General features: G+C 42.0%; 1 protein-coding gene across 1 annotated transcript; it reads left to right on the top strand.

Moving 5' to 3' along the window:
• The first annotated feature begins 23,726 nt into the window (after window positions 1-23,726).
• On the top strand, window positions 23,727-63,041 carry PCSK1 (proprotein convertase subtilisin/kexin type 1). Its single transcript, XM_040985900.1, has 14 exons — window positions 23,727-24,027; window positions 27,149-27,253; window positions 30,980-31,090; window positions 32,778-32,924; window positions 34,030-34,106; window positions 39,162-39,250; window positions 41,960-42,132; window positions 43,090-43,302; window positions 45,603-45,703; window positions 54,603-54,836; window positions 55,877-56,034; window positions 56,932-57,065; window positions 60,647-60,808; window positions 62,599-63,041. The coding sequence occupies exons 1-14, from the start codon at window positions 23,848-23,850 to the stop codon at window positions 62,962-62,964; spliced, it is 2,250 nt and encodes a 749-aa protein (XP_040841834.1). The 5' UTR covers window positions 23,727-23,847; the 3' UTR covers window positions 62,965-63,041.
• Window positions 63,042-72,089: the final 9,048 nt, after the last annotated feature.

Genomic DNA, 72,089 nt, shown 5'->3' with positions numbered 1-72,089 from the left:
CACACACACAATGTCACATGCTCATCCATGGAACTACTCATCCACTCATCATCTCCTGCCGCTCCTTCAGGCTTGGACTTAGACCATGCCAATACTGTTCTGGGTGCTGTAGATACAACAGTGCACAAAACAAAGACCTCACTTTCTTGACACTTAAATTCCAGCTGAGAAGTTTTAGATAAAAACTTAAGTGACTAATTAGCAGGTAAGAGAGTGACAGCTGTGACGGGAAAAAAATAAAGCAGGACAAGGAGCTGGGTGCCACAATGAGGGGATGTTGCTATCCCCAATGTGTTCAGGGCGAGCTTGAGACATGTGAGTAGGGGTCTGATGGAGGCCAGGGTGTAGACACCTGGAAAAAGCTCACACCAGGAAGGGAGAAGAGCAAGTGGACAGGCCCTGAGGTAGGAGTACTTTGTGTGTTTGCGGAGGCTCAGGGTGCTAGGATGGTATAGATGAGGCAGAGCACACTGAGTGGAGGGAAATGAGGCCAGAAATAGGAAGAACTTCAGTGTGAGTGGCATGGGAATGGCAGGACGGGCAGTGGGAGATGAACTAGGATCTTGTGTTAGTTGTGATTGAAAAAAAAAATTATGCTGATGTGGGCCAGGGCAGCAGAGAATGGATCTGACAGATCCACAGAGAGCTACGTGGTCTCAGACAGACTCATGAGATGTGAAGGTTGATGTGGTGGGAGGACAGACGGGGGAGAAGAAGGCAGGAGAGAAGGAATGCACCCTGGGCAGTGACCTTGCAACTGCTGCTCTGCTCTTCTCCCCCTGGGAACTCCAGGAAGGCAAGAACACAGCCATTCACTAAGAATTCCAGTACCATTCCCAGCAACAGGACAGAATCTGACTTTCAGAATAAGTTAAAGACAAAAACAAGTTGGGCATATTAAAGAGGGATTTCAGAATCAAGATCGTCTTGAGAAATTAGAACAATGGCCTTGATTTTCTTGAGAAGCTGAGTGTTAAGGCGTTTAGATTTCCAAGTGGTATGAGTGGGCATTGTGGATCTCATATAACATGACAGACTTACAAGAAGTGAGTCCCTGGGAATGCCTGGGAAGGAAACACGTACTTTCTTGACAACCCAGATCACAAAAGAGTAGCCCAGATACAGATGCTTAGCTTGCTAAATGTTGGCCACTTCAAAGTTTTCATCTTTATTTCCAGCATTAAATCAGCAGACATCTCTACAATATTTAGACTTTTAGTTCATCTTAAACATAAAATCGAGACTGGGCATACTGGCCTCTTATTCGTTATTGTGACAGATCTTCCCCACTGATTTACTTCCCAAATAAGTGCAAAGCCCAGGGCTGAGCAAGACCAAACCCAGGAGCTTTATCCTGGTCTCCCACATGGGTGGCAAGGGCCCAAGCATTTAGATAATCTTCTGTGGCTTTGCCAGGTGCCTTCTCAGGACGCTGGGTCAATCAAGATTCCAATCAGTGCCCAAGTGGTGTTGCAGACAGCAGCTTAGCATACTATGCCACAACACCAACCCTTCTTTGGTCATCAAAGAGAACCATTTTATTTTTTTGTTCTCCAGTGTGCCTCAGAGCAAGCTCTTTCTTTGCATTCAACATTATTTTCCTTCCAATATGACGCCTCCAGTGTTCAAAAGCCCACACCTTTCCAGCAGACATTGCTGTTGAACTGTGCCAGATAGGATGACTGATAACACAGCATTTACTACTGGAGAGCTTCAGGAATAAGAGATAAGATAGAAGAACAAATCAACACATAAATTATTCCAAGTTATGGCTGAAGGAGAAAATTATGATGTAGCAGCAGAAATAGAAAGGAAGGATGATGGGACTTGAGTACTTTGTTCCTAGGAAGTAGTGGGACCTGAGCAATAGCACAGTGGCTCCTGGGAGGACAGAAACTTGGTACTGTTGGGGTAAGCTGAGAGCTGCTGAGCCAGGGGTTTCTAAGCCAGGAAAGCAAACATGTGATGAGATGAGAAAGGGGGCAGGCAAGGGTCAGATCTGTAGGATGCTGAAGCTATGGGAAGAAATTCTATTTTACTTCCAGTGCCATGTGGAGATCCAGTTGACTGTAATATCATCATGGGAGTCATCAAAACTATCACTAGGAAAGGACTATCCATGTTAAACTAAACTCATTGGTGGAAGTTTGTATGCACCACAGCAGTTTAAAAAAAATTATTGGGACTTGACAAGCAAGAACAGGACAGGCTGTGTCTGAAATCTTGAGTTCACAAACTGCTGGTGCTAGAGACCAAGGCTGAAGTTCACTGGTGAGGGTCTGCAGCTGGTCCATGGTCCAGGGCTGACCTCAATGCTCATTCTATTATAACTCCTGCAAGACCGTCCCATACCTGTCACAAGGTCAGCTATGATACAGTCACCTCCTTGCCTCTCGAAGAGCCTACCACCTTTTAATATGACAATGTCACTGATGACTAAGTGGCAATATGAGTTTCTGTAGTGAAAGCAAGATCTGAAGTGTTGCACATGTGTATGTGTATATGACCTGAAATTCCTACTAGCTTGGTGACCTAGTAGCAGCCAATTTGGATGTTTTAAAGGAAGCTGCTAAATCTTGCAATAGGGAAACATAGAAACCAGTAGCAAGAGCTTGGAAAGATACTAATCAGAAACCATTTGGCACAGGGATTCAACCTCACAGGGCTCTCTGGTACCTGCCATTTATCTGTGTTGTTTGTGTTCCATAGCTTAATTGATATACTTTTCACAGTGACAACCCTCATCATTGAAATAATGTTAAGTCATTCTATTGAATCTGTCTCAGAAGTGGGAATCCTAAAACAACAACAACAACAATAACAAAAACAAACAAAAACCAGCATTAAAACTTCTTTCTAGAATGATTGCATAAAACCAAGGTAAGGAGCGTAAGACTTCTTACTGCAAGTTCCAATGGCCAAAAGACAAAATTCCATACGTCTGGAAGTGATGTAGGAACTTCAGCACACACAAGATGTTGAAGTGGATGAATGAAGTTGCCACTTCAGCTTTCAGAGATTCTATTTTCTCAGAAGGAAAGCAGGAAGGTTGCCTTTAGGTTGTCTATCTGCATCCTAAGCAAGAAGGTTGTTCCCAAGGAAAAACGCCCGTAGCTGGTACAACTAAGCAGCAATTATACCCCTCAATTCTTCTGTTCTGATCTCCTCCAGTGAGCACAGGAAGCCTGATGCCCTGGTGTGTGATCTGTATTCTGTTGTAAACAACTCCATCTCCTTTCTAGGGGTTATATATAGTTTGACTATAATAAAAGCCACTTATTGGTCATTCCATTTATTTATCATTGCATCTACTTATTATGGGAAAGCAATTCCCATGAGCAACATTTACAGCACAATTTCTTTTCTATAGAGAGTAATTTTCCACTTCTATTCCATCTTCACAGAAATTAGAGATAACTTTTCCTTGTAGCTGAGCTGGGGTTGGGCCAGGTCCAGGAGAGGCAGGCAGCAGGACAGTTTCAGACCCCACCTGTCTTCTCTGGGTAGTATTTCAAATCACTCATCCTGCAGAGTTTTCTTGCCATACTGTTGTATTATTATTATTATATGATTTATTGCCATATGTCTTTATTAGTATATTTAAATATCTTTATTTTAATTTAGTCATTTTATCTAAATTCATTTAGAAAAGAAAAATGTATATCACTTTCACAAATGGAAAATGAGTATCAATTTTCATGACTAGAAGATAACAAGAAGATAAATGCTCTGCTGCTTGCCAAAGGTTTTGAGCCAAATGCTTGCTTTCATTTTATTAGCAAAAGAAATTAGCAGGAGTTCTCAAAGCAGGCTAGCACCAAATGGAGCCATTCTGCTTGATAATTATTGGCAGGATGAAAGGCAAATGCCTCTCTCTTAGAGATTCAATGTTATTTAACTCTGGGTCAATGAACCATGTAAAATCATTTCAACCCTCTCTAGTGAGATGCTTGGGAAAGAAAAGGGGGCTTCAGAAGGAAAGATGGAATTAAAAGATAAGTTTGTTTGGTGCAAAACAGCTTGACATCCAAACACAGGTCTTTCATATCATGAGGTATTTTTCCCCCCATGAACTTTCTGCAGACATCTCCTATGGAAATTTCAAAAGGAAACGATCTCTGTTCTGTTTGATTTTTCAGGAGGGGGACTGGATTTTTCTGATTCTCACCCTTCCCTCCCCACCCAGACCCGTTAGGCTCAGCAGAGGGTTTGGCTCCAGGGCATGTGTTCAGTAATTGCCAACTTGATGCCTATACCCATAATTGCACTCCTATCTTTGCTAGATACTCAGCTATAGGCACAAAATTGCTGCTTTGAATGACAAGTATTAGGGCCTAGTGAGATGAATTTATAGAAGTAACAAGCATAGTGGTAGGAGAACTGACCAGAGCAACACCCCTTCTGTATCTTAATAGCAAAGAGTAGCAATGCAGCACTATAAAAGGTGAACTCACCTGATCTCATGTTCAGGTCCAACCGTCTGGTTTCCGGCCTTGGTAGGTTAGTTCAGCTCCCTGGCTTGTATTTCCTGATCTGTACTGTGGGTCTAGCAATGACTTAACAAGAATGCTCTCAGGTTGCTGAGGAAATGCAATGGGCAGGGTTGCCATACTGCAGGGTCTTGCTGACATGAGCTGTTTCTGAGGACAACACATAGATAAGCTGAAGTAGCTCCAAGGCCTTGTCTTAAATTGAGAGAGAAAACATACATAATTATAGAATTAGATGAGGATGAAACTATTTCTGTGGAATTATTATTTCTACATATTAGAGAGAAATCTTGAACAAGAATTCTACAGTCATTCCAGATCTCAAAACAAACAAACAAAAACAAAAGCCCTGCTCATTACAACTAATCAAGGCCAGCTTTTTTCCCCTTCTAAATTGTTTATTATAGTCATGATATCACTCTGGTGTAGAGAAACAGATATGCTATTTTGTTCATCCTCAAGGATGTTTTGTATACTGAAGGGTTGCTTTCACAGTTGGGTTTTTACTTAGTACTAAACATTTCATTTGATTATATCAATAGAAGATTAATTTATTCACTGGGGATAGACAGAGAGAGAGATGGAGAAAGTGAGAGAGTTGTCACCTGTTGATTCACTCATCAAATGCTTTCAATGGTTGAAGCTGAGTCAGGGCCCAAACTACGAGGCAAAAACCCAATGCAGGTTTTCCGCATGGGTGATTAAAAACCCAATTGCTTGAACCTCACCGCTGCCTTTCAGAGTCTACTTAGCAGGAAGCTAGAATTGGTAGCCAAAGCCGACATCCCAGATGCTGTCATGTGGGACAAGGGTGTCCTTACTTGTATCTTAATGGCCAGGCCAAATGTCGCTACTCAAATGTTTGATTGAGTCTTATTCCTGAAAACATCGATGATTCTTATTCCATGTAAACTTTGAAACAGTTGCTCTTGTGGGATGGTCCCCATTGGAGACTTGGTCTAGTCCTCATCTCCATGTGAGGAAAATTCAAGGAAGAAACTTAAACCAAAGTGAGCAGAGGAGCAAGACTTATGCAAAGCAAAAGTGCACAGTCAGGAGTGAGAACAAACTCAACAGAGTGTGTTCAAAAATTAACAAGACATGGGGCCATTCTGTCACACTGCATGGCTTCGTAGTGGTGTGCAGAGTGGATGTTAATTGAATATTCAAAGAGGAAAGAATTTGGGTAGGATTTACATACCACCAATTTTTAAAAATCTTAGATGTGTCATGGCATTAGGAGAATGATAGCAGTGGGAGTGTCAACAAAGGTATTTTCATTATGACAGTACCATGACATTATAATGATCTCAAGATCATCATGAGGACATAGCCAACATCCTATTGGATAAATAGTGCTGGTCATAAATTACAAAGGTGCAGGATTTGTGATTTCCACTATAGGGAAGCTGTATTGGTTGTGGGGAGGGGGGAGCATTGGCAGTGTACATCGAGGAGGCTTGTGTGGTATAGGAGGTGGGGTTTTGGGCAGTGATGGAGAAGGGTTTGTATGGTGCAGACAGGGCTATCACATGGCTTGGGATTCATTATCACAGGGTCACCTGGTGACACTGTTAAACCTCATCTCCTCTTGCTCTTATCCCCTCTCTGCCTAGATCATTACCACACAGATACTGAGCCAACTGTCAGCCACCAAGAGGAGTGTAGTCTGACAAGATCCTCTATTGGCTTTATGGTGATACCCAACATACCGACCTAACTGATTGCTACACTGCTGGGATACACATGGAACTGTTGGCTCCTTCTTATATTGATCTACTCTTGATTTTGTAAAGCCATTTTAGATTTTGAAAATTCAGCCTTCTTTGCTTGCAGTCTTTTCTCTAGAACCACTGCATTAAACTTCAGCATATATAGACAAAATGGCAACACTGTCTATATATACTGAAGCCCCTCCATGAGGGAGACCAGGATGGAGTTCCAAGCTTCAAGTTATTGCTACAATTTGGGGCATGAGAATGCATGATCTTTGTTGCTATCTGACTGTGTTACTCTGCCTTTAATACACACACACACACACACACACACACACACATACATATACATAGAGAGAACATACACACACATATATACACACATATATATGTATGCATACATATTATGTATAAATTTCATATATATTTTTAAAATGATATGGAACCCAGACTATATATAACATATTTTAAAAATTACTTGGAAGTCAGATTCAAATTTGAGTGTGAAATAATCACTTCCTATGAGTGTGGCCAGATCAGGAGTTCTACAGTCACACAGCAGAAGCCCCAGGAAGATAGAACAGGGACTGAAGATAGCAAGGGTGCCGATTTTCCAGGATGCATGATTCTCTGGATATGCAGCACGGTGGCTAAATATGGATCTTGTACTGATGGACTCCATCATGAATGCTTTGCACACAGGGATACATTTGTTAAGATCTGAAAACCTCTATCAAGAAGGTAAAGATGACACCTTTGGGCTTTTCTACACAAATTCTGTCAGGAGTAGGAAATGGGAGCCATGCTTGCCAACATCCAGGAAAACCATATTTCAAATATAGAATTATGCATGCAGCTGCATCTATACTAAAAATGAAGGTCAATCTTGGCAAAGAGATTTACCGAGAGCAGAAGATACAGGTCTCAGTATATGGGCACGTCAAAGAATCCCTGGTGGTGGTGAAGACCCCTCCCCCTCACTGAGCAGACACCAGGAGAGTCTAGGGCAGAAGGCTGAGAAGATGTTTACAGGAAGATGGCCTTGATGGATTACCTAATGCGTTAGAGCATAACAAGAGAACATTTGAAAAATAGGTGAGAAGTGAAAGATGGATCTCCATGAGTCATGTAATGACAGGGATCGTTCTTAGAAATGTGTTGTTTGGAGTTGTTATAGAGTGTGGTTACACCAAGTCAGCTACAGCATCTCTAGGTAATTCCATATGGCTTGGCCATTATGATGTGTGTTTGATTGACTGCAATGTTGTTATGTGTCCTATGACTCTGCATAGAAACTTAAGCAAAGAATGCACACAGCAGAACACAGAGAAGGGTAAAATGGGGACTAATGGAGAGCAGGCCTCCAAGGTGGGTTAGCATCCCACAGCTCAATCATGCAAACTCCAAACAGGCCTCCTCTTCACAGTGCTGCACTCTCACTGTGATGGGATGGATGCCACTGGGTAGAGCAGGTGTGCAATGGTGGCTAGGGAGGGTGGGACATTCTGAGGCCACAGAATTCCTTAAATCTGCAAAAGATCAAGAAGTAATATCACGGTATTATTTGAGACATGGAGATGAATTATGGAAAGCTAAGGAAATGGTAGTTCCATCCAAAATGACATCTCTGCCACTTGCAATGTCTAAAAATCATTACTGAGAAAAAGAACTGTTCTAGTAGCTGAGGGTTCTATTCTTGTTTTGAATTTTCCTTACACATTACCAGGGCTATGAGGTATTGTCATACAATGGATAGCATTTGGACAAATTTCATTGAATCCCAAAGAATTTCTAAACTGGAATTACCGCCTCTGATGTTTGGGATTTATGTGGATAGCTTCAAGAAACTTATGGAAATAAAAAAAATTCTGATGCAAAAATATTTGAAATCAATGAATGGTTTCTTCATCATATACATTTCCATGAACTGTTGAAGGCCCCTTGTGTATGCTTGTGAACACACACACACACCTGGGTAGGCAACTAATGGGTAAGGTACATCTCTATTTTTCAATAAATATGTGCAACTGTGATCATAAAACCACATTTTCTTCTTAAGGATTTATTTATTTTACTTGAAAGGGTAAAATAGAGATAGAGGAGATGGAGATAGAGATAGAGGGGGTGGGGGGAGAGAGAGATCTTCCATCTGCTGATTCAATTCCCAGATGGCTACCATGGCCAAAGTTGGGCTGATCTGAAGCTGGGAGCCAGAAACTTCTTTTGGGTCTCCCACATGAGTACAAGGACCCAAGGTCACGGACCATCCTCTGCTGCTTTCCTTGGCCATTAGTAGGAAGCTGGATTGGAAGTGGAGAAACGGGGAATAGAGCCAAATCCCATATAGGATGCCCATGCCACAGGCAGAGGATTAGTTTGCTACATCATCACACAGGCCCCCAAAATTCCTTCTGAAAGTATAAAATTTGCTCCCTCATGTTTTGTCAGGTAAACTCGGTCCAATTATTTCTTGATAATTTTAGTTGTCAGCTTGGGCAATTTTAGAATTCTTCCATTCTATGTTTTCCCCTTGACATTTTGATTCCAGAGACCCTGTGCATGAGGGCATGGGGTGTGTATGGCCACATAGAGGTGCACCTGTTCCAGTGCCAAGTGTCCACTCTTTGTTAGCACTCTCTGTCCTCTGTTGAAGTTTAAGCCATCTTGACTGCTCTTTGCAAATAAGCCCTATGGCCCCTACTTTTGCCATTACCTGTTCCTAATGGGCTCAAGCTTCTTGGTGTTCATTGGTGATATTTTTGTTATAATTAAGACCCTTGGTACAACAAACTTTGACTCTCACCACATTGCTTACAAGTTTGAGAAGCTAAATGTATCTTGCATGTCTTCTATCTGCACTTATGCTTTCTTACCTTTTGTTCATTAAGCAGCTGTGCAGCTTGATTAGCTTCTCAGGGGCACGTCATATATCAGTCTCCTCTCTCTATGTCTGTTATTTAGCCACTGTGTGCTGATCATTTAGATTCATTAAGCATTGCTTCTAATTGGCCAATGCTTGTGATTTTCTGGAAGCTAAGTACTTAGACACCTGTCTCTCTTCCCAGATCCCCCAAATGACAGGAAGCTCCGGCACCCTCTCTCTCCTCCAGTCATCTGATGCAGTTGGAAGCTAAACTCACACACTCCTATTCCACAGTGCTTTTGTCCAAGGTAGCTCCTCTCTCCCTAGCCTAGGCAACCTTTATCTAGTCTCCAGGATACCGCCATCTGACTCTTCATCTATTCTTCTTTCATCCTATTGTTTATGGCACAAACTTCATGCCTGACGTCCTTGGGCCCTGGCCTCTTGCAGCTCAAAACAAACCGGATCTTGAATATCAATACCCTTGACTTCGTAGATTAATATCTCCGTGGTGAGGTTTACATTTTATTTTTAGAGATTCAATTGCTGAGCACTGGCTGCTTCTTTTCTTCTACTGTTCCTGGCGTCAAACCCTGCGTCTTCACTGAGGCATTGCCTGCTGCTGCTGATTGAATAGGCAGGCGAGGAGCTCAGGAAACCCTGTTAATATCACAACATTTTATCCTGCCACACATAAAGGAGATGGACCTGTCCAACCCCTGATTTCATCAGACACAGATAAAAGCTCCAAAATAACAAACATACAACCGGCCACACTACCCTTGAATGTCATGGAAATGGTATAATAGCTGGAAATGTAATACAGAACAAAGAACAAACAGTTCTGCACCACAACAAAGTCTGTTTACATTAAGAATTGCAATTTGAGTTTCTTCAGCTGATCCAAAAAGGAGATTTGTCACAAAGGTAATCCTTGAAGTTCCCAGATGTCCTTTGGGATGTTTAAAATTTATTTTGCAACATTCAGTAGAACATTTCATCTCAGCTACCTCTGCCCCCTCCCCTATAGTCACAGAATGTAGCCGGAAGTCTATCATGAGTCTGAACCCACAGTCAGAGACAAGACAGAAAAGAGAATGCTGAAGATCTACCAAAAATATATAAGACTAAGGAAATTTACAGGGAAGATCAGACATGGGGACTTCAGGATTCCCAAAGAAAGAATGGTATGTTACCCAAATGGAGAGAAGACATGGAGTTTCCGAGAGGAACTCCCTTTCATGAAGACAAAAGAGGCAAGTTTAGAAAGATGGGGTCTACAGACAAATAACAGCCTGGAGATACAGAAAATATTCGAAAGTGGCCCATGAGATGAATTCCCCACAATGCAGGGGCAAAGTAAAGTTAATCCCAAATGTGTATCACAAGAAAAATCTCCATGCCCAGCACTCCAAGGCCCCTGTCAAGAAAATATAGGGTGGCCAAGCTGCAGAATTGTTACTTTCAATGGTAGAATCGGTTGACTCTGAGTAAGGAAACAGCCTGTAAAAGCAAGAGAGAAAAATTACCCTGCTTTCTCTTCACCCAGGACCTCCCACACCTGTCAGATTTCTCATCTATTCAAGCTGCTCCTTCTGTCTTGTTTATGGAGAAGAATGCTAGGGGCCTTGCCAAATACAAGGCATTCTTGTCAATGCTGTTCTCACGGCCTTTGGTGCAGGGCACAGTTTGTGAACAGAACAATGGTGCTTGAGAATTCTAGTTCTTAGCACCCAAGGAACCTTTTCAAATTTAAGCCAAAAATGCTGGGGCTTTGGGCAAACTGCTTAATCTCTGTAAGCCCTGGTTTCCTCACCAAACAATAGGTTATAAAAGTAGCTTTCTTGTAAAAATTTTAATAAAATCAAACCCACTCAAAATACTTAATAGAAGGGTAAGCACCAAGAAATTGCTTAGTTTATTATTATTGTTAATGTATCACTTTCCACTGAATATGTCAATGCATTTCCATGTCCACAAATATTCGCTGGAACAACTTTTCATGGTGATGTAATTTTCCATTTTATCAGTACCCTTTGGTTTATTTAACTCATCAAATATTTGAGGTCATTTAGACTATGTCTACTTGTTTGGCTATCACACTGTTAGGTAAAACTCATTAATTAAATACTGGCAAATGCTTCTACCTTCACTCCCTCCTAAAAGCCCTCTAAAACAACAGCAATTCTTATTTTACTTTAAAAATTTATTTATTTGCAAGCTATTAGAGAGAGAGTTTCCATTTGCTTTCTCATTGCCAGATGCCTGCAACAGCCATGGCTGGGCTAATCTGAATCAAGCAGCCAGGACCTCCATGTGGATTTCCTATAGGAGTGGCAGAGATGAAGTACTTGAAATATCTCCACCTCCTCCCAGGTTGTACAATACAGAGGCAGAGCTGGATCTTGAACCCTGGCATTCTGGTGTGGAATGAGGGTATCTTAAGTGCGAAGCCAAACACCTGCTCCATTAGAGAATTTTTTTTAGAAGATATCACTCATGGACTATGGAAAATGGGAGTGGAAAAAAACAGCAACAAGATTATGGAAACTGCATAGCAGTTCACTTAGCAAGGCTGAGGACATCGAATCTTAAGCTGCCTTTTGGTGATCCTGACCTGCCCCAAGGCTTAGAATTGATAAGCACAAAATAGTTCCAGAAATTGGGGATGAAAAAAGATGCCAGGGATTGCTTGAAAAGCCATGTCAGAAGCAATCCTACCCATGTTGTCCTTGTCACTCTCCACTGTCAGAACACCTTTCTGTCCAAAGACAAGAGAAGACATTGCATCCCTTGGAGAGGATCAGGGACAGGGGCCAGTGTGATGGCTCAATTGGCTAATCCACTACCTTCAAGTGCTGGGATCCTGTTTGGGCACTGGTTCTTGTCCTGAATCTCCACTATCCATCCAGCTCCCTGTTTATGGCCTGAAAAAGCAGGGAAGGGTGGTTCAAAGCCTTGGGACCCTGCATCCATGTGGGAGACCTAGACATGGCTCCTGGCTCCTGGCTTTGGATTGGCTTCTGGCTCCATCCATTGCAGCCATTTGGGGAGTAAACCAGTGGACAGAAAACCATTCTCTCTGTCTCTCCTCTCTGTAATTCTCTTTCCCATAAAAACTAATAAATCTTAAAAATGAGAGGATACGGAACAAATAGGAAGGGAGTTTTCTAAAACAGTCGTGAATTTCTTAGAAATTCACAAAATGGAAGTGAAATAAATTAGCTGGAATATAAAAGGAACTTCCAAATGTTCACAGAAAATTAAATTAAAAGATAATTTTATTTTGTGAAAAAATATGAACTGTGTGCATTTCCATGACTTTTTGTAGACTTCTCTTATTTTAAGAAAAATTCTCCAGAAACTATTGCAAAAATAAATGCAATTGAAAGAAAATATAATTTATATTTATTCCAGACAATGATTTGATGGAAATCTTTGAAAGGAAGAGGATTTTAAATTAGGCAAGTCAACACATTTTGTAGCTTAAGAAAAAAAGGGGGAGAAGCTTTCTATTTCTAAAAGTCTTTTTAAACATTAAAACTTGGAGGATGGCGAAAGCTTATTCTCAGCAGTGCTAGAACATTATCGGTGATCTTTCCAAATTAAATGGGGCTGATCCTTAGCTCCGAGTGAAAAATTGTTCCACAAGGTTAACTGGCAAATCGCAACCTCAATGTACCTATTTTCATTGTGAGCTGAAAAGGCATACACATGGCAGCAATGCAGGCCTGCAGGCAGGACATCCTCTTAGATCATTCCCTGTGAACCGACTTGAAAGCTTCACTAAGAGCCCCTGGAGGGGGCGTGAGCTCACCAGCCCTGGGGTAGCCTGGATGACAACTCTGATTCAGCCATTGGAAATCAGAACCCAACCAGCTTCAGAGACTTCACCTGCTTCCTGTATTGCTAAGCCCATCGGGAATGTGCTTGAGGTGCTATATGTCATGAACTGCTGGGAATTTTGTGACAAGAGCAAGTGTATTATAGCAAAATGAAACAGAGAGCAAAGATCAAGAAAATAAACTACACTAATATCCCACTTTCCTAAAAATATGCAGATAATTGAGTTGAAACGGTTCTTAACACACTATTCTGTTCCACTTCTGTGCTTAATCTAGTCATTTGTCTCACAGAAGGACACACAGAGCAGGGGACTGTTAAATGTGATCTGTTTGTTGATAGCAGACACCCCATGATAATGCACAGAATCCTATTGCATGTTCCATGCCACATCAATTAGATTACATACTCTGGGTTTAGGGTCACGGCATCAGTTTTGTCTAGAAACTGCTAAATGATTTTAATGTACATTCAGACTGCTGATAGCTACTAATAGAGATATTCACATCTATAATTCAGGTTAACAAATACCTTGAAGCCTATTATTTGATTTTCTCTAAAAACTGGCAACTATAAAGGATTTCCTTTCTATGAAAAAATATCCAAATGAGTGACCACACTTGGCTAGTGTAAGTGGTTTTTATATGGCATGCAAGCTTCTTATCTAGTTTTCCAGCTGCTAGGTACAGTAAGTTAGTTGAAATTTGGGGAGGAAACTGACTGATACCATTCTTGCAGTGTCTGACTAGCTTGAAGCAAAAGATCAATACAAGAAAGACTTCTATTGGATTGTAAAGATAATGAGCCCATACTTGGTAATGCTTCTTCACAGGAAAGATTTGAAAGCTTACTGTCTGGACATTAAAAATAGATCCAACATTAATAACCTCTTGAAATGACCATGGGCTGTTTTGCTCTTTGTGAGAGGGTCAGGGGTGCTGAGTGATGGGCAAGTAATGGATCGCCTAATGGTCAGCTTCCTTGTTGCCACTAGGAAGTGAAACACATAGGGCCTTTTATTTATTTTTTTTTTGAGCAATTACTCTTTTTTTTTTCTTTAGGTTCAGTGGCATTTTCTCTAAAGAGATAATAATAGAGCTAGCCTAGCAGTGGAAAATAACCCCAGGCATCAATTAAAAAGGCTCACACACACACACACACACACACACACACACGAAGAAAAAGAGAAGAAGGTGAGGATGAGCGGACATCAAGGAACAGGGAGGAAGAGGAGAAGGATGGAGATAAAGAGGAGGAGGGGGCAGAAAAGAAGATCTAAGAGTAGGTAAGGGTCTTTCATGGGGTTTCTTATGACCTGGGAGGGCTATGGGCACAGTCCTGGGCTGCACTCCATCCTGGAGTAAAGGTGGGGAGGGGAGTTAGCTGAGGAATCTGCATGTACACACCTCAGGTGAACAGGATGCATAATAAACATTGGAAAAACGATCGCTGTGTCATATTCCTATGCTGGACACTGATGCCAGGGGGCTTCCCATTTTAACAGATTTATTTTTCAAGCTGCCAGCCTTCCCAGAGCAACAAAGGGTAATAATACTTCCTAATAAGATAAACCCAAGGACATGGTGCTTCTGGGATTAATCTGAGATCATGAAAAGCTCTCCCTGTCACAAAGCCAAGGAACTGATGAGAAGACAAATCAATAACTAGGACAACTTTGCTCCCCTCTGCTCCCCTTCCTTTTTCTCTCCTCTTCTCTCCTTTTCCCTTCTCTTCAAGGCTTGAAAAATATGTTAATAGCAAATTATGATGTAACCAGGATACAGTTTTTTCAATACAAATATAATTTGCTTGTAACAGACAGTATTGTGTGTTACATATAGTAACTGCATCAGGTAAGCACACCCCAATTTATACATGAGATAAAGTCAAGGAGTGTTCCTAATATGTTTGATGTCCCTCACTAATACGTGGAAGAGCTGGGATTCAGTCCCAGGGGCCTGCATAGAGGCTGTTCTTATCTTTTTGATTCTATCTGAAATAACATTTATCTAGAGATTGGGCACAGTTTGTCCGATGCTGTGAGTTTTTCCATTAACCCTCAACCAGCCTCGAAAATGACTCAAGCTACTGCCTTTGTGTTGTCCTGCAACAAAGCTTCAGGAGAGGGAAAGCCAGACCACTAGCTATTTCACCCCAGAACCACATTCCCATACCTGTTTCTTTGCCAGCTTTTCCCTACTCAAATCCATATGCTCCTGCTATGTGTAGATGTGGCTCCCATCCCAGAGTTCTGATAAATTCAGACTGAGGGCTCAGAAGAATCTGAATAGCCTTAAACAATTCCTTCTACCCTGCTTCCATCTTTCCCACTCCCCCTCCCCATATACAAGTCCATCTCTTCCCCAGGATTGAGGGGTTGGAACATTCTCTTACTTTCTGTTGGTAACATCCCTCCTAGGACATAACCTAATTTCAGACCTGATCTACACATGTTATCCACCAGTCTCTGCCTTTGTCTTTTGCTGTAGGTGGAAAGTGATGGCTGTGGAGTGGCCAGGTATGAATATTTCAAATGAGAGTTTGCAGAAAGCTCTCTGCTCTTGTAGACAGAGAAGCTCATGGGAGAGTGTCAGATTTCAGATCGGAATGAAATTAAGTCAGGCATAACAGAATGTTTTCTATTTTTACACTTATCTATTTATTTTCTACCTATTGGTTCACTTGCCAAATATCCTGTAACAGTTGGGACTGGTCCAGGCTGAATCCAGAAGCTGGGAACTAAATGCAAGTCTCCATTGTGGGTGGCAGAGATCCACCTGCTACCTCCCAGGGGATGCTTAGCAAGAGGCAGGAACTGGAAGAGGGGACATGATGTGAACTCAGGCACTGTGATGTGGGGTAGACATTCCAGGCAGAGTCTTTCAATACTCTGTTGAAGACCTCCCCACAGAAAATCTTCTTCAAACGTAGGGAATCCTTCAGACTCTACTGTAAGAAGGAAGAGGTGGGGTAGGCATAATTGCAGTAGTTGACCTTTTGTCTCATGTGAGAATAATGAGACAAATATTCGAAAAGCATCACTGTGTCTTACTCGTATGTTGGGCACTGATGCAAAAGTGCTTTCCATTTTAACAGATTTATTTTTTAAGCTGCCAGCCTTCACAGAGTAACAAAGGGTAATATTATTTTTTCTCAGAGCAACAAAGGGTAATAATGAATTTCCAAATTCATGTTTTCCAGTTTTTACAGAAATCTGGATTTTTTTTTTTTTAAATCAGGCATATACCTCAATGACTTTAGTCTTTGAAAAGTAATGCACTGTGGACAGATTCCACTTCAGCACCTTTAGGATCCCTGGGAGCACAGACAGAGGCAACTAAAAACCACAATGTCTCTGGATGGGTGCGAAGCAGTACATTGGAACGCTGTCACCTATGGCCTCCTTTCTGGCAGGTGCTGCAGAGGGAGAGATGACAAGGCACTGGTCCTAACCTCACCTTTTCTCCCCACCTTCCTCCAGTGTATGCTGGAATTAATCTACTGATTGCTTAAATACACGTGATTATTGAACAATTGCAATGACACGGCTGTAAACAAGCAGGGAAAAGTAATTGTCTCTCATTGTGGTTAGAAGAGAGAATTAGCCTCGATCCCAGCTGTGACAAGCAAGAAATATAAACAGCAAGACTGGAAAGCATCTCCTGATGTGTGGAATAATAAGTAGTGTCATAAACACATGTCTCCATGCAACAAAAATATGCATTTGGAGAATATTGCCACCTATGATAATTACTATAGCCTAATTTTGACAGTATATTTTTTTCCAAATAATAACTTTAGTGGAAAAGCTGGTCAATATCATCTTTAGCAAGTGGTCAGAGATTGATAACATTGCTTTCATTAGACAGAGACAACCTGGACTCCTAACCCAAGGAAAACGTCACAACATCTCTTCTTGCCAGAAAATGCATAACCCCGACCTAACACCACATTTCAAACGTTTCAAGGCCATGAATGACAAAGACGAACAGGTTACATTTCAGTCTGACATAGCAAGCAGATGCAATAAGGGCTTCATTTAAGTGTTGGACCATAGAAAAGGTAATACTAAGAAAACAGCTGGAAAAATAGTAGAACTACAGTTTGGTTAATAAGTTTTCTGTCAATATCAATGTCTTCTTTTATCCAAACATGATAATTATATCAAATAGAATTGGCTGGTAAAGTTGAGCCAAGAATATGCAAGAGTTTTTAATACTGTCTTAGTAACTTTTTGAAGATAAAGTTGTTTCATATGGAAAAATTAGAAAAAGAAATTATTCCCTCTCAATCTACCTCAAATCTGCTTCAAATAATTAAAAATTCTGAGCCTGTTACGTGTTGTGTTGTATTATTTTGTCTACGTGAATAAATTCAGCCTTACATTTGCTTTTAAATGTTGAATGATGCTTAAATGTGTGAACTGCAGGAGAATCCTATTCAAAAGAGGAAACTATGAATTACCAGTGGTGGCTTTCTCCTTGCTTCTCTCCTACAGAAGAGCTTGATCTTTGTTTATATCCCTTAGCCCTTCTTTCTCCAGCCTGTGTATCTCCTCTCCTGCCCCCTTCTCCTTGTCTAAGAATTCACATTACTGAAAATTCAGAAAGATGTGGTCAGCCTAAGTCTAAGATTGGTCAGCCTGACCAATCACAAAACTAAAACTTCTTGACTCTAGTGACAGGTGAAGGAAATGCCCAAGTGCAGCACTTTCTTCTCCAGGACTTTACGATGGAACAAGAAAAGGAAGTCCTCTCTGTGTAGCAAGAACTAGATATCTGAATGTTTAATATTCATGCCCCAAGTATATGAGCCAATAAATCCCCCCTTTCTTGCTTAAACTAGTCTTAGTGAGGATAAAGTTCTTGGCTTTTGCAATCAAAATAATTCATCCAAAAGTGATTTTGGTTTTGACAGTCAGAAGTGTGATAGCAGATGATGCTACCTGAGTTTTATTCAAGAGAAGATGACAAGTAACATAAGTAGGTTTTAATGTTATAAAAACATTGTCCCTAAAAAGGAGACATCTGAACTAGTGTCAGAGGTCACAAAATATCAACATTCAGCTGCATAATTACAAATTAGAATGAGGATCAGAGTCATGGGAGAGGTTAATAATTTCAGTCCCAAGAACAAAAGTACAGTATTTCCAAGAACTAGATCAAAGGATCAACATCAGTTATGAATACATTATTTAAAAATAGCTTTACATTCCTCCAAAAGAAATCTGATTCCTGGCACTCAGTCTGGATAGATCAAGTTTAACAGATTTTAGGGGAGGCAATCTTGCATTCTTCACATATGCCATCCTTTTGAATAGTCACCCTCCACAGGTGACGTGTGTTAAAATAATATTTCTACTTCTAACAGGTACTGATTATGAGATCAATATTGACTGAAGAGTTCTTGGTAGCTCTATTTTCTGGCCCATCTTGCTAAATCTTTTTATGGCAATCCCAAATACAGACACCAATGTATGGTTTGGATACAGCATGAATACCAAAGCAAACGGATCATTAAATCAAGATTCAAAACATTTTTAAATACTGAAATTCAACAGAAAAATAATTTCTGATTTCACAGTTATCCCCCGCATCCCAGACACAGATAAAAAGCATAAACCTGAATGAAAATGTGACTTACTAGTAGCAAATATCAATAAAAGTAGAAATTATAGTAGATACCTATGTTAGTAAGAAAAAAATTGCTTTAGGCAATTGTGTCAGAAGAATAATTTCCAAAAGAAGGAAAATTCTTGCTTTAACCAGTCAATTATCTATACTACATTTTGTTTTGGCTGCTCCATTTTTTAAATTAAAATTTTATTTATTTTTATTAGAAAAGTAGATATACAAAGAGGAGGAGACAGAGAGAAAGATCCTCCATTCACTGATTCACTCCCTAAGTGAGTGGCTTGAGCCAAATGGCTGGAGCTAAGCCAGGATCCAAAGCCAGGAGCCAGGAGCCAGGAGCCTCCTTTGGGTATCCCAGGCGAGTACAGACCTCAAGGCCCTCGGCCATTCTCCACTGCCCTCCTAGGCCACAAGCAGAAAGCTGGATGGGAAGCAATGCTGCCAGGGCACGAATCAGAGCCCACATGGGACCCTGGCACATGCAAAGAGAGAACTTCAACCACTTGGCTACAGCACGGCGCTCTGGTTAATCTCTTCGTAAAATTGTGTTTATACGGGGAAGAGCTTGAGACTTGTTAGTGAAATATTACATGGCAAAATTAGCATGCTTGGCTGAATATAGATGAGGGAAGGTCAGAGGAATGTATATATAAATATATATATACATTTGTATATATAAATATATATATACATTTATATATACATTTATATATATATAAAGAGGAGTTACTTAAATAGGTGCTTCTCAAAGCTTCATGCCATACAAATCGCCAGAGGTTCACTGTAAACATGGATTCAGGTTTAGTGGTTATGGGGTCCTACAGGATATCCATAATGCTGGTCTATGAATTCATCTTTGAGAATCAAGAAGCTAGACAGCATTCAGGATCACTCTTCAATAGTTCTCATAATTCTCAGAGAAAAACAAACGTGAGGAGCAAAGAAAACAGTCACATACCAGGTTTTCCATATGAAAATGAACAAATTCTGGGCAGCAAGGAAACAGCACCTTCGCCAGGAAGTGGAACACTCCCAAATCCTCTCTCGCATTTAAAAAGAACTTGTTTCAAAATAAAAAAAGAGAATCATTTCCAAATACATGTATGAAATTATACTTAATCATTTTCATTAGGAGGGACCAACCACGCTCAACCATTGGGATTAATAGTACACATTACTTCATTTTTTAGTTACTGAACTCAATGCTATATTCAAGATTTTAAATGCTGATCTACTTCATTCAGCAACATTCCTTCACAGCTATTCCTCCTCAGTCATTCAGTGTACAGACTTTGTTATTCTCATATCTCTACGTCTACAGAACAACTTCCCAACTTGACAGTTCAATCTGTCCCTCACGACAACACAGCTACATTTTGATATTAATGTTTGAACCTGCTTACTGGTATATGCCTTCCATCACAGGGAAGTGTCTTTGGACTTGCTGGAAAAGTTCAGAGCATAAGTATTTATTGAATACAGCATGCTCACTGCAATTTAGTCACGGGAAGAAAGCTCATGAGCGCACTAGTCGGATGCATCTGCAGGCGGTGGTTCAATGTCCATCTTCTGTGGGTGAAGCTGGCACACACAATCTTTCTAAATGACATATGAATTTTTCGATGTGAACTTTTAAGTATTCTATACTAGCTGTCATAGAAAAATTTAGGTGGATTCTAAATTTTTATGCATCCTCATATTTAATTCCAATGGCAAATTCAGCCCGGAAATAAAAGGAGGAGCTGGGACAATATTTCTATTTCTATTTCAAATTTCCAAATTTCTGACTGGCTATAGAATGGTTTCAAAATTTTCACACTATGTGTGCAAAAGAAAATTCCCATGTCACTAAAACGCTTTATTAGAAGTGTTAAATAATTTTTCCAGCATAAAGCTTGAAATGGAAAATTATTCTGATGGAAGTTTATTCATGGTTTTCAGTTTTAAATTACCTAGAGTCACTTCTAATATTTTTGCCCCAATTGTTGTGCTGTATCATTCTTATGTCCTATAAAATATAGAACATGTTTTCATCAAGCTCCATACAGGTGTCCCCAAATTTCCTCTAATTAATGCCAGTGTGTCATAGAAGTTTTATTACTTGGGCCCGGCGCAGTGGCCTAGCAGCTAAAGTCCTTGCCTTGAACACGCCGGGGGCACCAGTTGTAATCCTGGCGGCCTCACTTCCCATCCAGCTGCCTGCTTGGGAGCCTGGGAAAGCAGTCGAGGATGACTCAAAGCCTTGGGACCCTGCACCCATGTGGGAGACCTGGAAGAGCTCCTGGCTCCTGGCTTTGGATTGGATTGGCACAGCTCCAGCTGATGCGTTCACTTGGGGAGTGAATCATCAGACAGAAGATCTTTCTCTCTGTCTCTCCTTCTCTCTGTATATCTGACTTTGCAATAAAAATAAATAAATCATTAAAAAAGAGAAATTTTATTACTTTTTATGTTGGAAAACACAGCAATGGACAATTTTGTCTCTATAATATAAGCGTTCTTAAAAGAGTTGGTGGTTAAATGGTACTAAAAGATCTTGGCACGAAAATCAAAAAGTTATTCTTTTCATAATTTCTATTTTCCTTGAACTAATTAAGAATTCACTCATATGAACTGCTATAAAATACCTTCTAATTTAATTGCAGACATGTTAACTACATTTTCATGTTAATGGTTTCTATTACATCCAGCAGACAAGTTCACTTGATAGGTGTAAATTGTTAAACCAAAGTTACTTTTTTTTTTTTGAAAAGTATAGGGAAATTAATCTGTAGGGCTAAAAAGGCATTTTTACTTCACGTTCACGATTACTCATGTTCTTTTGTGATAGATTTTGATGTAAAACCCAGTAGTGATGGGCTGGAACACAAGAGCATGCTCAAGAAGGAAGAGAACTAGCCATAGATATGAGAAAGTGAAGATGAATTCTAAATTCATTGATTACCCTTGCCTTTTGGAAAATGTGTTTCTTCTGCATCTTTGAAGTTGAAGCAAATAAGATCCACAGGATAAGAATCAGACAATGTTAGAACAGAGAACGGAATATCTATTGTTTCTCCCACTCACCTACCCGTCCATCCATCTACCTACGGTTATGGGAAATATCATCTTTCTGTAAGAAATTAGCTTGTCCTATCAAGTATCCAAAGTAAGTGTTTATTCCAGACTTGTTTGCCTTTCTATTTAAGGCAAATGCTTCATTAATGAGATACCAACTTCTGGCCAACACTCTGCCAAACTGATTTATTTGAACAATAACAAGAAGGGAACACGCTCTCTCCTGCTCTAAGCTCATATACTATTATTAAACATTCACCACAGGTTCCTCCCGCTTTGCTGGGGCACGGTTAGCATCTGTCTGCTGTGAGAATGAAACACCCTATAGAGCTTGAGGCCACAACTCGGGCTGAGGCGTGAAGACAAAATGACAGCTCACGCAGCCATCCGCACTCACACAGCAGATATACAGAGCTCACTGAGCTACCAAGCTGAGCTCATTCTGCAGCATCTCACAGGAGAATTGGGTTACTGGGAAAGAGCTCACTGCTTCATCGCACGTCTGATTAACATTGGCATTTAAAGACGTAGTGTCTGTAAAGAAATTAGCAATCTGGGACACATTTCTGTAAGTACACAGACAAAGCTGGCACTCCTCAGCCCCATCCTCCATCAAGTCTTGTTTCAACTGAAAAGGAAACAAGAGCAGGTCTTATTTCCTTTCTACACACACACACACACACACACACACACACACACACACACACACACACACACACAGAGTCTTCTCCCTTTTCTTCCCTTCTTCTGAAATAAATTGCGCCCTCCAGCGGTTGGGAGCTTTAAAAGAGAAAAAGAATCCCTTTCTAAAATGCATAGTATTTGGTCGTTTTCTCAGCAAATTTCACTTTGGGGCTGACTCTAACGCATTATCGCGTGCAAGACAAAAGTAGTCATGATCATGAACCTAACTATAGTCTCCTCTGAAATCAGTGGCCTATGTTGCTATTCAAAAAAGAAAGGGATCGCTCAAATCAAAAGAGAAACAGCGTGGTGCTGGACTCTTAAGGAGGGCAGCAGAGCTGCAGTAACGCACCCGCGCGCGCCGCTGTCCAGAACTTGGTGCTGAATTCAACACACTATGGTTAGCTCCCTGCAAGTCCAATCTCTCAGGATCCAAACCTGCTTCGTCACGGAAAATTGCGTTCAATTTCCCTTGCACGAAGAAGCAGGGCTTCACGTAGATGTCTGCTTTGTTCTCTTCACACTGCAAAGCATTCTTCCTCAGAAAGACTGCGTTTTATGGGGGAAGTCGTGAATACTTTGGTTCAGTGTTGGTGAAACCTCCTTCCCCTCCTTGAGTCAACACAACAGCACGTGGGACCCTTGATGATAAAGAAAAGTGCTTTTCTGTTTTAAAACACCACGTGGATTATCATTTTTCTGATGCACACTGGAAAGGTGGCAGAGGTACTGCTAGGTGCTCCAGGAAATAGGCTTGTAAACTAGCATGGTTTGAACAGTGTATATTTTATTATTAAGATATTGCACTAACACTATCTTGAAGATGTGCTCATTTTCCTTGGCAGTTTAGAATAAAATGTGTGAGCCTTAGCGTCTCCACTTCCATGGGCCAGCCAGCCAGCCTCTACCCGACTTGAGGCAGGTTGTTCACAGTAGCTGTTGATAGCCAAAGAGCCCTCAGCCCAGTCCTACCCCAACTCTTTCTTCCTCCAAACATATGCAAGCGAAATAAAGTAAAAACAAACAAGAGGAGTGGATGGGAGGGAGTGAAGAGGAGTCACACCTGCAGCATTGGCTCTTGGTAATTACATTCGAATGAACGATTCTCTTTGGAGAAGTGATGCTTCTCCCCGCTACAGAATTTATGGGTCGGCAGGGAACAGGCTCCACCGATGCCAGCAAACCAGTCCTTCCTTCCTTTTCCTAATCCCTCGCTGCTTATTTTAGCCGTGTCTCCACCCCGCCGGGAATGCCATCTAGATCTCAGTCCAGGTAGATCTGACGTCAAGAGATGGCTTTCGTCGATTTGACGTGTAAACACTATTTCCATTCTGCCGGGGAAGGGCTGGGGCTCCACTCAGCTCAGCCTGGAGACCGAAGCGCTTCAGTGAGCGCTCGCCGCCGCCCAGCTTTGCCTCTCCTCCCAGCTCTTAGCAGAGCAACCGGGAGCTAGGAGTGGTCCGGAACCCAAGGGTGGGAAGGGCGAGTCTGTCTGGCTTTTCTCCTCTCCGACTTCTTTTCCCTCCTCCTTCTCACTTGGGTGCTGGCGAGTGCTGTGAGCCATGAAGGGAAGAGCGTGGACTCTGCAGCGGACAGCTCTCGCCTTCCTTTGCGCTTGGTGTGCGCTGAATAGTGTAGGAGCCAAGAGGCAGTTTGTCAATGAATGGGCGGCAGAGATCCCCGGGGGTCCGGAGGCAGCCTCAGCCATCGCAGAGGAACTGGGCTATGACCTCTTGGGTCAGGTAAGAGTTTGCACTTTCCAGAAACTTTTGGGGACTCAAGGGATCAGCCGCAGGGACGGGGGAGCACAGTCTCTCAAGTAGGATGCTCACCCCTGCGCGCAGCGTGGCCAAGAGCTAGGCGCTTCTCCAGCTGTTGTCCCTGGCGCGCAGGGAAGCAGAGAAACCTTGCATTATTTACTGTTTGGGCTGAGTGCAACCAGGCAGAAGGAAGCCACTGCAGCTGGGGAGAGCCGGTTCTTTGCTGCTGTTGGCCCTAGGATTGAAATATTTTCCCGCGCGGTTTCCAAGAGAAATGCTTCACGCTTGTTTAGGGAACTTGAGATGCACGCACTCTCACCAACCAGGCACCCGGGGAGAGGCAAGGCGCGCCAACCCCTGGGACTACTCTGGTGGCCTGCGTCAGGAGCTGGCTGTTTCCTTTTCAATATGGCAGCAGCCGATCCAGGTCTTGCAGCAAGGGGCTAAGCTAGCTTGGGGAGGTTCGCCCGAGCGGCTGGGGGCACGTCCTGGGTGTTGGGAGAGTGCCAGCTGCAAGGGCTTGAGGTCCTGAGATCGCGGGACTGCCGGAGTGGCCTGGGAAACTGAAAGGAGACAAGGTGGGTAAAAGGCGAGGGACCATTTCTATGGATTTTCGGGGAGCTCAGGGTTGTCTCTAGGAACTTGGAAAGTCCGAGCTTGTTAACTTTGCTTGCCCAAGGCCCCTGCAGGATCAGGCTGCCAAACTGGCTGGTAAAGGAACCTTTTTCTTTTTTCTGGTGCCTCACTAAAATGCGTAATCAATTCCCAGGAGGGATCGGCTTAGAGTGGAAGCAGTAGCTTGCCCAGCTGGGGATTAGCAGATAGCCCCAGCAAGCAGGTGGCTGGCAGGGGCGCTCTGTTTGGGGAGTCTGCTTAGCCTTGTGTTCTGTGGGAGGCCCCAGGGAATGTGACTTCCAATCTAAAGCTTTCCTTTTCCTTGACTCACAAGCCTTGCCTTAGAAGTTGATCTGCATTGAAGCGGGGGAGGAGGGAGTTGTAAAACATTTTGGCGCGTTTTCTCTGGAGGGGGTGGTTGCGCTAAGCTGAAGTCATGGATGAGTAATCAGCCGTGGGCGTTGGCGATTCCATAGATCGAATCCACTGGGGAATACGCCTCCTCTTGCTGGAGGCTGCATTTTCCAATTTTGTGAGTCCAAAGATTAAGTTCCCAACATCCCAGAGGCCGACCCAGGATTTTGCTTGTACACAGCCCCAGCTCTCTGGCAGGCTTGGAGTGAGGGGCTGGGGCAGAGGAAGGTTCCCAGGGCAATTGAGGAAGTGAAGGAGACTGGCGATTGTAACAAGTGCTTGTGATTTATGTAGTAATTGGAGTTGTGCTTGGAGTCTGTTGTGTTTGGATATCTATTGACTGAAAAGGGAAAAGGAACAAGGACATTGGGAAGAGTGAAAGGAGAAGACAAAGGGAGAAAAGGCTCGAGGTTCAGGAAGGAAAGCCAAAGGTTGCCAGGAACGAAGGTAAGATTGGAGAGGGCCCTGAAGGTTAGGATTTAGCTGTGGAAAAACCAGGCGACATGAAACAGCTTACTATCCAGTCTATTAACTGCATGCAGTTCTTGGGGATTTGCAGAACCAAAAGAGAACTGCAGCTGGGGTTATTCCGGCAGGTGCAGTGGGAATCATGTAGAGCTTGTATGCCTTACTGGCATGCAGGGTGGCAAACGCTGGGGGATTAAATCTATGCACCTTGGACAGCTACTGAAAGACTAACTAGGACTGCTAATCCTACAGAAAGTAATTGGGGAGCAAATCAAAAACAACCCTCTCCTTTATTTTCTCATTTCTTCACTCCAGACACAAACTCAAACTTGGACCATTTTAATGTGAGGACTGCTTTTCCAACAAATGAAATCCAGAAAGTAAAAACAAACAAAAAGTTTCAGAATCCTTGGGAGAAGCTAAGGGGCTGGAGATGGAACCAGTCACAATAGCCACTAAAAATAGCAAAGAAAACCCAACTCTATTTACATAGGATTTGCAATGCTCTATTTCCTTTAGCTATTTCTAGTGACAGTGGCACTGCTAACAAGTTTTGAGCATAGCTGGTCTTTATAAAGACTAATACTATTTTCCTGTTCCGCTTAGTGTCCCCTTTGTTGATTTAAATTGCTTAAATATACACATTTAGCATTACCAACCTAGGTCACTTATAACCTCAGGATAAAGCCCTGATTCAGTGACAGAAGCAAAGCCAGTTGACAGCACAAATAGAGTGGATAATGAATGATCTTTCCCCACCATTCCTGGCTGATGTTTCTTCCCACATCCATCTGCAACTTGTAGAGGAGCAACTGTCTGAGGTTCAAGGCTGGGTTCAGGGCCTAAGCATCTCTATCAGAAACTTCTCTAAGAGATGAGAACCACCAGTTGAAAGAATACCCTTCTGAAACAAACTGCAGTTGATTGTTAATTAAAAATACACTGATTATCTGGAGGAGCCAATAGCTTCAAGAATTGTGCAATGGGACATCAGCTGAAAATAATAAAGAATGCAGTTCTAAATAGACCAAAGATATGGATAGCCATTCAGAGAAGCATACACTCGAAGGTGGAGCATCTATTGTAAACACAGGAAGATCTTTCTTGAAAGCCTGGAACTGGTGGAAAATCCAATGGTCACAAACAGTAAGTAATAGCAATCTTCCTTTTGGTGTGAAGGCCTGCATTTTATAGCAGCAACAGATTGCTTTAGCTGATCATAGATAGTGCCCAAGGGGTTTGTTTGCCTTTCAGCAATGATTGTTTTCTGACATAATACATTTGATGAAACAGGCATCATCTTGAGAAATGCCTAGATCCACAATATTGTCACACACACACACACACACACACACACACACACACACACACACACACACACAAACAAATGTAGTCTCCCTGAAATGACTGTGAGCCCAAGCAGTAATTTCCTTCAGGTCATCATAAAATCTCTACTAATGCCTTCCTCACGAAGAAAAAGGTCAACTTCAGGTACAGGGAATGGACTAAACAAAGGTTGCTTATGTCTATATTAGTTTGGTTTCAAACTGCACCACATACATTCATTTGAGAAAGTAAATTTTAATATTAATTTTCTCCATTATAGATTGGATCACTTGAAAATCACTATCTGTTCAGACATAAAACACACCCCCGAAGGTCCAGAAGGAGTGCCCTTCATATTACTAAGAGATTATCTGATGATGACCGGGTAAGAATTTATGGTACATTCAAATCAATACCTTGATTTATCTACCTCCTTTATGATACCTAATAGGAGCAAATGAATTTTTTATTGTGATGATGGCTGTTCAACTGTAATATTTCCAGTTTCTTCCTATAGGATAATTATGCATAATAATAACATTGAATTATATTGAGCTGGCTATAAATATGCACTTAAATTATATATAATGTTTGCTATATCTATAAAGCTTATTATATATGCTTTTTCACAAATCTAAAAACATGAAATTGAGGGCTGAAATTCAGGTAACAGCATTAGGAAAACATTTTGACGGAACCATTAAACAATTGTGTAAAAAGATTTATTATTTGAAAATCAGAATTAGGGAGAGAGAGGGAGACAGCAGCAATCTTCCATTCATTGGCTCACTCTCCAGATGACTGCAACAGTAAGGGCAGGGCCAGGCCCGGATCATAAGTGCAGCAGGTGGAACACAGACAGGTACCCTTCTAGGATGCTGGTATCCCAGATAGTAGTTTTACTTGCTATGCCACAAGACTGGCCCCAGTCAAAACCTTGTATCATATGCCTACCATGTTCTAAATAATTTAGTACCAATATGGAGATGCCAAAAAATATGACCCTTTCCATAATATTTGAGTACAATTGAAAATATTCTATGAACCTTATTTGGTTTTGCTATATAGTAAACTAGTGTATATGAAAGAGCCGTAAATTCATATTCTTGCGCGCCAAAGGTTTCCATAACTTTCACATTCTTGATCCAAACCATTTAATCTCTTTTTGCAGTGGTTTGTATTCAGATTTGATGATTAGAAGATTGCAGGAAATATCTACAGTGAACATACCTACTAGGGCAGGAACAATTTGAATATATTTATTTCATTTACTTCTTGATTTCAGAAGCCTATTTATATGAACAGCAAATCGATTGCTATAAGCTATTGGCTAAATTAGGAGCACTGAAATTTCTACATACAATTTGTTGCTTTATATTACCTTGTCATAGTGAGAAGTTTATACTGTTTATCCTGATGTTTTTGGACATGATTTCTGTTGCCTTAAATACCCTGGGAATTACTGTGATAAATGGAAAACATCCTTTTGGTGAGAGATTGAAAACATCCACTTCACTTCACATTAAAAAATGTGAGAGAAAGATTGTAGAACTTTTGAAAGTATACAGAGTTTGGGGCCTATGCTATGTTATAGCAGGTTAATCCACTGCTTGCCATGCCAGCATCCCCTATGTGTGCCACTTCAAGTCCCAGTTGCTCCACTTCTGATCCAACTCTCTGCTAATGTGCCTAGGAGAGCAACAAAGGATGGTCCTGGCCCAGCCCCAGCCATTATGGCCACTTGGGGATAGAGAATCTTTCTGTCTATTCTCTTCTGTCTATATAACTCTGCTTTTAAAATAAACAAATAAATCTTAAGAACATGTATAGAATACATAAAGCCTGTTAAGGAATTTGCATCCTTTGTATTTTGCAACCAATAGAAGGATTAAAATAAATCAAATGGTGAGTGTAGAGAATGATTTGGTCTTGGTCACCACCGTGCAAATGTGTAAGTGCCAGGCCTTGGGGAGACACACATTGTATCAGGACTACAGATAGGGAAGCCACCACTCGCTTTATATCCATTGTATTAAGTTATGCCCATATGTGGGAGAGTAAACCACTTTTTCTAAAATTTATTTTTAAAATCATGTTGTCCAGTGATCACTTCAGTTAACCACCCAAGGCAGATAGCCCATTGAGCATGGGCTTTCAAAGGCAGAACAACTTCCAACACTAGCAAGTTTTAATGTTCAGGAAAGACAATGGCAAAACTTGCTTCTCTGCCTAAATGTATGCCCAGTGCTAATGCACAAGGGAAAGTCAAACTAACTTTTCTTCTCATCTTCCCTGGAGGAAAGTGGACAGAGTGGAGCATACTTCATTGCTATTCTTACTCAAAGAATATCATGAAAATGAAGAGATGGTCCAGTGCTTTTCTCTATGTAGCTTTCTAATGACAGGAATCACCAGGCATAACAACAACAACAACAGAAGAGCTAAGAATTTATTCTCCATCCTAACTCCATTAAAGAGGAGTAATGTAATCCTATGAGAAGTTAACCTCAGAATAATTTTAGTTTTTAAAAATCCTGAAAACATAGAAGCCTGAAGGGGGAAGTTGGAGTAGATGACCTTCATGCTCTTTCCAGACCAAAACATTATTTGCAGTTCATTACATCAGCATTATTGTACACATGAAAGAGAGACACCACCGATCTCTCACTCCCATTTAGTCTGCTGTTTTATAGATTAATACGTAATTTTGTGTTGATGACTTTAATCATAACATGGCTTTCTCCAACTGGATATTTCTCTAATCAGATGGCAGAGTGCCTCTTCTTATATTCCATTTTTAAAACATTGCTCTTGATTTTAATCACTCTTCTTTGATGGGGATAATACTCTTGCAAATGAGCCCTGGGAAGTACAGTGGCAATTGTCCCATCTTTATAAATTCACTAATGAAATCTGCAATTGCAGTTGACCCCCTCTTCCAAAGATTGGTAATTGTCCCCCTTTTTCAGCCACCTTCCAAAGACCGACGATGACGCACTGTGTATTCTAAGCATCAAGGTATTTTAAGCCAAAACAATTACACTTGAAAAATACAAGGACATTAAAAATAAATGATAGTGACTAATATCCAGCTCCAAGTCCCTCCCAATGTTTATTAACAGGCTTGCCGTGTATTTTCTCATTGAAAATTCAGGACAGTCATGGTGGATAGTTTTAGTTACCATTTATTTTTGTTTTTAATTTTAGATCTGACTCATAAAGATACTCATGTTAATAAAATCCCAGCACATACTGGACTGTAATCAAAAGAAAAGATCTATTTGCTCTAGAAAATAGTCCTGTGGTGCCCTCCCCCCCCCCACAAATAATAGTATAACATTGTTTCACAGTTATCAAGATTACAACACAGCCCCCTCAGTCTCTGGGGGGCCTCAATCCCGTAACAGGATTATGCCATACATGTGAGGCAGGTAATTTTCACATTGTCAGATGTCTTTGCATAATGCATGAGACTGAATTAACAGTGCGAGTGTGCCTGGTCAGTGATGCTCATTCATCACCTCAGATTGGTTTCTCGTAGTAAGTACTCTGAAGCAGAGGTTTGAAACAGATTCAAATTTGCAAAGGCACAGCACCAGTGTCATCTCGAGTTACATTTGCAATTTCTTCCTTACACTTGTAAAGGACGGGAAATTAAGCTGTAAGAGCCCCACTGTGACAATCTCCACCCTACCTTATTGACTCATTCTATGAAAAGGCACAAGCATTTGGCTACAGAGTACTGGAACAGAAATTTAAAAAAATTAAAAAAAAAGAAAATATAGGTATTATGGTCTATTTGCTGATAAGAGCATGCTAAATTTTTACCTGCACTGTAACCACAGTGTAAATAATTTCAGGGAATCATCACTTCTCTGACGGTTTCTCCTCCCCGCTAAAGGTCCATTTTACTGTAACAGTGGGAATGTTCAACCCCCCTACCCCAGTAGGCAAACCCTTTGCCCTGAGCTGCCAGTTTGATCTACGGTCAAATGGAGATATTGTGGAGCTTCCTGAATTCTGATGAGAACTGCACAGGAGAGAGAGCGAAGATTATTCCCCAGAGATATCTACCAGAGTTGTAAATTTCTCACTATGGAACTCCATGTAGGTGATCTGGGCCGAACAACAGTATGAAAAAGAGAGAAGCAAACGTTCAGCTCCAGGAGACTCTGCACTGAACCTCTTCAATGACCCCATGTGGAATCAGCAGTGGTACCTGGTAAGTACTGCCAGATCCACTGCACGATGGGCGCTTTGTCATAAGGCATCTGGTGTGATTGGGATCTTCAATCTTGCTGGGTGAGTGAGACTGGAACCCAGGAGAGGAGGGATTGTCATCATTTTATCCTCATAAACTTAGTGGATATAAGCATAAGAGAGCCATACTTGGCCAAGTTAGAGGTTTCAAAAACAATCCATGTAATAAAAACCTCACTCTTGGTTCCAATTGCTCACTAGACCCCTCTAAGCCACACACAGAGTGCAATGATCTTGCTTTAATGTAGGTGGCCCAGTTCTTACATGCCACAGGTGAGGATCCCCAAATGAGGCAAAAGCAAAAAAGGCAAGCCTATTTGCAAATGTCTAGACTTGTTAAGTGTTGGTGCCTGCAGGCTCTTCTCTGTTTTATGTTAAGCCTCTACAGCAGCAATACAAGTTAATAGAAGTATTTGTTGTGGAGAATATTACAAAAGGTAATTTTTCACATGACAACCATAAGTGAAGGCTTAGACGCTGTTACTGCATAATGCGTGGGAAATAGGATTAGCTTCTCTTGCCATTCTGGTCACCTAGGCAGCCACTGCACATTGCAACAGATAAGCCTTCTTCCCTGCCCCTGTTGTGCATTTACTTTGTGGCCAATGCTATTATTGTGTGTTTGACACAAACCGGCTCATTGAGTTTTCACAATGACCTTATGTTTAGATTCAGCTATGATGCCCATTTCACAGATGAGAGAGCAGAGACCCTGGCCAGTCAGTTTGCCACAATCAAAGGGTCCCTAGTGGTGGGATCATGATTCCTTGCTCCACAGGCCGTGCTCCATAATTGCACCTGCAGTTGACACAGACACCTTCTTCCTAAGCACACCTGTCACTCAGCTTCATGTTGCTCTAACAGCTTCCCCCAGCAGACACCCCCATTCCAGTTGTTGCACCTCTGTCTGAAGAGCATTGACAAGGGGGCAGCCCATTCACTGACTGACACGTGGTGGTTGTAACTTACCTATTTCTTACTGACCCCTTCCCCAGGCATCTGGCAGTCTCCTCTAGGCCTTCCAGGTACCTGCAAATACACTTAGATTCATGTCTTCTTGCTACCCAACTCTTCGCTCACTCAATCTCCCACACTACAACCCTCAAAAAAAAAATCATCCAAAAAACAAACCCATATCTCCTCTCACAGACCCTGTGGAAAACAGACAAATTACAATTCTTGTGGAAACCCCAGTCTTCTGAGCCATCCAGATTCTGCATTTTTTTGGTGAAGAAAACTTAGAAAACATATACTTTTGTCTGTGCCCCAGATGTCAGAATGTAAGTTCAATGTGGCAACATAAGCTCGGGGACGGAAATATAAGACATCAAGTATATCGCCAGTTGATGAGGATCTTGATCATATTAATACGAATGAAAGAAGCCTCTTCAAAGTTTCAAAAGGAAGTGACCCTGGGTGATTCATCCCTCCAAGAGATGCCCCATTGGAATATTGGGAGAACAGAACTCTGATGATTCATTTAGTCCTACCCTCTACTTTTTAAAAACATTTCATCTCACTGCCTTTTTCTAAACAGTAGAGTGACCTAAGGGGAAGAAAGCCGAGTCTCTAGCTTGAAGCTCAAGTTCCCATTCTGTAGCCAGCAAATCATGACTGTACCAATGCTTCTTTGTTTTTGTCTTAACCAGCAAGACACTAGGATGACTGCAGCCCTGCCCAAGCTGGATCTCCATGTGATACCTGTTTGGCAAAAAGGCATTACAGGCAAAGGAGTTGTGATCACTGTCCTGGATGACGGCCTGGAGTGGAACCATACAGACATTTATGCCAATTACGTGAGTCAGGGCCCTCCCATGACCAATCCGCAGAGAGTTATTTATGTAGATACACAAAGAAGGGGTAGGGGTTCCTGCACGATTTAAATCATGAAAAAATCATGAGCCACTCAGTGTTTGGGGGGCCTTGAACCATCCAAACCGAGCCCCACACCTGAGGTCATTGCCATGGCCTTTTTCTTCACATCCCTTCAGGTTCAGTTTCTCTGATATTGTGAAGTTAAGTGATGCAAAAATTCAATGTAAATACCATATTATGAAAAGTAACACTAAGCTGAGAAAGAAAATTCTGCTTGCAATGAGAAAATAAATGAAAATGACCTGCATAATTGTTCAAGAAGTCCATAGCATAACACAGACTCTCAGTAATATTGTAGGATTTTAGTCCAGTGTGGTAGACACTCTTTAAGATCGTCCCTAATCATTTCATCTTTCCACCCATTCACTGTTCCTAACTGCAAGGTAAAGAGTGAAAGAGGAGATGAGGAAGCACAGCAAAGTGTAGGAGGCAGGAATTACAGAAACCTAAGGAGAGGTAGTGGCAATGGTGGTAGCATCCCTCTGTAGCAGAGACTGTGGGACAGCAAGCTGACTGGGGAAGGGAGGGTCTTGGAAGGTTGTCTTGACATTCAGACACACTCTCTTGAATGAAATGACATGTTTATTTCATGTACCTGGGGAGAATGGACGAGCCTGCCAGGGATCTGCATTCCATCCTCCAACCACATCATTGCATCTATATTCAAAGACACTTGAGTATCAGAGAGTGCCCAAGTAGCTGTGCTCCCTCAGCGAAGCCATTCGGCATCCAGGACCTCATCTTTCTCATCTGAAAACCATGCTGATTGAACTCTGCCCAGTGCGGCCATCCTCAGAGTGCCCAGGGACAGTAGGTCTGGGAGCGTGCCATGGCAAGCTGGCTCATTTTGCTGTGTTCATCATGTCTGCTTGACATGTACTATAATAAATACACAGTGCTGAGGCCAGAAACTTCAAATCACAGGCTTTTCAGCCAACGACCAGGATGGAAGGGGATAGGGGTAGAATCTAGGTTGTGTTGCTTTTTAAAAATGGTGCCACAGCAGCATTTCTGTTGTCTCTTTAGGATCCAGAAGCTAGCTATGATTTCAACGATAATGACCATGATCCATTTCCCCGATATGATCCCACAAATGAGAACAAGTGAGTAAATGTGCATTTGGGAGAATAAAGTGCTCTAAAATGCTTTTATTTTGCCAGGGAAAATGACACTATAAATTTGATATACATTTCAACTCTTACACAGTATTAATGCCACCCATCCATACCATGGTATTTGGTAGCTTCTCAAAGAAAAACCAAAGAAAATGTCTTTTAAAAAAAATGCTTTTGGTTTATAGGACTGTAATTAAGCTCTGTATACCCTGAAAATCTCCCTTCTACTGTTTCTGAGTGACTGTAGCTTTAGAAAGAATGATTTTGAGTTTGTCCCCTGTTCCTCTATAAATCTTTCACTAGCAGCAACATATTTGGTGTTGATCATAAAGAGAAATACATAGAAAGAAATGCACATTAGCAAATCCCTGCATCTGTCTACAATCACTACAGCCATTTTGATCAGTTCACCCTGAAGGTCATGGCCAGATACCAGGCAGAGAAAGGGGCAATTGAGGCTTGGCCAAGTCCAATTCCAGAGCACTGGACCAATTAGTAATTCTTCCAGATTTCCTGCTGGGTGTGAAACCAAAAAGAGGACAAAGAGGACAGCACTTGACCCCTAGATTAACAATCTCTCCGTGGCAGCCACATAAGGATGAAAGGAGGTCATGCACCTGGCAGTGCAAAGCCAAAGACCAAGGAAAGAACCAAAGTGAGAGAAAGAAGCCTCACTGTGTATGCACATGGCCTCAAAGTGTCCATGCCTGTGGAAGAGCTCTTCTTCGTCCAACTTGGTGTCTCTGATGGACTCCAAGGAAACGGTCAACTTTCCTCTTCCTTCTCTCCACTCAGAAGAGGCTTGCACCCAAATAGATCAAACTCCAGGCCAAGACGGGTTTGTCACTACAAAGCAATTCAAAGTTTTAGTAGATGTCACATCTAGTGTTGCCCATTTCTCTCTGGATTGTCACCCCATTTGAGTCAGTCCAGCACCCCTCACACCCACCTTCTGACCTGCCCCTTATTCTCTCTCAGAACCCCCATGTAGCTAGGCCTATGCAGACCTGAAATTCTTCTTTTCTTTGGCTGGGTCTCCACTTTCAGAAGGTCAGCAAGTCCCAGAAGGAGACCTGGGGCATATAGATTTGATCTAAACTTTGGGATACATATTTCTTCCTTATCAGGGTAGGCATATAGAGTTCAAAGATGTTAATTCTTCTATTACCACCTATTTCTCCGAGTAAAGGAATTAGCCATAAGCAGCCCTTATGGGTTAGACTGGTTCCAAGAACAATAAATTAGTAACCAGTGCCACAGTACTCTTAGAACAAGTGAGGTGTCTCAGCCAGGCATAAAAGGCAAGCTCTCAGCTGTCTTTCTGAGTCAGAATAATGCAGGACCATGAAGAAATCTGTGCTTATGGAGCACAACTTTGTAATGTTAGCCTGGCTTAGGGATGTCGTTGCCAGTGGCCAGTATACAAAGTGACCTTGGACAATCACTTCTCATTGCTTCTACTGTTGTTGTTGGTTTTATCACTTAAAATGAGTGACAAGACTTCTGCCCCCTGCATTTCTGAAGGGAGCTTCCTGAGGGACTACAGGGGTACCTTTATTAGAATGGAATAAGAATAATTTTTGCTCCATCCCTTTGCAAAAATTTAGAGGGATATCTGTGGTGCCACATGGGCACAGCTTAAAAGATCTGCTGGAGATACTAGGCTCTTCCTTGGCCCCAAGAACCAGAATGGGTTAAAAACCTGCGTCTTGGCTGCACAGTAAGTGAATACCTGGTGAGATGATTATTTTTGGAGTTTCTCTAGGCATGAGAAAAGAGACTCAGACCTCCCTCTCTCCTCCTCTCCAAAAGAAGGAATCTCACAGTCTGGCATTTATAATGGCCACATTTCCCTTGGCACAGGGAGCTGCAGGGTATAAGGTTTAGTGGTATTTATTTTCTACCTGACAACTTTGAGCTTCCAGTGTACCATCTATCATAGGCTTTCACATAGTATGGTGTTCATCTGGCAGAAACCTAACAGCTAAGTGCACAGATTTGGGACCCAGACTTTGATCAAAGCTTAGTTGAGTGACCTTGAGCAAATAATGTGGCTTCTTTGTACTTAGCATATTATCAATTTTTAATAAGGGATACCTACTTTACTTGGTACGTATGCTATACACACACATACACATATATATATCATATCACATATAGGTCATATGATAGATATAGATGTCACATGATATATATGTGTGTGCATCTATCAAATTCAGGTACTAGTTGGTACATTAAAATAACTACATAACTGTTTGTTCTGGTGACGATAATAATGACACCAACAGTAATAAGAATGATAGTGATGATAAGATAAGAAAAGCTTCCCATTCAACAAGAATATGAGACCTTCTGTCAATGAAAAATCATGACAATCACCCTATAGGAATAAAACACAAACAAGTCAATTTTCTGAGCTAGCTCATAAACTGTTGTTTGAAAATGACACAATGAGCAACTATCTCTCAGGGTTTTCTTGACGATGGACCAGAAAGGTAGCATCCCTATCATTTATCAAAAGGCGTAATAAAAAATAATAGAGATACAGAGTGTTGTCAGATAAAAATCCCTTAGGTTTGGAAAATGAATGGCTCCATTTAGTTAGCCTTTATAGCAATTGGAGGCCTATTATTCCCAATTCCAGGGGCATTATCTCTCCAAGCTATCTCTACCACAGCATTTCTTTATTACTTTGTAAATAAGCCAAATAGAAGCTGTGTTTGAATGCCCCTTCGCAAGTCAAAAGAGGAATCAAAAAATAAAATCATAAAAGTGCAGGTAACTCTGATGATTAAGCAAGCATGAATCTATATTCTGAATTTCAACATCAATTACTGATTATCTTTCTAGTTAAGTAACATTTGTGACAAAGATGTTTTCTCCAGAATAATAGTAGTCTTTAAATTATCTTGTGGAATAATTTTTGAAAATCAATTTGTTTAAATGCCAGTTACTACCATTGCCCTAGGATAATAAAGGGTTCTTTAAGTCTCAGTGCTGGGTTCCAGAAAGAAAGGACTACAGGTCTACAAAGAATGACACAGATACCCTTCCATGGAGTCCTCCGCATTCCCCAGTGTGTAGAAGAGTTAAGTGAGAAGTGGGAAGCAGGAGTGTCTGCACTGTGATCTCCCTGCAGCTTTCACTGGAAAAGCACTGGCTCTGAGTCCCTAAGAAACATCACACTGCATCATGCTCTAGAGCAGAGGACAATGCTGGGAGCGCTCTCAGCAGGCTGGCTCTATGGGCTCAGGCTGCAGACTGTCGCTGGTATATTTTGCCAGTCTGTCTCTCATCCTGTGTAAATGGAAACATGGACAGTGGTGACTTTGGGAAGGACAGGTCTGTGAGGATGACCACTTACAAAGGCCATTCATCACCAGAGCCCAAAATGTGATTGAATGCTCACATGTGCACATATTTCTCAGATAACCGGTGTTTGGCCCAGGACATCTTCAGTCGCAAGAGAAAAAAATTCTAACTCAAGGAGTAAGCAAAATGGAATCAGTTTAAAAATAAAACAAACAAACAACAACAACACAAATCTTTCATCCAAGGGATATTGTAGTTTCAGGTGTTGTGAGATCCAGTAACTCCCCTCATATGTCACCAGGACACCAATCCTTCTCACTCCACCTCTGAAGTTGATCATACTTTCTTGACATCATTATTAATGGAATTTTGCCTGGCAACAGAATCCACACGGCTCCTTGGAATTTAAACCTCAAGGTTCCTAGGAAAAGCTGTATTTCACATTCCTAGAAGATGCATCAAAAGTTGAAAGCTCTCTGAGAAGTGGGTCTTGAGCACTGAAAGAATCATAAGATGGTTGGGGAAGGCCACTTGCTTCCAGGGGAAAACGCTAGGAAACCGGAAAAAAGGAGATGTCTGCCACATCAGGGAAGACCTTCAACTAAAGATACTGATAAGCTCTGACTTAGAATTTTCATCCAGTGTTAGTTTGAAGAAGCAGACACAGCATCCAGTGGGAAGAACCAGGAAATCATCATTGGTACTTCTGGGAAAAGTAAAGCTAAGCTTGCCCGAATGACTTTGGCTGACCCAGTCAAGCTAGAAGTTTTATATTCTATTTCAGGGTGAGTCAGAAGAGGGCTAGTGTAGTAGTGTCTGCAACTAGCTAGCTGACTAACAATATTGTTCAGAGCTAGCCCTCCACCCTTCCTTTAAGTCACTGTATCTGGCCAATGGCTCTACCAAGCCACCAGAACCTTCACATCACTCCCCGGTGTTTCCACATTGGAACAGAGACATGAAATAAACAACTTTGCTACCATTTTACCTGTGAGTGAGAACAGTGATGGGGAAGGACAGGTATCAGCCCCAGAAACTCAGAACTCATGTCTGAGAGGTAGAAGTGGATGTGTTTGAGGGACTCCTCTGAAATCACCAATTACCCTCCCTACCTGTGTATACACATGTTGTTCAGGATTCTGCTCTTGGTAGGAGTTGTAGGAGCACCTTACTTCTCAATTCGTCTGGGTTGTGTTATGAAAGTCTTCAACTCCTTTGGTCCTGGAAAATCTTCAAACATTTCACTGTGGTGTCTATGGATAGAAGAGAAAAGGGAGACTTCAGAAGGGCCTGTGTTCTGTTACATAACACTAACTCTAGCCAAGGTAACCACCAGGCAGAAAAGTACAGAATCCCATTTTGGGGGAATTCATTCCTGAGTGGCAGGCTTCTCTTAGCAATATTGATAACTAACATTTCCTGGGTTCATAACTATGCATCACCCTCTGTGTTATACACACGCTCTCTCTCATGGGACCTTCATAACAACCACGGGAAGTCCAACAACCTACCTAAGGCCACTGTATGACTTAGCAACAGCAGCCAGAGTTTGAACTCAACATAATTTGGCTCTAGAACCTACATCCTTCATCTGAACAGAAATTGCTTCTAATTCCATGGAAAGAAAACCAGCAGCAAGACTAACAGAAGTCATTCTATCCAGGTACTATAACTTCATGTATGAATGCCTGTCCTTTTCCTGTTGTGTGATTCTCACTTTTTAATCCTTAGACACGGGACCAGATGTGCAGGAGAGATTGCCATGCAAGCCAACAATCACAAGTGTGGAGTGGGAGTGGCCTACAATTCCAGAGTCGGAGGTAGAGCAGAAGGAGGGGTTGTTTGGAGGGTGGCAGGAAGGGGGTGGTCCTATTGTTTGATGCTGCCATTTGATGCTTGCATCACATCTTGGAAATGGGCAGACAGAGTACTTTCAAAAACCAGTGGTAGAAATGAGTTCCGTGCAACATTTGCTGTTGGACATTGGTGTTATTTGCAAGAAAATCAATAGATTTGGTTTCCTTGAAAATAGGGAGCTAAATAGAGCCTTTACTACTTTGCACTGGAAAAAATGGAAATATTGGAAAGCATTTGAACAAAATCCCATCTTCTCTATGTTCTGATTTAGATGGGTTGGTTCTGGGGATTGCTAAGGGAACAGAAGGAAGAGATAAATTTAGGCAGACATTCTCTGCCTCTCAATTCTGTAGCAGTCCTTAATTTAATAGAAAAGAAAGTTTTAAATACATACTTGTTATACTACATAGTAGTCGAAAGTTATCTTTGCTAATGAGGATGTGGTATCTATTTGTTTTGGTCAAAGTTCACATAGGGAAACATGTGGCGAGTGTCATTTGGATGACTACAGTTGTTTTATAAAAGAAACAATTTTTAAGAATTACAGGAACCAACACAGGGGTAAGAAACATAGGCAGGTATTCACAGCTCTAGGCCAAAGAAGCAAGGCGAAAGAGAGATTAGCAGAAAATAAGAGAATGCTGTGGGCTTGAGAGCAAGCCACTGGGCATGCAGTGTGTCCCTACGCACAGGGAGAACAAAGTCAAGGAGGACTCAGAGCTGGGGCCGGTGCCTCCATTCACCTGAGCGGAAGGCAGAAGTCCCGGACAGAGCCCAGCTCCCATGGAGAAGGGTCCAGAGTGAGAAATGCAGGGGCTAATTGGGCAGATTTCTCCTTCTCTTTACACCATAATGCTATACATTGTGAGCTCAGTTTGGTTTTCCAGAATTACAACCACAAGAAAGATGGCTTGTAGAACATGCCAATTATAGTAAAGCTCTATGAAAGTCTACATAAGTGCACCTGGCATTTTGTCATGGATTCTTTTGTTGAAACCCAATAGATACACATCCTGACATATACAATACATTTGTATTGAGCCAGGAGACTCTTAGATTAAGTACCATTCCTGATTCTTTTGTTGCTGGCAACTTAAAAGCACTGTGCTAATTTTAAGAAAATGGAGGCAGAAGCACAAATTATGCAATTAACTAGAAAAAGAATTCTCTTTTGAAGTTGTGATGAAGTAAACAGTTACAGACTGTGAGAGTTTTCTGATTCCTTAATTTTATATATATAAAAAAGAATCACAACTATTTTTTCCTAAGGTAACAAAATACAATTTGTGGCAGTATAGAATGAAACTCGAGACTTCTGATTCTAGACCTGCTGATTTTTTTTAAGATGACTCTACTCTTTGATATATTTTTGGATCACCAAATAGCACTTACTGGTTATCTAATTTATGTCAATCACTTACCCTACAACACAGTACAGTCAGCATATAGTGGTAGCTGACAGGACAAGTTAGGATGCCAGAGTTCCAGAATTCAAACTCTTGTTTCCCAATTATAAGCTCTGTGGTCTTGAACAAGTTATATGCATGCATATATCCATCTAAAATGGTAGTTTGTGGACAGGTGTTTCATACAGACAAGGCCCTGTTGAATGATGACTGTGTGTAGGTAGCCATGCATACCCATGAATGGCTATGAATACCATTTTTCAATTGAGGAAACTGAGTCAGGCTGAGTAGCCTGCTCCCAATCCCATAACTACAAAGTAGCAGAGCTGTCTGCTTCTTCTTCCAAATGTGTTTTAAACAACTTTTCATTTTTGCCAACACGATTGAACTGGGCACATCAGTGATAGGTTCTTTTGCCTCTGCTCCACAGTAAATAGCCATTTGACAAATCTGAGGCTGTGCACTCTGCTGCATTGCAAGCCTAAAGCTAGGAAGTACCAGGGAGCTGCTTGTATCTCCAAATTGCCTTGGCCTCCCTGTGTCTGATAATGGGCCCCCACCTGTGGGAGAACATGGAGAGCTGTCAAGTCTCCCTTCCTCCTGATAAGATGTGATGCTCCCTTGGGAGGGAAAGCCATGGCAATTTCATCCTTTGGATTATTTAGAAGAAAGGGAAGCATGTGCCTTAAGAATGTGTTTTAGCCAATACATAAAAGGATGGCCTTGGGGTTACTTTTTAATCAATGCTCAGACACAAGTTTTCTTTCCTTATTTGTTAGTTTCCTTTTGTGAACAGATCTTTGTGAGCTGCACAGTTCCTCATACCAGGTCCTTTGTGTAGCAAAAATTAGGCACCAGCCATTCACAGTCAAGCTATGAGCATGCTTGAAGATGAGGCCTGTCTGAGGGATCTTTCTGGTATTCATGATATTGGGATGGTGGAAGGTGGTACGATTGTAAATGACAGCAATCATGACCACTTCCCCTTGTCTCTAGATGCAATCACAGGGGTAGGACTGGGGACAAAGCTTTGACGTGGCTGGGGACACAGCCACCTGTGCAGTGCACTCTCCCTATTATCTCCAGAGGGCAGACAAGGGAATTTATGAGGGTAGCAACTTGTGCCTTGCTTCCCTGCTGTTAATAATCAGGCACTGGGGACATCCAGTAATTACCTTGTTTTTAAGTTTTTATAAAATATGTATATTTGGAGCATTGTGCTTTTCCATACATGCATGTTCACTGTGTGTGTGTTTTACTGCTCAGGCATAAGAATGCTGGATGGCATTGTGACCGATGCCATCGAGGCCAGTTCCATTGGATTCAATCCCGGCCATGTGGATATTTACAGTGCTAGCTGGGGCCCTAATGATGATGGGAAGACTGTGGAGGGACCTGGCCGACTAGCCCAGAAAGCTTTTGAGTATGGTGTCAAACAGGTGAGATGCTTAACACTGACCCAGATGAGGTGACAATCTGACTATTTGGGTATGCAGAGAAAGAGTGATGGGGAGAGAGATGGTTGTGAATTTCCTGACAAAGTCCTTTTACAATTTTCCTTGCAGTTGAAGGGCCAAATTATTCTTCAGAAAGATGGAAGCTAAAGGTTAAGAGAGCTTCTCCTGTTTGGGGCTGAGGTTGAGTAGAGGTTGATGATTGGAGGATATGAGCTTGATAATGACCTCAGGACATTTTTCAGTCCTTCTTCCTGCTCCTTTTGGTTTTGGACACTGGGTAAATAATGGGTCAGACTGCTTTCCAAGGCTCTGACAATGCTTTCTGCAATGCAGAGCCTGTGCCTTTTACTGGGCCCATTGCATTGCTCTGTCTGTTGCCTGTGCTACCTTCCTGCTTGGATTCTAAGGTCTTTGCACTCCACAGGAGGAAGCCTGAGTAAAAACATACAGAGGAGAGCTGATAGCCTTGACGAGTTCCATTCAACTGAAGAGTCCCTTTTAATGCAGCTGCAAGGCAGATCTGAATAATGCCTGATTTTGTCATTCTATCAGGCAGAAGATTCATGCCAAAAGAAAGAGAAGACGTTCAAAGATTCAGGCATAGTGACATGAGCCCAGAGAAGAGTGAAAAAATAATGAGCCTGTGCTGAAGGCTAGATTATGAATCTGCATAATAATGTGAACGAGAGAAAAGACAGCCCATCCTCTGGCAGACAGACCAGATGATGGAGGATGATGGGGTTGGAGTCTAGGCACCTCAGTTATGGTGTCATGAGACTTCTAACTCCAATCCTGGAGGCCCTGAGTTGAAAACAGACCCCGGTCACTGTGTCTGAGGACATCACACATGTATCTTTGCCAGGTGTTGGGGAGAGGGAGTTACTGCACTTGGATCCAATATATGACCCCAGCTATTATATATTCTGTCCCTTCCTTCAGGGGAGACAAGGGAAGGGCTCCATCTTCGTCTGGGCTTCGGGGAATGGGGGCCGCCAGGGGGACAACTGTGACTGCGATGGCTACACCGACAGCATCTACACCATCTCCATCAGCAGCGCCTCCCAGCAAGGCCTGTCGCCCTGGTACGCTGAGAAGTGCTCCTCTACACTAGCCACGTCTTACAGCAGCGGGGACTACACTGACCAGCGCATTGTAGGTTGCTTTTTCTCTAACCTCCGCTCCCCCTCCCCAGGGGTGGGAGTTGGGATGGAAAGCACAGAACACGGCTTGCATCTGGAAGGATGCTCCTGTTTGACCTTGGGCAACCGCTGATCTGCTTAGGCTTGGGGTCACAGGTGGGGAGAAACTGCTTATTCAATTGCAAGACTGGCAAGGGCTGGGAAGTTTTCTCTCCAAGGCTGAAGACATGCCTGCCAAGATGACCTGTCTTCTCTGTCACTTTTAAACTTAGCTCTGAGAGGCCAGTAAACCTGTCATTACTAACAGGTGAACCAACAAATGTCTTTTCTGCTTGTCTCAGGCCTCCCTGGAAATTGTCTTGAAAGAAATTTCAGGGTTGGAGGGGCTATCTCGCCCTCATGCTGGTTGATCCCTTAATAGTGGGGCTGGAGTCTGACTTGCCTTTAGCAGATGATAAAAATATAGTCTATCCCAGTTCTGTCTCCTAAGAACAGGCCACCTGCAGAAAAATAACATGCTTGATTCCCCCAAGGTTAACCCCTCACTTCTGGAAAAGCAGCTTCCTGGAGTTGCTATATGCTCAGGGTCCCTGCATCCCACGCCTTCTTCCTATGCCTTCTGTTCATGAGTCAGACTGCCAAGCGCAAGGATTGGATCTCCCTTCTGGGGCACGATGAGGAAAGGGGCTTAGAGAACAGACACTTTAAATGGAAAACATTGCAAGCCTCCAATTTAAGCACTACACATAGGGAGAACCAGAGAACTGGAGGGTAACAATTTCAACAAGACCCTACCCATAATCATGGCCTGGGAATGGGTGCCAACTTGTGGCAGCTCAGCATCTTTATTCCCTTAGCCCTTCCTGTCTGTGCAAGCTTGTTGAGGCGTGAAGCAGCTCTGGTCTCAATGTAAAAGCACCTGCTTCCCTCACTGGTGGTCCCCATCCTCCAATTCTCCAGGAATGGACAGCACTATTAGTTTACAGCTTCTGAAAGGGGTGAGTCAGACATGTGCAGGGCCCCTGGCTCTTGCTGTCCTCCCTGGGCACACAGACAGCTGTGAGCACACCTAGAACCACCCCATGCATTGACTGTCACTGCCTGGCACTCACTGTGCCTTCCACTGAAGCACAAGAAACATTTCTATCTTTGGAAGGGTCCCTCCTAAAAGTAAACCAGCTCTGGGAGAGACAGCCAGCAGATGCTATTTGTGACAGTTGCAGTAATGTAGTCTTTTGTAAACCTCCTGGCCCCCATTTATGTCATCTCCGGGGGCTCATGTGCATCAACAGGTAAAAGGCAAGCCTCGCTTCTGTAGCCCTCCGAGGAGTAGAGCCATCAAAACTTGAGAAATTCTGAGCGGGAAGCCAAAGGAGGTGATAATAGAACAAATTATTATTTTTTAACACCTCCCTCCCACACGTTGAAATCTGGAGCTAGCAACTGAAATGCTGCATGCACCCTGGGAGGGTGTCTTTTTAGGAATCATTTGGCCCCACTATCCACTCAGTCAGCAATGCTGAGGAGATCTTCCATTTCCTCCCCTTCTTTCTTTCAGCCAAGTCTTCACTGCCCTACATTATCCTGGGCAGCTTCTTATGTGCAGTGATGTTGTATCATAACATTGAAGTCTCCACACTTGTGTCAGGAAACAGAATCTACTTTTACAGGTGGGGGAACCAAGTCACTTGCCCATAGCACACATTGAATGTGCAACAATTCTGCAGACTAAATGCAGAACTAAATCCAAAATACTTTTCACTTACAAAGCAAGGTCCAAACATGGACATGGACTTTCCTGGGTGACAGATGTAGTCTGCCTGTGTGTGTACACTTTGCACAGCAAGTTCAAGTGCTTGACATCAGGACAGTTTCCCATCCAGGTGCCGAAGAGGCATCACATGCCATTCTGAAGGCCAAGGGGAATTTTGGGAGAGGCAGAATTTCTCAATATGCCAGACCAAACACAATGGACCCGGTGATTAATGGGCTGCTGTGATTCACAGTGATTTCGAGACTGTTCCTTTTTTATAGACAGCATTTCATTTGGGGATCTCAGAAGAGAAAATATTCATAGTGGGAGTACTTCATCCCCAGAAAAGGCATCTTGCTGCCAGAATTATAGACAAGTAACATGCAGAGGAGAACAAACTAAAATATCAGCAGATGGCAAATATCCGCTCGTGGTTTTGAGGAGGAAGTGGGGAATGGATTCAGCTGTTTCCTGGTCACAGCGGATGTGGCCCTCGGTGAGCAGCATGCCTCTCGCCTTCTCACCTGTCCCTGCCTCTCTCTCCTGCCTGCCGCATCCAGACCAGCGCCGACCTGCACAATGACTGCACTGAGACCCACACGGGCACCTCGGCCTCTGCACCTTTGGCTGCTGGCATCTTCGCACTGGCCCTGGAAGCCAAGTAAGGCCCAGAGAGCTTCTTATTAGCTCCCCTTCCTCTTTATTCATCCTACATGTTGCTTTCTGGACACGTGGTGATGGTAGAAATTTTAGAAACCTACAAAACAAAGTACAAACAAACTGTCTTCTGCCACTTGGAGACAGCCATTATTAGTATCTCAATGCAGATGTCACACACACACACACACACACACACACACACACACACACACATGAATTATGCACCTTAATATACACAAGTTTTGCAATCTGTTTTAATCCCCTTTATAATGTTAAAAGAATTTCAGGCTCATGTCAATGACACTTCAACTTCAAATCTCTCCCAATCCTCTTTCCACTCAATTTCAAGGCCTTTTCCCTCTTGTATATTCCCAACTGGCAGGATTTTGTCCAGTGAAACAGCATTTTTTGAAAATATTCATTTATATTACTTGAAAGAGTTCCATAGAGAGGAGTCAGAGATATCTTCCACCTACTGGTTTAATCCCCAGTGGATACAATAGTCAGAGCTGAGGCAATCCAGAGCCAGGAGCTAGGAACTTCTTCCGGGTCTGCCATGTGGCTGGAGAGGCCTAAGGCCTTGAGCCATCCTCCACTGCTCTCCCAGGCCACCCGTACAGAACTAGATTACAAGTGAAGCAGCCAGGATTACTTTTCGCAGTACCTTCAGATTCATATTGGATGCTGGCACCACAGATAGAGGGTTAGTCTAATATGCCACTGTGCCAGTTCCTTAAAAGAGCTATTTTATAAAAACATCCCCACACTCTCACCCAGTTATCTAAAACTCATGTTGTAGCTGTTAGCATTGAGTCAGGGGACATAAGAATTATACATACTTATTCATTAGAGACCCTAATCATGTTTAAACATGTTGGTCCATAAATATTGGTTTTTACCTCTGATGAAGTCCTCATGATAAACCCAAGAACTGGAATTTATGGATCAAAGGGCGGGTGAGTTTAATTATTTTGATATATGTTGATAAGCTGCTATCCTGAACATCCATATAACTTTATATTCTAACAGGAAGACATGAGGTCACTTCAAAAAAAATTATGAAGAAAAATGGGATCAAAAGATAAATTTATTTTGGAGCAAAAAACGTTTGAAATCCTTATTTTTTTTCCCTCTAAAATACATTTTGCATAAAAGTTTTTTCAAGATGCCCCTCCAAGTTTCAGTTTCCAAAAGGAACTCTTATCCAAATGTTTAAAAGTTTGCAATCTGGAAGGTGGAAATGGTATCTCATTCTAGTGTGGTTTTGTTACTAATGAAATTCTTACTGTTAAACATTTAGCCATCAGCTTCTAAGCTCGCTTTTTATGATTTTGATTGTGTTTTATGGCCTTGGCTCAAAAAAGTCATCTTTACATATCAAATTGATATTTACCTTTCATTTTCTTCATACATAATGCTTAACATCATGGAGTTAATATGCATGTAGTTATGTCAGTCAGTCCATTTCTTTAAGGCTTCTTCCTTTGCTTCAATGCTCAGGAAAAACCTTCACACCAAATTAGATAACCATTTGTTTATATATATTTGATTAAGCTTTGTTTATTAGATGAGGGTTCTTCAAAAAAATTCTTGGATAAATGTGATTGAAAAATAAGTTTAATTTTGTGTAAGACAACTGTGAAATCTACGCATCTTTTTTTTTTCATAATTTGTGCTACTCCATGAACTTATTGAAAACTGCTCCTCTCTCTGGATCTCAAAATTCTTTTTTTTCATTTATTTTAAGAGAGATAGACAGAGACAGACAGACACACAGAGAGAACTCCCATCCACTGGTGTGCTCTCCCTAACACCTCCTGAAGGCCAGGGCTGGCTGGGGTGAGGCCACCAGTAAGGAGAGCAGCCCCATGTGCTGGCAGGGATCTGATCCTTGACTGATGTCTGCTGCCTCCCAGGAACTGCATTAGCAGGAAATCGGAGTCAGGACCAGAGCTGGCGATCAGACTCAAGTACCCCAATGTAGAATGCAGCCATCTTAAGCAGCAGCATCTTCTTAACTGCCAGGTCAAACACCCACCCCTCCACCCCAATTCAAAACATTTTATATCAGAGTAAGCTTATCTTTTCATTCCTTTCTCTACCAGATTTTCCCAGTACCTTCAGATTTAATTTCTACATACCCTGGAACTTACTTTAATGTATGATGCTAGAGAAATTTAACAACACTTTCCTCTTAATAGTTATTCAATATCCAACACATAACACAAGGGGGAAGAGTTTAATCAACAGTACACAGCCACAGAATATTTTTTTATGAGTCCTCATTCCTCCTTTCTGAAATGTGGTGACAGGAAATCTTTAAATGTCAACTCCACTGCTGAGGCAGTGTAAGGAAAGAAATGATTACATTTGTAAATCAACATCCTAGCAAGGAGGCTATTCTTTGGAGAGGGGACAAAGTAGTAGTCCCCATGTGCTGTGTTCAGTAGATTCCACATACTCACAATAGCACCAAGGTAGGACTTCTAGTTTCTGCCATGCCTGGAAAAGGCCAGAAGGTATGACCCTTTGCTCAGGAGAGTCCAGCATAGTTTTAGGAATGCTGAGGATTTCCAGGGAGCCGAGCTTTGGTCCTGGGAACTCCAGAGATGAGGTACCACAGTGACTAAGCATAATAAGTATGGCACAGCTTTGAGTAGGAGTCCACTTGCTTGGCAAGATGCATGGACAGAGAAGAAACAGATCAGAAAGAGCTCCATCAAAACTAGATCTTGAGCCCAACAGAAGAGTCTTGCTCAGACCCGAGTTCACTGGTAGCAGGAAGGAGATGGACAGAGGACCAAATAGACAGATAAGGCTGTTGTCAGCTGAGCCAAACCTGCTTCTAAAAAAAAAAAATAGTCCTGGCAGTGAAAGTTACATGGATCCCCAACTTCAAGTTCTAGTTGAATCATGCTATGTGGCCTTAAGCAAGTCAATTCACAGGTAAGGGGTCAATATTTCCATCTATAAAATGAGAGGGCCAAACAAAATTTTGCCAAATTCTTTCCTTTATAAGATTCTTAGGCTTAAAACTATAGATGTTGACATATATGAGGGTACCTCATAAATTGGTGGGAAGATAAAATTTTAAAATAAGTTCAGTTTCTTGCATTTTTAAAATTCATAGTTTGTTTATAAGACATTTTTCTGGGAACATTTTGCAGATTTCTCCACATATTAATTCCATAATTGTTTTGCACCAAAATAAGCTTATGTTTTAACTTGATTTCCTACCATTTTTTTTTTCTTTTTATTGGAAAGACAGATATACAGAGAGAAGCAAATACAGAAAGAAAGATGTCCCATTCACTGGTTCACTCCCCAAGTGGCTGCAATGGCTGGAGCTCAGCCAATCTGAAGCCAGGAGCTAGGAGCTTCTTCAGGTTTTCCCACATGGGTACAAGTTCCCAAGACTTTGGGCCATCCTCTACTGCTTTCCCAGGCCACAAGCAAGGAGCTGGACGGGAAGTGGAGCAGCCAGGATTAAAACTGGCAGCCATATGGGATCCTGGTGCATGCAAGGCGAGGATGTTAGTCACTAGGCTATCATGTTGGGCCCAATATTTCAAGTATTCTTATACAGACAATCTTATATCTTGTTGTGATTGGTAGTGAGGGGTTGGAACTCGAAACAAAGAGGGCCTATGACACATAGAATCCTATGGAATAGATTTATGGTGTTTATGATATCAAGATACAAATTATTAACCCTCTGGAGGCTGTAAAAACAAATTAATCCTTATTTAGGTCAAGAGTCCTTCTTCTCTACCCTACACTGGTCAGACACATATAACTATAGCTGGCCAGACTTATCCTATGCTTGTCTAGAGAACAATACAAATCATATCACTCTGGCTGAACATATGTAATGCGACAGCCAAACGTATAATCTCTGATCTCTACAATTTCAACAATTCTTTTTCTGTACGAGTAGAATGGTGTAGCCTCGTCGACCTCATTGACCCTCGGTGGACAATTTCTAAAACAGGGACTCCAATGCTGTGCAGTACTTGGAGGCACTCCAAGGGGTCCGGATGAAGCCATGGGCAATGAAATACGGAACTGTTGATAAGTGTGTATATGACATTTTTCCAGAGGAGTGGTTTGGAGGTTCATGATTTAAGAGATTTGAAGAATCTAAGATCCCCCTAATGCAAACATAAAAATTTAATGGCTGTCATTTTGATTCAATTCATCAGTAAAATGGACATAATTTATCTTAGCATTTATGGCCTTCCTACCAAAGTAGATATTATGGAAATGAGACTTCTCCTTTGGACAGTTTTCTGAGCTCTGTTCAACTATCTACAGCAAGACTATTATTTAGAAAATCTCAGTGCTAGAATGTATAAAGCTTCCCAAGCATTTTCCCTAGACACTCGAAATTGATAGAACACTTTAACTCTGTGCCATCGCTCAAGGGACATCTATGGAGAGTGAAGGAAAAGTCGACAGAACCCATCAAGCATGATGGCATGTAACATTTAATGAGGCTTTTACACAGTCAGACCCGGTGCTGACCTCTGCTACACCACTGAACTCCAATCTTCATGACATGGAAATTATTCGTTGCATATTATAATTAAAGAAATAAAGGCTTAGAGAGGTTGAGAAATGTAACCAAGATTCATAATGAGGTCAGGCTTGGGCCCGTCATCTGCCCCAAAGCCGGTGCCCTCAGCAGCTTTGCCGCGCTTCTCCCCAGACCTGGGAGGGAAAGGAAATGCTGAATGCCAACCCTTCAGACAGAGAAAGAGAGAGAGAGAGAGAGAAAGAAAGAGAATATTCCACTTGCACTCCCAGCTAATCCTTGGTACTTTTTGCTGTAGAATTTTGACTCTAGATTACTTTCCCTACATCATTTTTTAGTCAGAAGCTGTGCTTAATTTCAATATTTAATTGCATAACTCATATTTTCTATAAACATAACTTTGATTAGCAGTGTGGTACAGTTTTTAAAAATTTAATTACCATGGGTGCTGCATAGTACCAATTAACAGAGGGAGGCTGTCACAGAGGATTGTTAGCATCTCCTTTGCATTCACACAATGCCAGCGCACGACTTTAGAATAGGGAAACAGGTTTAATTTTCCTAATTGCATGACCAAGAAAAAAAGAGTCTCTTGAATATTTTGCAAAGACCAAATAAAAAATCTAAGCAATGAAAGTAACCCAATATAAAATAAAAACTCTACTTTGGAAGTAGAGAAAACCTATGCGTTGCCTGTGATTATCCAATTCTCATCACCCTGCCTTCTGCCTCCTCAAACACACACACACCCACTGTTGGGCCTGTGGGAAGCTGGTGTGCTGCTTGTTGACCACCTTGGTAAGAGAGTTTTACCCAAAACCTCCTTTCAACAATTAGAAGGAAGCAAGCATTTCAATGAAATGCTTTAGGGGACAAAATTGGTTTCTGCATTGAGAAAATAGTCATTTCTGTTCATCTAGTTAGTGATCCCAGGTAGGAGATGGCCAAAAAGGGACTAAGAGTTACAGAAAGGTACTCGTGAAATGCAGCAGACATAAGGTACTGAATTCTGGAGCTTGCAGGATTCACTCCTTCTCACATTAGTTGAGTCAACTCAGACCCAGAAATAGGGATTTAAGGTCACATCATCCCTCACTGCAAAATACAATTCAGTGTGCTTTCCCACATCTCTTGTAGCTAGAAACAGTGTTCAGTTTCAACAGTTAATCCCAGTCTGTATGGAATCATCACTGGTCTGACCCCGTGATTTGATAATTACCTTAACTGACCATGAGTTTATTTTGTGCCAACAAGGTGCTGTTAATTTTGATATACTATAGAACTGGTTAGAGGGGATTTTTTTTCAAATATAAACATTAAAGTCATGCCCTACCTTTCATTAGGTACTATATGATCAGTAGGGCTGGGCCAGGGCTCAGGGGTTGCTATTTTCAAGTGCACCAGATGATTGTACTGCAAGCTTCCAGGGTCCATGAGAAGAGCTGAACCAGGGCTTTTCCAAGGGTACCATTGCTTGCTGGGGTTAGGTGAGTTTGTAAGGAGCTCAGGTGAGCTGAGACAGAAGGGAGCTGGGCCATCAGTTGCTGGAGCAGCTCTGTGATTGCTTACTCCTGTGTTATTATCAGGGTCTGAGTAGTACACGAAGTAGTCCCATTCCCTTCTTTTCCCCCTTTGGAAGGGTGCACCAGGTGGGTGGCCCATTCCTGACTCAGGGCCATCTTATTATTCATGGAGCCTTCTACAAAAGGGCTCTGGCAGACTCAGTACTCCTGAGGCATAGATTGAGGGACGCATGGGGGAAGTGAGGAGGGGAAAAGTACCCATTACTGACTCACTCAGAGTGGTGCAAACTGTTTTCAGAGTTTCTCTCCCGCTTCCTGGTAAGGATGCCTTTGCCCAGACCTCAGACTGGAATCCTGGGAATGAAAGCCCGGCTCAACCATGGAGGCCAGGGATGTGACTGTAAAGAGCATGATGGTCTGGGCAGGTGCTGGGCCTTGGTTTCTGTCCCCTTGCAGGCTCCAGCCATGGGCTAGGCCCTCAGTTTGGTGCAGGGGGCGCTGCTTGGTAATTGTAGCCAGGCCTGGGAAATCATTCACAGGTGTTAGCTAGCAGTCAGCCTTCCCAATGTGTGGGAATGAACAGTGCCTCTTTCTTGTCACCAGGGGACTTTCTAACAAGTACATTAAAGGTTCTGGAGGGGGAGGCAGCAAATTGCACCATATTTCCCTGATGACTACTCTATAGTGTGGTGTAAGACTGGAGCCTCAAGGAGTAAACAGGAGACTTATAGGGCTTGGTTGGCTTGATAGAAATAATGAAGGTCTCAAAGTCAACAAGGAAAATGACTAATAACTAACAGAAACCAGTTTTAAAATGATATTTAGGTCTGGTTAACACTTAGGAATAGTCAATCATTTACCATGCACAATTTCCTCAGCATATCCCCTAGTGCCTGGCATTCTTCTAGGTGCTTGGTATGCATAGCAGAACAAGATGGATAAACATCTTACCCTTAACATGGCTACCTTCTAGCAAGGGAACTGGATGTTCATAACATATAAATGAGTTGCTTAGTATGATAAAAAGTGATCTTTGAAGAAAAAAGCATAGCAGTAGAAAAGCTTAGGCACATGTGGGGAGAACTGAATATTATATAAGACGACCAAGGAAGGCCTCATCATTGGAGTGAGGATGACCTCACCATTTGTAGTAAATCCAACCACCCATATTTATCATATTGCTGCCAAATCTTCTGATTTTACTATTCCCTTGCTTTAAAATCCTCTATGACTCCAACCACCCAAATGTGATAGTAAGCTCCCTTTCCTTGAGATCAATGTCCTCATTACTCAGGCCCAGTACTGCTCACTGTCCCTTCCTGTTCCAGCAAAGCACACTGTAATTTGGTCTTACCCTGCACTGTCCCATCTGGATTCTTTAGTCCCTATTTGCCTCACATCTTTTTGTCTATTTAACTTTCCTAAGAATTCTGTGTCCCTTTCAGAGTTCATTGCAAACATTTCACCCCCAAATAGTCTTTCAGTTTGTTCTATTCCATGGAAACTCTTCCTCTAATCTCACCCAAGTCATTGAGCTTTGAACATTGGCATTCAACAGATAGAAAAAAAGTCTTAGTGAGCACAAAAACATATAATCGAGGGGGAGGGAGTAGGCTTTGTGTTCTAATAATAGTCTACAACAAATTAATTATACACTTCAAAACAACCAGAAGAGGTTGAAGGTTCCCAACACAGAGCCATGATAATAAATGGGGAGCTGGCAATGCTAAAGACCTTGATTTGGTCACTACCCATTGTATTACCTGTATCAAACGACAGTACTGTGCCCATAAATAAGTACAACGATTGCACATCAATTCAAAAGAAAATACTTGAATTTTTAGTAGGATTGTAAACTTCTTAAAGACCAGACCACCTCCTTGAACACCCTACAGTGTTGAGTGTAATCTCACTTGAGAGCAATGCCAGAGCTAAGAATTTCTTAACACATCAACTGTGAGCGGATTGGCTCCAGATCCTTCTGTGATAAAATTTTATATAACCTACACAATGTTCCTATATATTTTAACGCATCACCTGATTACTTACAATACCTATGAATTTTATTGTATTGGAGAATGACAGGAAAATCAAGTATGGGTTTTGGTTCAAGTCCCAGCTGTTTCATTTCTGATCCAGCTCCTTGCTAATGGCTTGGGAAAGCAGCAGAAGATGACCTAAGTGTTGAGAACTCTGCTACCCACATTGGAGACTTGGATGAAGTTCCTGGCTTCCGGCTTCAGCTTGACCTAATTGCTGCCATTACAGCCATCTGGGGGGCAAACTAGTGGATAAAAGATTTTTTTCTCTCCTTCTCTCTGTAACTCTGCTTTCAAAATAAATAAATAATAAAAAGAATAAAAACCAAACCAAGAAATGCACAGCATAGTTCAGGGTAGGCAGCCTAGAACTCCAAAATCTGATTGTCTTATGAAGAAAATTAAGATCCCCTCTGTGGTTCACAATGCTGAAAGAGCTATGACAATTAACTGTCAACCTAAGACTGAAAGACATGAGGGACGTGTTGTCATTTTAAAAATTTCTTCCAGTTAAATGTAAGGAATTAGAAATCTCGGACGGGAGTTTACACTATGGGGGTGCTGAAGATTTCCTTGTAATCATAGTCAAGAGCTTAACGTGTGTAAACGAGAGAAGTCTTGGTGATACTGTACTTAGAGCTCTAAATGAAAAGACACGCTGATGGTAATTGACACTCAAGTAATCAGCACAGTTGTTAAAGGCTCTTGGCAATGCCCAACTGCAGGTGTTGTGGTTCCGCTTTTGCCCTTGCAAGAAAATTTTACTGGGCTCCTGAAAGATGTTTTGGGTCTCTTCCCCTCCAGCCCAAATCTCACCTGGCGAGACATGCAGCACCTGGTTGTCTGGACCTCTGAGTATGACCCACTGGCCAATAACCCTGGATGGAAAAAGAATGGGGCAGGCTTGATGGTGAACAGTCGGTTTGGTTTTGGCTTGCTGAATGCCAAGGCTTTGGTGGACTTAGCGGACCCCAGGACCTGGAGCGGCGTGCCTGAGAAGAAGGAGTGTGTTGTAAAAGACAATGACTTCGAGCCTAGGTAAGTGTCTCCAGGCGCCTTCAACAAATGTGTGTCCATGGTACCACTCCATGATGATGTTTGTCACCCTGTGTTACTGTGTTCTCACCTATCCCTTTGAAGTCAGTGGCATTTGCCATTGTTTTCTATGTGTCTCCACGGAGGCTCAGTGAGAGAACAGAGATCTGTCAAGCATGCAAGGCTACAAGGGGACTTGAAAAAGTTCATCACTGGAAATGGAAATAAAGATAAGTTTATTTTAGTATAAAGAAAAATCTGAAATCCATGCATTGTTTGTTCCATAATATGGACTCTCTATGAACTTTGTAAAGGTCCCTCATTATTACGTTTCTCCTGCAGAGTGCAGTCCACCTAGCACAAGAAAATCTAAAGCACACCATAGTTTTCAGTATCACTGAATCTATGCCCAATCGACCATCATTTTGAGATGTGTTTAAAACTCAGAGGTAGCCATTTTAAAACCACATTTTAAAAATGTGGTTTACAGCTGATGAAATTCAGGACCTGCCCATGAGCATTACCCCAAATCTACCTCCGAAATAGCCTCACTTTGTGCTACAGAGCTGAGCCATGAGCTTCCAGAATTTCCTTCCACAAAGCAATCTTTGTCAAGCAGCTTTTACAGAAACCACTTCTGGCAGTGCCCATTAGGCCTCAAAGCAGAATCAACTGTGAGTGTTTGGCCTCCTTCTAGGCTACCGCAGTGGTCCTGAAGACGTGCACACAAAATACACACAATGGGAGAGTTAAGGGGATGGGAGCATGCCTTAGGGAAGCTGCATAGATTTGAGTTTTTCCTTGGAGGGTCATTAGGATGGAGCCAAGGCAAACCTGCCTGCATTTCATTCTTTAGCACAAAACACTGTACTTAAATATTACAGTTGCTTACTGCTTTGTGTTGCAGTAAGATGGGTTTTTAAGTTAATCTTGAATTGGGTTCTCTTCACAACAGTGGCAACATTAGATGTGTAATACTAACACACAATAAGTAAGGAAAAAGAACTATACTTATACCAATGCCGATTTTTTCATGTGCTCAGGGCCCTGAAAGCTAGTGGAGAAGTTATCATTGAAATTCCAACAAGAGCTTGTGAAGGACAAGAAAACGCTATCAAGTCCCTGGAGCATGTGCAGTTTGAAGCAACAATTGAATATTCCCGTCGAGGAGACCTCCATGTCACACTAACTTCTGCTGCTGGTAACTTTTCCAAAAGTTCTTCTAAACCATTAGTTTAAGACTTCAAGTGTCAATCAGATGTGTTCAGTTCAGTGATTGGTTATATTTATTCATAGAGCTAAGCCCCTTGAAATTATCATTTCAAGTCCACAAGCAATGCTTATTTTTCTTGGCATTGATTCTGATAGGCTAGTGGAGGTGGAAAAGTGGGGACAGATGAGGAAAAGCATGCCGTCTCTATTGGAGTAGACTGTCATTGTGGCCTTAGGCTCTCTTGAGGCCTTGGAATTGGCCTGGAATGTCAGCAGGATGCTTTTTTCCTAACATTCATGGATCAACAATTCATTTATCTCTTTTACTTAGAAATACTATTGGTTTAAAGAGAGCTTGATCTTGACTATTTAGAATTATTCTTCATGCTAATTTTACAAGGCAAGAGATTAGACAACTGTACCTGAAATATCATTAACTAATGATTATTAGTAATAGATTAAAAGTAAATTAATTTTATGGGTACATGATTCAGACATCTATTAAATTTTCAAGATATTTTCATACATTTCAAAATATTTCTACTAAAATGCATTTTAAGTATCTAGCTCTCATTAATTCAATTTGTAAATTATTTTTCTAAGTTCTCTTTATTTAAATAAACCTTAGCCAACATAATACTTCTTTATTCGTTTGTATACACTATTTAATGAGAACTTACTATATGGCAGGTAATGTGCTATGTATTTTGAACAAAAACATCATGATTCTCCTGTGAATATCTTTATGCTGGTCTTACACTAAAAGGGAAAACTGAAGAAGCCAAACCTTTGGCAGTGATTATTTGCAGTATCCAGGCACTAGAGTGCATACTGCCGGAAGAGGTGTTAGGACATCCACTGACTTGTGTTTATTGCATGAAAATAGGAACCAGCACTGTACTGCTGGCTGAGAGAGAGCGGGACACATCCCCTAATGGATTTAAGAACTGGGATTTCATGTCTGTTCACACGTGGGGAGAGAATCCTACAGGGACCTGGACTTTGCGAATCGCAGACATGGTATGTACAAGTGAGAAGATGAAGAAGCACAGACTTAGTTTCAAACAGTTGGAAACCCTTACGGGGCTGATATTGTAATTAGTGCCAAGGAGAGCTTAACCACCCCTAAGACAAATTAGTGAGCAATGGAGTGACTGGGCCAAGCCCTGCTCACATGAAATATGAAGTAATTTCAAAACGTTTGTGGAAAAATGGAGTAAAAGATGTTTACTTTGGTGCATCAAAATTTTTAAATTCTACATAATAAGCTCATGGAAAGTGTATTCTTTAATAAAAACTGTACATCGATTTCAACATTTGTAAGATTTACTGATTTTTACTTGAAAGAGTTACAGAGGAGGAGAGAGTGGGAGGATTTTTCACCTGCTGTTTTGTTCTCCAAATGACACAAAGGCAAGAGTTGGGTCATTCCAAAGCCAGGAGCCTCTTCTGGGTCTCCCCCATTAGTGCAGAGGCCCAAGGCATTGGACTGTCCTCTGCTGCTTTCCCAGGCTATTAGGAAAGAGCTGAACTGGAAGTGGAACAGCCAGCACTTGAATCCATATGAGCTCATATGGGATGCTGGCACCACAGGTGGAAAATTAGCCTGCTTTTCCTTTGTGCCAGCCCCTCATGATTATTGTGGTGCACCAAAATAATCTTATCTTTTAACTTCATTTACAAGAACTTTTTGAAATACCATAGTATAGAAAGTACAGTCCTTGAGAAAGATTATGCCACACAACAATGTGGAAAAACAGGTGCACCAACAAGCAATGTGGCAGGCTAGAGGCCCAGTCAGTCTGAATGCAGCCTGCCCCTACTACATTCCTACCCCATAATTGACTTTATTTCCAAAGCTAGTCAACTGCCAGGCCAGCAAGGCTATGACCCTCTGCCGGTATCATGTACAGGATATCTTAGAACTACTGTGAAATAACTATTTAGAAATAGCTTCAAGGGGCCCATGCTGTAGCTCGGTGAGTTAAACTGCCACCTGCAATGCTGCCATCCCATACTGGAGGGCTTGTTTCGAGTCCTTGCTGCTCCACTTTCAGTCCCTCCACCTGGGAAAGTAGAGAGAGGTGCCCTGAGTACTTGGATGGAGTTCCAGGCTCCTGGCTTCAGTCTGGCCCACTGCAACCATTTGGGACATGAACCAGCAGATGGAAGATGCCACCCTCCATGATTGCCTTCCAAATTAATAAAAATAAATCTTTAAAAAATGAAATCAATTCACAGTAGGGAAGGCCTGGTAAAGCCATGAAACAAATTGAAAATCATGTTTTTCAATAAAGATTTATTTATTATTGGAAAATCAGATATAGAGAAAGAAGACAAAGAAAGATCTATCTGCTAGTTCACTCCTCAAGAGGCCACAATGGTCAGAGCTAAGCCAATCGCAAGCCAGGAGGTAGGAGCTTCTTCCAGGTCTCCCACATGGGTGCAGGGCCTCAAGGCTTTGGGCCATTCTTGACTGCTTTCCCAGGCAACAAACAGGAGAGTGGATGGGAAGTGGAGCAGCTGGAGCATGAATTGGTGCCCATATGAAATCCCAGTGGTTGCAAAGAAAGGACTTTAGCCACTAGGTACTGCACTGGGCTGAAAACATATTTTATTTCTCTTTCACTTTGCACTCTTACATTCCTGGTATTTAAAACATTTGTTTTGTTTGAGAGCTAGAAAGACAGAGATCTCTTGTGTACTGGTTAACTCCACAAATGCCTGCAACAGCTATGGCTGGGCTAGTTTCAATCTGGAAGCTGGGAATACAATCCAAGTCTCCCATGTGGGTGGCAGGGGCGCAAAAACTTGGGCCCTCACCTGCTGCCTCCCAGGATGTGCATCAGTAGAGAGCTGAAATCAGAAGCAGAATCAAGATAGAATGCAGACCCTTTTTTCACAGGATGCAGGAGTCCAAAGTGTTATCTCAACTGCCGTGCCAATGCCTGCCCATCATTCTTCTATAATCTTAACATACAGTTATAAAAATGTCAGGGCAGAACAAGGGTATCTGTACACCAAGCCAAATAATTATTTATTTTTGCATCATTTCTCTAGTATTCTCTAGGGGTGAGAATATACATGTATGGTGTTTTAGCCCTGAGCTCATTTGAATGAAAGAGGAGCATATTAAGTACCAATGGTGCAGATCATCATGCCAAATTAATTCTTTAAAAATAAGTTACTCTAAATTCAAGATATCAGTGAAAGTGAGACAAACACTGTAGTCATTGTTACTTTTTTCCCCTGAGAATATTCTTCTCCTGAAGATTACTACAGTGTTTTAGAAGTAGGGCATTGTAAAAAGTCCTCCAATTGTAGGGTAAGTAAGAAATATTCGTGAAGTTGGCCTCTATCCTTTCACTTGATTGTACCATCAGGAAACTAAGAATCTGTTTATCAAAATGGAACTACTTTATATCAAGTCTTCAAAAATCTAATGTTACAGTTTTTTTAATCTGTTTTATAGACATTTTAGATTTTGAGACACTATGTATGATACATTGAAAATCACTACTCTTCCCATAAGTGTATAATTTTTAAAAGGTGATTGAAGATGAAGGCTTTACACAATACTATTATGCAAAGGCTGATTTTTCTCCCAATGTGATGTTTTCCTAAACTGATAATTGAGAAAAGAAGATAGTAAAATTTTCAAGAATACACATAAGATAGAAAGGAATTCTACTTTAATTAAATGCTTGATTCTGAAGCACTAAGTTTTAGATTGTTGTATATATTAGCTATCATTTTCTTTAAAGATTTATCTATTTTTATTGGAAAGGCAGATTTACAGAGAAGAAGAGACAGAAAGCTCTTCTGCCTGCTGGTTCACTCCCTAAGTGGCTGCAATGGCCAGAGCCGAGCCAATCTGAAGCCAGGAGCCAGGAGCCAGGAGTTTCTTCTAGGTCTCCCACAAGCATGCAGGGTCCCAAGGCCTTGGATCATCCTCTACTGCTTTCCCAGAACAAAAACAGGGAGCTGGATGGGAAGTAGAACAGCTGGGATATGAACTGGCACCCACATGGGATCCTGGCTCATGCAAGGCAAGGATTTAGCCACTGAGTCATTGTGCTGTGCCCTAAACTATCATTTTTATAGCCGGAAAAGTCCAGCTTTTTTTTTTAACATAAAGCTTTGCATTTGCAGTCCACAGACCCTTAAAATTAGATATTTAGGGCTGGCATTGTGATGCAAAAGGTTAAGCCTCTGCTTGTGACAGACATCCCATACAGAGCACCAGTCCAAGTCTTGGTTACTGCTCTCCTGATATAGCAAAACTCACTGCTCATATATCTGGGATGACAGCAGATAATAGCCCAAGCACTTATTTGTAAGAGATCTAGATGGAGTTCTGGGCTCCTGGCCTTAGCCTGGCATAGTTCTATCTGTTGTAGGAGTTCGGGAAGTGAACCAGCAAAATGGGATCTCTCTCTCTTACTCTCCCTCTCCTTCCCCCGTTCTGCCACTCTGCCTTTCAAATAAGTACATCTTTTAAAAATTAGATTTTCCCTACGGAGTCCTTTTTAGATATTTTGAATGAATTTGCTTTACCTTTTTGAAACACACACTGAGATACCTACATGCTTCTGCCCTAGTCTGGGAGAATGCAGAATGAAGGCAGAATTGTCAACTGGAAGTTGATCCTGCATGGGACCTCGGCTCAACCTGAGCACATGAAACAGCCCCGGGTGTACACATCCTATAACACGGTGCAGAACGACAGGAGAGGGGTGGAGAAGATGGCAGATGCCCGGGAGGTCTGTATAGCTCTCCTCTTGGCATGCTTTCTGTGGGGGTGTGGGAGCCAAGGCAGTAGGGGAGGCTGTGGCTCGTGGTGAGGCAGAGTGTGGGATAAACAATGAAATGGTGGTGGTGCACTGCCCCGAACCCCCATCTCCCATCCCTGTCAACATGAGTTTTGTCATTTTGTTCTTTTACTCTGGATTTATAAGTTGAAATTGATGAATGCCAGATGATTACATTCCCTAAGAAGAATTTTCTTCATTCAGTACAGTTATCAAATGGAAAAAAAAAAAGCAGCAGGCTTTTTTACATGATTATAAATACCTACCATTTGCACTGCATTTAGCTATTTAGTATTTTTCACTTTGACTCTTCAAACCTCTCATCCCTATAATCTAGGATGGACTGACGGGAATATATCCATTTTGGCAGAAAGAAAGTCAAGATTTTGGTGGCAAGTTCATGTCCAGTGCTTGTTACTAATCCCAGTTTAGTAACAGATGTGTGTGTGTGTGTGTTAGTAACAGGCATGTGTGTTGGCAATAACACGATAGTTACAGAACCATCAGTGCTCTCAGCAAATTTCAGAGGACAGTGGCAGGAAGTTGGTCCTGCACCTGCTTTTACCCTCCTGGGACTGCTGGCTTCTCTCTCAGCAGGTGATAGGCAGAGAGCATGTCCTCTTTTTTCCCCAGTGTCCATCACAGGGCCCCAAATGTGACAGGCAGCTAGCTACAATTTTCCCAGTGGCCTGCCCTCAGTAACTGTAGGTTTGCAGTCATGGGCTCTTTTGGAAGACACTGAGATACAACATCTATTTTAGAACATAAGCCAGTGGGTGATGGCCCCCACACTTTCATTCTGCAAGGCAGCTTCCCTCCAGGACTAGAGCCTGGGAGCCTCTCCTTCCATTTTCAGAAGCAAATATAACTTGTGTTTCTTTCTCTGGGATTTCTTAAAAGGCATGAACAGGATCCTTCAGCCACACCAAGTTTGTACATGCCACATCTGCAGTCAATGAACATGACTCCAAAAATATTAACATATCATGGCATCTATCTTGAACATCCATAGATGTTTTCTTGTCGTTATCCCCTAAATCATACAGAACAACTCTTTATGGACCATTTATATTGTATTAGGGCTTCTAAATAACCTAGAGATGACTTGAAGTATCTGGGAGGGTATATGTCAGTTAAATGTGAATGTCATGCCATTTTATGTAAGGGAATGGAGCACACTGGGCTTTTGGAATCAATCCTACAGATACCAAGGCACAATTATACTTCCATAGCTGCTGACAAGGCCTTCCACGCTCTGTGATAGCTCTAGCTCCTTCCTCCCCAGCCCACCCTCCTCACTGTTTCCTCATGCCCCTCCTCCGACACAGTGGCTGACAGAGTGGCTCCCATGGGAGCAGAGCAACTTCAGGAGTCTGTGCCTACAGTACAGCAAACTGGTTGGTGCCTCCCCAGTGCATGGTTAAACATTTAGCATCACCATCTTCCTCTGATGGATTCCAAATGGAAGATTAGCGCATGAAGGGATATAGCACATGCAGAACATCTTCTCAACCCCCTGTCTGGGAGCACTCTTCCTCCTAGTTCAGAGTACAGGGAGACTAAAAAGGTTGCCAAGGGATCTCAGTATGTGGAAACCAGACTCCCCCAAGCCTTTTTTTCCCCATCTCTACACTTGCCTCCCTAGGGGACAGGTAGAAAGCCTATACAACAGGGCTGCCACCAGCTTTCTGGATGTAAACCCTGAGTCTTCTTCCCCTTGTTGGTGGCATTCTATGTTTTAGGAGCAGCCCACCCAGGAGAACCCTGATGAGAAGACCCCGGTGGCCAACAGTCCCAGCAGCATCAGTGTTGGCAATCGAAGGGATGAACTGGCAGAGGGAACCCCTTCCGAGGCCATGCTGAGACTCCTGCAAAGCGCTTTTAGCAAAAACTTACCTCCAAAGCAAGCTCCGGGGGCAAAGCTCAGCATCCCTTACGAGAATTTCTACGAAGCCCTGGAAAAGCTCAACAAACCCTCGCGACTGAAAGACCCTGAGGACAGTCTGTATAATGACTATGTGGATGTTTTCTACAACACAAAACCTTACAAGCACAGGGATGACCGGCTGCTCCAAGCTCTCGTGGACATCCTGAGAGAGGACAACTGACTGTGGTTGGGTGGCCCCCAGTTGGAAATATTCAGGCACCTTCCTTCCCCATAGAGTTTTTCCTTGTGTCCAAAGTGGTTGTTTTGTCACTGATTCCTATGCTTATTTAATATTTTCTCTTTCTCTCCCCAAAACTAGATTTGAAGGGAATCAGCCCAGTAGCAATCCTATTTTGAGATTGATCTTAGCTCTTTCACAGCACACCTTCCAGGCCTGCACAAATGATGTGCTTTCTTCTTGATGTGCCACAGCCGATACCCTGGCCCCACTCCACACAGGAATGCCTCCTGGAGCCCATCTCATTGCCCAAAAGGAGAGACAAGCTTGAGCCTTTCCATTAATTGCAAATAATTACTTTGCAAAAGTTACCTGCTAAGTGAAAAAGAATGTGTGAAAGGAGAAACTGCTATATAGCTCATTCTGTGTCTTTGCTATGTGACTCTTTATATTTCAAAAGCAAGTAAGGTTTCAGAAAGTTTCTAATGCAAGAGTTTACAATTAGACTCATCCCTCAGGCCTTTTAATTCCCAAGCACTACCTATTGTGGGAGAGGCAATCCGATCATCTGGGAGAAAGCTGGGCCGGTTAGATGCAGAAACAGATCTTAAAACCTGCATTATCTGGACATGGTCGTTCTACAATGTTCTTGGGTGGGTGTGTCACGGTGGAAGCCTCTACTGTGTGTCCTGGGATTCTTCTATTTTTCATTCTGCTACAGGTTTTCTGTACCCAACTCTTTAAAAAAAAAAGACTTCAAAAAATTTTATTGGAAAGGCAGAAATACACAGAGAAGGAAATACATAGCCACAATGGCTGGAGCTGAACCGATCCAAAGCCAGCAGCTTCTTCTGAGTCTCCCACATGGAAGCAGCGTCCCAAGGCTTTGGGTCATCCTCAGCTGCTTTCCCAGGCCACAAACAGGGAGTGGAAAGAAACTGGTGCCCATATGGGATCCTGGTGCATGCAAGGCGAGGACTATAACCACTAGGCTATCGTGTTGGGCCCTCTGTACCTAACTCTTTTCTCAGCTGCAAACTCACTATGGAAAGGATTTTCTATATTTCTCCCTCCCTCCCCTCAAGCAGGCTTACATTTGGTACTCAGAAAAGCCCTAGTTGTAAATTTTCAGAGTCAATAATAAACCACTCATAAAATGGAGAATCACTGTAATAGCTGCAAAATATTTAGATGGTAGAACCAACGGGAGGTGGGTTTTGTTTTGTTTTCTGAGGCATGCTCATCAGAACAGGTGGTTCCAGGTCTTTGAAACCAAACTTATTATCGCCCAAGACTGTGATGGTATGTCTTCCAGTTTGATGATATCCAGATGGTGATGGAATGACTCCCAGGCCGCAGGAGTCATACACTGGCAGCCCAAAGACCTGACTTCTCCGTATCTAGAATGATTTGAATAGGTGAACATTGGATATATGAAATTCTCTGTAAGACCCAATGCTCAGCTGAGTAGCTGCTGCCTGATTGGACTTGAGCTTCAGCTTCTGCATGGCACCTGCTCTGTGGCCACTCACAGTGACCCCCTTATCCATTACTTGGGGGGGCCTCCAATAGACACTTCATGTTGTTCATTTCTGCCCTGAACAACTGTATACAAAGCATAAATGAATTTGGGTTAAAAAGCACACTGGGCTTCTTTTAAGCAAGCTCTGCCCAAAGTAGCTATGACCTTATTAATTTAGTTTGTATTAACAGGCAGCAGGAAAAGAGTATTTTAAACTCTGAGAGTATGTCTGAAACTCATTTGCATAGTCATTTAATCTGACCTCTCCTGGCACTCACAGTAATTCATTCACAGTCAACCTACAGACTTCCCTCTCACAATATGCTTACAAAGTCTTCAGTCATGCACAGTGCTAAGCTTCTCCCATTGAGCTGCTGTTTGCAATTCTTCTGTCAACTTTGAACTTCATAAGGCCACTCATGGCATTGAAATATTCAAAGGAAAGGATTCCAGACGCAACTAGAATCTGTCACTTTCTCTCACTTGAAGTGTTGTCAGTAAGACAAACTTTCACCCCATGTTCTACCACTTGCGCAATTTCTGCAGAACTGGACTTTACAGAGCAAAACCCATGGCACGGAGAGAGCATTCTGCTAAAAGACTTGCACTATCACTTTGTCCTTAGAGGTGTCACCTGTGTGATATGAAAGATTGGATAGCATTTCAATGCTGCAACATGTCAAAAAGCCTGAAAACTGAGAGTTGGAATTCACACTCATCCTTTTCCCATTCCTAATCTAGTGCTACATGTACGAAGCTCTCTTTATAGTTCTTTCTAATGGCATCGTTTCCCAGTTACAATCCCAGCCATCGCAATGGGGTGCAGCCAAAGGTTCATACTTAGAGAAGCTTTAATATTTGCGCAAAACCATGTTTGAATGTTTCCAACCTGGAGCTTATTGTCCAGACATAAAATATTTTTGTCAGTCTTTCTTAGTGCCTGTGTGGATTTTTGTGAAAAAAGAAAAAGCAACAGGAAACTTATATAATAGTTCCTTTGGAATTTTAAACTATATTTTTCTTTACAGGTATTTATAACGTAACAAGGCTTTTGTCAAAAAGAATTTTAAAAGGTAAAATAAATTATATTAAAGAACCAAAAGTTTTCCTGAGAATAAGAAAGTTTCATCCAATAAAATATTTTTTGAAAAGCATGATCCTGTTAAATAAACAATGTAATATGAATGTGCTGTGATATTAAATGTGAAAATTGTCTAACAACCTCACACAATGTATAGCTGAGTTTAATGTGTGGTATTAGCATTCTTATGGGAACTCTCACGTTATACACTTAATGTATAAACTACAATATGTAAAAATATGCTTATAAATCAGAAGAATAAATGGTTTCTCATTAAGTCAAAAAAAGAAAAGAAAAAGCTCATGTTTTGACTCAAACCAGGCTTCCCTCTTCGGCTGTGCTTTGCTGAAGGACTGTGAAAAGGAAAAGTGGGACACTTCCATTGAAAAGCTTCCTTCCTACTTAGGAAAGAAAGTGAATGGAAAAATCAGCTTGAATCAGGTTGTGTTTCCTTTTCCAACTGTGGCCCAAGATTTTGAGTTCTTGGCAACAGCTAACATTGTATTGACTGAGCCTTCACTTAAAGGTTGAAAAAGAAGTAACAAAAGGAGCCACAGGGACTTGTCGTTGGGAGAGAGCAGATTTGTAGGGAGTTCACTAGGCGTGACTTTGCTTACAGGCCAGGGCAGAGTAGCCACACAGGACACCCTTTCTGAGCACCCATCATCAGAAACCCCAGCGCCCACTGCCAACCTCCTGTCCCAAGGTCCACTTAACCTCTCCCTCCTGCTTCACACCTCTGTCCCCAGACTTCCCACCCACCACTTCAGAATCTTGCCTTTCTATCCACTGGGACTGGTACACTTTGCTCTACATCCTCTCCCACTCACCCTCATTCCTCCTGACCCCAATCTACTTTCTATACGAGTTTTGTAAAACTTATTTACCTGAGAGAGGAGTGAGCATTTATATCTATTGGTTTACTTCCCCAAACACCAGCAGAGATCAGTGTTGGGCCATGGCTGAGGTTAGCAGCTAGGAATTCAATCCAGGTCTCCCACAGGGGTGGAAGGGACCCAGCTGCTCAAGCCACTAGCTGACTTTTTTTTTAATTCCACATGACTGAGACCATGCAGTATCTTTTCTTTCTGTGTCTGAATTTTTTTCACTCAGCATAATATCCTCCATCTTAATCTGTGTTGTTGCAAATGGGAAATTTTTTTTTAATAAGGAACGTGTGTGTGTATATATACATATATTCCTATCTGTTTTTCTATATATAAGAATGCTATTCAGGCTTGAAAAGGATATCCTGCCTATATTTATACAAATATATAGAGGTATGAATATGTAAATATGAACATATGCATGTATGTGTACAGATATTGACAGATAAAAATATATGTGTACATATATATGCATATTTATACAATCTCTCTATCCCTTCATCTGTTGATGGTCTCTGATTTTGAATCTCCCTCCAGATACAGACTGTGAGTGCAAATACAGATACACACAAGTCCAAGGACAAACATTATTCTTTACATATAATCTGAATCTGGTAAGAAAAAGAGAAATACTTTCCTGTCTGCTTTATCATTTCCAAGGCTATAGCACCCACTGACAGGTGTTCTGTTCCTATGAAGAGAGTACACTTGCACCATGAAGGCTGAACTAGACCATGAGCTTTTCCTCAGCCCATGGAATCTACGAGATTCCATGATGCAAAAAGGGGCCTAAAGGGTACTTGCACATTTTGCCCTGGCCTTCCAGACACCCAGGGCTGGATGCCTGGATCCCAGGGATCCAATATCCCTTCCACCTGGTTTCCAGAACAAAGGGACATGGAACAGACCTAAATCCAACTTACACTCTGGAACCAAGCCCAGCCCGGCCAGTTCAGGAGGCAGAACCATCCCAGTGAGCTGGATCAACCTCTCAGTCCTTGTTTATCTAAACAGTCATGCGCTTGGCCCTGATAATTCTCTACCAGCATTCACTAAGTTTTCATGACATCAATGAATGTTCCTGCACCTACAACTATCTTATTAGGATGTTATTTTTATTCACAGAACCCACAGGCCACATTCTTAGGTTTCCTCAACTACCTACCACAAATCATATTGTTCCAGTCATGAAAGAGGGAAAAAGTCTGAACATGTGACAGCCACATGCAATGGCTGATTTGGTTAGCTGTGTGGTGGTTGCTTTTATTATTATTGCATTATGAAAAAACATGGGCCTTACAGGCTAACAGATTTGAATGCTGCAGTTCTTCCATACAAGTCCAATAAAGGAGAAAATATCAGAATCAATGGAGAGGATGGAAATGCTGTACAATGTCACTGGCCTTGGGACTTACCAAGCCAACATGAACCTGCCTTGCTCAAGACCGGAGGGAATCCATTTAGTCACAGCCAATGTGTACTGAACCATAGTGATGCGGAAATGCTCAAAACAACAGCTGGTAATCAAAAAACAGTTCCCCAAGGCCAAGTACAGTCAGGCAGAGTGAGGAGAAAGGATGCAATGAATAAAGGAAATAATTGGCTTAGTTTTGCCTTATTTCCCACTGCCTTTTGTGAAAGGAATTGGAGAACTCTTTTTCAAATTCTAAAATAATGTACAAAGCATTGAGGAATGCTGAGAATGACAGTGAACCATCGTGCCTTCTTAGCCTAGGCTCAGCAGTGCTGTGCTTGATTGAGTTTGTGTAAGAATCATAAAGCAAATATGAAATACATAGTATTGTTGTCCTTATCTTGTGAATTAGATTCTGAGGCACTGAGGCAGGCCTTGCTTTATGCATGACTACAGTGTAGGTAGGGCAGCTAATGTTTTCACCTGACAGTATTTCTAGAACCCCAGCCTATGTTTTTCAGAATCAAGATGCCAAATGCAATGTCACATCTTAGAAGATATTTATCCTATCAGCAAGGAATAGCAGTGTATTTTACACTTCGTATTCTTTCTGCTATTTGAAATTTTAAAATGTATTACATTAATTAAACACCTGTGTTATAATATTCAATATTTTCACAACAATGATATCATCACTAAGAACAGGATATATTATTTCTATTTTGAATAATCATTCAAATGAAGTATTTTTTATAAGCCAGAGCAGTGAAAGTGGTTAAGTCATTTAGCCAAGATCACAAAGCAAAGCCAAGAATTAAAAAACTGGCCTATCTAACCCTAATTACCACTATTTCACTTTACTTTACTTCCAAATTTTGAAAAATGACAATTGCATACTTCTTTTAGGAGCATCTAGTTGGAATTACACTGCTTCAAAGTTTATCAGTAAATTTAAAAGTCAGGGTTGGAAATTCCAATGAATTCAAAAAACAAGAAAAGCAGTTGTCCTTGTAGTTGTCACTCCTTAACTCTATTGAGACGAAGCCATGCTCCTATTAGAACACTAGATCAACCAATAGCTCAGGAATCAGTCCCATATGAATATGTACACAGCCCAGCCCCAGGGCTGCAAAAACAGGAGTGTGGTCCTAGTGTCAGTGTCCTGGGCCTCACTGCATCTTTACAGCCTGGGTCTGGGCTCTACATGATGATTCTTGAGAGCTGTTTGTCAAGCCTGCACCTTGTCTCAGCAGAAAACACAGCAGCACCAGTCAGCTAATCCAAGTGCAATTGGAGGGGAAGGGGTACCATGACCTAAGTTCACCAACAGTGGCATGAGGAGCTGGAACTCGGCTCCATGGAAGCAGCCGATACAAATGAGGGAGAACAAATGGACACATAGGCTCCCACATGCCTATGATGGAGTGGCCATGGTGGAAGACATCCTCAGGGTATGCTTGCTTTTCCAGCATAGTTATCGCATCACACTATCTTCTTAGATGACACTTACATCCTGTTTCCAGAGCACAGGTGTGGATTGCCTTCTTGGCATGCTGATGACAATGCACTTGCTAAACTTGTTTGTTCCCTCCATAGACAGTAAGTCTCAAGGCAGGAAAGAGATGATCAATTTTTCTACTTAATGTCCTACACTTGAAAGAGACACTGGGAGGATTCTTGGCAGAGTGAAAGAGGATTAGGGAGGAAAGCACATGCTGTTCCTTGTGTAGACCTTGCCAGGTTTATGTGCAGCATGTGGGTCACTGACAGCCACCGGATTCTTCCCAAATGCAACACCCATTTTTGAAGGAAGGAATAAGAACAGAAGCATTTATTTCACCCACCTTCCTCCATACCTCGACCTTCCCCACCCTAATCAAAGGCACACATGGGCAGTCCTCTCAATATTAAAAATAAGAAAAATTTTCAAAAACTGTCAGTGTGTTTCCCTGTAGATAAGCTCATGTGATATAGATTGGAACTAAGAGAAGACAAGCTGTATAAAAAAAAATGAACATGTTTAACCCCCATAGCATACAGCCTCCAGGACAAGCTACTGTGTACTTGACCTGTCTAATCTGAGTCCTCAAGGAAAAATGTCAACAGGAGAAGGCAAACTCAGATTCAAGACTTTCCCTAATATGAACACACTTCTGATTGTTAGCAAAAAAATCTCGTAAGGGCTGAAGTGATGAGAAGAGTTGAACTCAGGCAACAAAATCAAACCTGTAAAAACCACAGTGTGTTGTGGGAGACACAGAGCATATATTTAGAAATCATTCCAATGCACATAAAGACACAGCAGATCCTACCTTTACTGTGGTTCTTCCATTAACTCCCAGTACTTTCATCCTGGGCAACTGGCCTCCGGGGTGGTGTCTGTGGTAGTAGCTCTATGGGTCAGAGAAAGATTTCTCAGCTTGCTTCCTTTCAATGCTTCAGCTCTGTCTACTGGTCTGCCACCATGGGCTGTGGCAGCGCCACTCCCACGGAGCCATGTGGTATGAGCTGCAGGAATCACAAAATTATTTCTCATATCAAAATGACGGCTATTATACAGGGTTTGTAAGCAAATATCTGTAATCCAACAGAAGTTGATTCCTCAACACAAGTCATCCCTCACCTGCAACATACTCCCTTAAAGGTCCTCCCTCCCACATATCCCATACTTCTTCCCTGAGCAATCCACAGCCCCTGTCCCGGGGAGGACATGGGTCTCCAGCCTGGTCATCCCAAGTCCAGTCTTCCGTTGGGATAGTGTGTTGGCTTGCAGCTCTGCCCACCCTCCAGGAAACCAAGCTCATAAATGGGTCCCCAGACCAAATCCTCTAATACGTTATCCTGGGACACAAAACCTAGTTTACCAGCTCACTTCGCCAGCATACTAACCTAGGACTTTCCTCTCTCCCCTCCTTACCCCCTTCAGGATCAAGCATGTGTAGAAATCCCCAGGCGCACTCTGCCTGCCTGGTCATGAACCCCAGTCCCCCCATCCTCCAAATCCCCTGCACGTCCACACCCCCTGGCACCATGTGCCCACATGTGCCAGCAGAAGCTAGGAACTCGCACCAATGCACACTACATTTGCTCTTGATCATTCACCATCGACAGACATTTGGTTGTTCCAATGCGGGGAACTGAAGTTAAAAGCACAGACGTCCAGTCTGGTGACCTAACATGCTAATTATTTGCCTGCAGTGCCTATATCTCATAGAGGCACCAGTTCATGTCTTGGCTATTCTACTTCCGATCTAGTCCTTTCTTATGACCTGAGAAAGCATCAGAAGGTGCTTCCTGTGGCCTCCACTTGTGAGGAATGTGTTGCATAAGCATCTTGCTGTCTCAGACCATGTGTGGTCCCACCTGGGACAGGTGCAACATGCAGCCACCATGACCCCAGAAAGACCAGAACTGCTCTGTCAACACACATGTAGCATCCTAGCTTCATTATAGAATTGTTGCTTCAGACATTGACATGATTGGATTCAAAATGTGAACAAGCATCAAGATATGTGGGTGTTTTTTTTTTTCAAAAGGTACTGAGTAGCCTCAGGTACCAACTGTTACCCATCACACAGAAGTTAGGCAGATTGGCATCTGTGGGGAGTGATAGAGAAGGCTTTCTGGATACTCTGCTTCAAAATTCTACTGTTCACACCTTGAAAATGAAAGTGGAAATTGGAAGTCACTGTGCCCATTGGGTTTTCTGTTACACCTGTTATAGGTCAAAAGTTCCAGAGTAGAACAAATATTCATGAGTCTATATAGCTTTTTATTTTTTTTCTTCTGGGACATTTCCTGTGAAAGACTTTCTTGTTTTCTCAAAATAGCTCTGCAAATTGTATGGTCCTAAATATTTCCTAGTGTTCTCCCACTTGTTATATAAACAAGAATCAGATGAGAAAGGGGCAAAACATTCTGTATCCTTGAAGCCTACAGTGGGATTGGAAAACATATGGTTGAAGCTGACACTGCTTTGGTGCTATGGAAACTCATCTTTCCTTCTACTAAGTGTATTTGTACAGCTGGCAACCATCCAGTTCTGACTGGAGTTGAACAGGTTTTCTACATGAGGTGCCCAGTGCTAATATATTTGACACATGTTACATAGCAACTCCATATGCTGAATGGAACAGACAAGCCTGCTGCCCACACAGGCGAAAACATTGGCTCATTCAGCAAAAGCTGCCACTTCAGAAAGAGCCAGGGGTCAAAGTTCTCTAG

This window comes from Ochotona curzoniae, unplaced genomic scaffold (genome assembly GCF_017591425.1).
Source record: "Ochotona curzoniae isolate NIBS_2020 unplaced genomic scaffold, NIBS_Ocur_1.0 contig_4501, whole genome shotgun sequence".
In the NCBI taxonomy this organism is placed as follows: Eukaryota; Metazoa; Chordata; class Mammalia; order Lagomorpha; family Ochotonidae; genus Ochotona; species Ochotona curzoniae.
The sequence above is the reverse complement of the archived record's forward strand: the minus strand, read 5'-3'. Positions and strand labels throughout refer to the sequence as shown.

Coding starts and splice junctions, on each gene's coding strand:
- PCSK1 (XM_040985900.1), top strand. CDS start 23,848: ATGAAGGGAAGAGCGTGGACTCTGCAGCGGACAGCTCTCGCCTTCCTT. Junction 43,303..45,602: donor ACTACACTGACCAGCGCATT/GTAGGTTGCTTT, acceptor TGCCGCATCCAG/ACCAGCGCCGACCTGCACAA. Junction 60,809..62,598: donor AGATGGCAGATGCCCGGGAG/GTCTGTATAGCT, acceptor TCTATGTTTTAG/GAGCAGCCCACCCAGGAGAA.